Below are 72089 nucleotides of genomic sequence, written 5' to 3' on the forward strand. Positions count from 1 at the left end.
AAAAGAGCTTATTGGAGCTAAGCTCACAAGATGCATTGTTGGCACAGAACAAGTTGCTATCTAAGCAACTTGAGGCATTGACTAAAACACTTAGTAAGTTGCCAAGTCAAATTCATTTTGCGCATACTTCACATTCTTCTATTTTGCAGGTTGCAGGATGTACAATTTGTGGTGGAGCTCATGAATCTGGATGTTGTATCCCTAATGGAGAACAAGTCACACATGAAGTCAATTACATAGGGAACTAGCCCAGAAATAATTTTAATGTAGGTGGATTTTCTGGATTCTAGCATGGACAACAATACAACCAACAACAGGGACAATGAAGGAACCATCCTGGGAATCAATTCAATAGAGACCAGGGGGATCATCCATAAGGCCGCAAAAACAAGGGCCTAGTCTCTATGATCGCACCACGAAGCTGGAAGAGACTCTAGCTCAATTTATGCAGGTTTCTATGTCTAACCAAAAGAGCATAGAGTCTGCCATAAATAATTTGGAGGTCCAAGTGGGACAACTCGCAAAATAATTGGCAGATAGGTCATCAAGTAGCTTTAGTGCTAACATTGAGAAAAATCTAAAGGAAGAATATAAAGTTGTCATGACAAGGAGTAGAATGGCAACCCATGTGGATCAAAGAAAAGCTGAGAAGAAGATGGAGGAACATAAACAACAGTTGCTAGCTGAGCCAACACTTAACCCGATTGACGATTTAGTTGAACTTGAAGAAATTGTTGAGGAAACAGAAGATGATGAAGAAGGAGAGACACCAATAAGATACTGTCAAGAGAAAATAAAGAAGAAGGAAGAAAAAGAAGAAAAAGTAAAAAATTTGAAAAATGAAAAACAAAAAGAGAAGGTTGTTGAGATTGAAAAGAAGAAGGGCAAGAGTGAGGCTAACTCATAAAAGAAGAAAGAGGCTACTCCTATTGAATGCAAGGAGGTACCTTATCCATTGGTACCCTCCCAGAAAGATAAAGAGCGACATTTGGCTAGATTTCTTGATATCTTCAAGAAACTGGAAATTACTTTGCCATTTGGAGAAGCACTTCAGCAAATGCCCCTCTATGCCAAATTTTTGAAGGATATGTTAACCAAGAAGAACCGGTACATCCATAGTGACAAAATTGTTGTGGAAGGTAATTGTAGTGTTGTGATTCAAAGCATTCTACCACCCAAGCACAAAGATCCTTGAAGTAGGAACTCTTTTGGATCCCGAATAACAGGACGATGCGTCAAGCTAGTGACGTTAAAAGAGCGCTTACTGGGAGGCCACCTAGCTTTTCTTTCCCTTTTCTATTTTCATTTTTACCTCTTGCATGTAGTTAGGATATCTTGCTTGTGATTGTGATTAATTTTAGCTTGTTTAGTAATGAACAAGGGGCTGTGAGCTTGTGTGAAGAGATAGACAGGAAAAGACTTAGAAATTTTTTTTGCAATTGTCTATCTGCTAAGCGCAGACCTTACGCTAAGCGCTCAGTCTGCACGCACTAAGCCGAGCTTGCTCGCGCTAATAGCAAATAGTTCAACTTTGGTTGGCTGAATAGTTCAGCTAAGCGCACATCACTGCGCTATGCCCCATATCTTTTCAGTAATTAAACTTTAACCTGTGGGCTTAGCGTGGATGATGCGTTAAGCGCCACTTCTTCTCTGTAAACATTTCATTGTAGCAGTGCTAAGTGCACTATCCTGCACTAAGCCCCACATCCATTCTGTAACTTGAGCTTTTAAGCTAGGCTTAGCGGGCCAGGAGGCGTTAAGCGCCAATCTCTTACGGTTTTTGAACTCTTGGAAGTGTGCTAAGTGCGCCTATTGTGCTAAGCCTGAACTACTCTCTGTAAGTTGAAGCTTGATGTTATGCTAAGCCTCACATCTCAAGCTAAACGCATATTGCAGAAGAAATTTGGTGTTGCAGAAAGCGCTAACCGCAGCTTGCCGCACTAAGCCCTAGATGCTTACGGAATTTTACAACTTCAAGTTAGGCTTAGCGCGAGGCATGGCTAAGTGCTAGTGTTTTAAACTCAAACATCATGTTGGCACGCTAAGTGCAGCTATGCACTAAGCGCGCCATACGAATTTTAGTTTTTAAAAATTAAGGCAGAGGCACTTGGGTTGCTACCTTTGCACCTAAACCTTTGCAACCTCTTAACCTTGAGCAAATTCTTTTACTTTCTGCTACGAGTGTACTGCTTCTCTACATCATCTTTACTTCATCTCAAGAAAAATCCAAGTAAGTTAGCACATTTTTATTTTTATTTTTCATTCTGCAAACCTTAGGATAGATGACTTCTTATTTTTCTTAGTTATTTGCTGTTAGGTTAAGGTTATTAGTTTAGGGTTAGTCAATGTAGGAATTTAGGTAACCTAGAAGCTCATTAGGGGCAATGTTGCTGAAAAGGGGTGAAGACCCCTGAAGTTCTACTTGGCGTGCCTATGCGCATAGTGATCGAGGCTGTACCCGAATCAAATAAACATTAGAATGCAATAACTAGGAAGTGATCTTAGGTCGTTTCCCAACGAGCAATGACTAACCAAATATTCATAATATGCTTCCTTATAACTGTAACAATTGGGGGGTGTTTGTTTTGTGAATTTAAGAACAAGCTGATTGGAATATGAAATTAATAATTAAAAACGTGTTGTTTCCTCTTATTCAGAAGTCCTTCTCTTATCCTACGTTATGAGGATTTGACCCCTAGCAGTTAACCACTTAATCCAACCCTAATTTAATTTACTCAGCGAAAATCAATTTAGGGTTGTCAATATGTGATTAAGCAACACATACACCAATTAACCCCTTGTTCATTAAGCACGAACGTAATTTAAGCACAGAGGCAATTAATCAAACATGAAGCGTGCACAGATTAACAGAACGCATGTGGGTTAATTGGTGAAGGGAAAACCGATAGGAGAGCAACATTAAAAACAAAACCTCAAAGAGAGTTATGCTTCATCCTCAGAGGGAAACAACACTAGAAATTTAGCCTTCCATAAGTTCAACAAAAGCAGAAAGCATAAATGAAACTAGAAGCAGAAACGTAAATGATGCTAAAGGCAGAAAACATAAATGAAGCTAGAAGCATAAGAAGGAACAAAAATGAAATTGCAATTGAAGGCAGAAAATGGAAAAATGCATTCATGTGAATAGTAATACAAAGCTAAAAATGTAAAACCCTAAAACTCCATTCACTCAGCTTGGGTATTTTCTCCTGAATCATAGAATACAATTTACACGAATCCCAAGGTTGCTATTTATAAGGGTCTCTCAAAGTCACTGGGCCCTATTACATTATTTTGGCCTAAAACAAAATAAAAATAAATTAACGCAATAAAAAATGAAATTAGATGAAATCTAATAAAATTGTCTACTCTCTTCAAGTCCAATTTGGCTCAGCCCAATAGCTTATAATTATCCTGAAATTGAATTAAAAACACCAAATTAGTCAAGTGGGCCCAATTGATAAAACTGAATAATAATATTTAACAATTAGAGTAAATCAGTAATTAAATTGGTGACAAAAAGGGTTAAGAAATAGGAGAAAATAATGGCACATCAAAATCTCCCATACTTAGCCATTTGCACTCCTGGGCAAAATGAAACAAAGAACAAAATCCAAGGATATCAAAGAGAGACAAACAAAAAACATTTACATATTTCTCAATGAACATCAAGGAATGGGTAACATCTAACATGAAGAGATCCAAAGAGTCAAGACATTCATGAAAATCATCTAAGCAACCCAACCATGGCAAAATAGTTAATAAGCTCAAGTGATAAAGCCTCACAAAATATACACTCTATCTCTCAAGTGTCTAGGCTACTATTTACCCTCAAAGCACCCATGAAAACCAACACCCCATAAACTTGGCAAGATTCTAAAATTGACAATCAACCCATAAACACAAGCACATGAGGATCAAAAGGTCTTTTAAGGTTGTAATGGGGCCAAGGACAAGGTAGGGAAAACTATGGAATAAGTAGCTAAATCCCAAAGGAATAGAGGAGCAATGGTGATGGAAGCTTGCTTGTGGAGCTTCTATGGAGGCTGGATCTTTGAGCTTCAATGGTGATTTTACACCATGGAGATGCAATGGAAGGCAAGGAGAAGAGGAGAGGGGAAGCACCATCCACTAGGGAATCAGCCAAGGAAGAAGGAGCTTCACCACCAAGAATTGCCTTGGATAAGAAGCTTGAAGAGGATGCTTTAATGGAGGAAAAGAAAGAGGGAAGGGGAGAGCACGAAATTGAAGGAATAAAAGAGGGAGAGAAGTGGAACTTTGAAGTGTATCTCATAAGACTTTCATTCATCAAAGTTACAACAAGTGTTACACATGCTTCTATTTATAGACTAGGTAGCTTCCTTGAGAAGCTTTCTTAATAAAACTTCCTTGAGAAGCTTCTTTGAGAAAACTTCTTTGAGAAGCTAGAGCTTAGCTACACACACCCATCTAAAAACTAAGCTCACCTCCTTGAGAAGCTAGAGCTTTGCTACATACACCCCTCTAATAACTAAGCTCACCTCCTTAAGAAGAGAAGCTAGAGCTTAGCTACACACCCCTATAATAGCTAAGCTCACCCCCATGACAAAATACATGAAAATACAAAAAAAAAATCCTACTACAAAGACTACTCAAAATGCCTTGAAATACAAGGCTAAAAACCTATAATGCTAGAATGGCCAAAATACAAGGCCCAAAAGAAAAAAAAAACCTATTCTAATATTTACAAAGAAGAGTGGACCCAACCTTGACCCATGGGCTCAAAAATCTACCCTAAGGTTCATTAGAACCTGTCATACCCTAATTTCGTCCGAGGATTATTACTTGATGATATGCAACCTTTGATCGGCCGCTTTGGGATACTTGGCATCCTTTGTTTCACAATATGTGAAGTCCCGAGACATGCCGGAAATCAAAAGGAAGCAGGCTTACGCGATCCGTGAAATTCCGTAATGTGGCGGAAACCAAAAGGAGGTGTTTTTGCGCAATCCGTGAGTTTCCGTAACTTCTTCGAAAGCTAAAAAAGAGTAAATAAGTGATCCGTGAGGATTCGTAACCTTACGGAAAGAAAATAGGTGTCGTTACAAAATTCGTAAAGTTTTGTAACGTTATGGAAAAAGAATTACCAAAAAAGGTAGAAGGGGGTGCATTTAGTAAAAAGAGGGTACAAATAGCAATCAGGCCCACTTGGGCCTTCCAGTTTCTTCCTCTAGAAGGCGGTTGCTTCTGAAGGAAGCAACCTTGCTCGCCTGGGCGAGCTGGGTGGCAAGCTCCTCCCCTATTTTGCTATAAATAGGGGAAGGAGTGAAGAGGAAAGGGGTTCAGCCTTCTTGGCACTTCTTATACTCTCAACATTGCTGAGGAAAATTGTTTCCGTGAAGAAAATCCAAGTCGAGGCGCTTCCGTAACGTTTCCGTGAGTAATTACACGAAGATTTTCAACCGTTCTTCGACATTCATTATTCGTTCTTCGTTTTCTTCAGTCTTCAACTGGTAAGTACCTCAAACTGAGCTTTTCAATTCATTCTATGTACCCGTGGTGGTCCACATTTTGTTTCATGTATTTTTATTCTCGTTTTCATTTACTTTCTGTACCCCCTTTTGACGTGCTTCAGTCATTTATTTAAGTCATTTATCGCCTAATCAAAAAATAAAATAAATTTCCACCGATCATTTGATTTGTAATATCCGTTAATTTCTGTTAAAATGAATTTCGATCGTTCGGTCGTGCCGTAACCACGTTGGAAATCAAAAAAGAGGTAAAATAATATTATAATAATAAAAAAAATACCTTTTAGTAAAATAAAGCGAAAAATCAATCGGACGTTTTCTCTTTGGGATTTCTCATTCTTAATCGAAGTGACTAATAACTAAAGTGAAACTAAGGCTAAAATTAACTCGCCTAGTCAAGCTCGTCCACAAAAAAAGGTCACTAAATGGGGTTTGAAAGTTTATCATTTCAGTTTTCCTTATCCAGTAAATGGATCATTTTTAAGGTCCAACGCCTTAAAATGACCACTTTTCAAGTAAAAAGAATCACTGGATTCACTCTTAAGAAAGAACTACGTAGGTCTGATTTCCTCTCCAAAGGAGGGTACGTAGGAGCAAAAGCCCCGCTTTTGTCGACCTCAAAAAATAAAAAGAAATAAAAGTTAAGGTAATACAATTTCCACAATTCTAAAAAATAGGTTGTTGTCCTTTGAGACAAATGTGAGAGGTGCTAATACCTTCCTCAAACGTAAATACAACTCCCGAACTTAGAATTTTCATTTTGACCGGTTTCCTTCGATTTTTCCGACGTTTTCCACAAAACAACGTTGGTGGCGACTCCGCGCATCTTTCCTCCTTTGGAAAGCGCACCCATGAGCCTCGCCTCGCTCGCCCGCAAAAGCGCATGTTGCGACAGTTGGCGACTCCACTGGGGACCTTTTTGTGAGTTAGGCCTATTCTAAAGGAATTGTGGAATTATGAAACCTTGTGTGTGCATTTATTGAACTGTGTAAAATGTAAATAACTGTTGTCTATTTCGCATTCTTTACACTGCATTCTAAGCACCCACGGGTTTGAGTAAAAAAAGGGGCCCTATACCCGGGTTCATGGGAATTTAAGGAGTGGAGGTGAATCTATCATCCTGCTAGGTCTCCGACTTGCTTGATAATAGTGAAACCTCGTATAGAGCTTTCTCTCTTTATAATGTGTTGTCGCTGGTATTCCATACCGCCACAATATTATTATCTTGAGTGATGATACCTCTAGAAAACAGCCGTGTGAGTTATGAATTGTTGGGGAGTAGTTATTAGAGACCCCTAGATATTGTCCTATAGGTTCCCAAATAGGGGCAAAGAGCAAACACGCTCCGTGCAATTCGTTCTCATGCATTTTTTTGGTAAATAGCACTAGTTTATAGTTTTGCTAGTGATGTTTGGTTTCTTTAGAGTAATACGTAACCTTTTTAATACTATGTTGAGGCGGCATCATGCCCAAAACGTAGCATTAAAATTGGATCTCTGCGGTCTCGTATGTGTGAATTACCCCTTTGTGTTGTTTTCTTTCCGTTTCATGCATGCGCATTGCATCATTCATGTCGGAGTCTTGATCCACCCCTTTTTTAGGTAAATGATGGGGACAAATCAAAACGGCAAAAGGTTTTATCAAGTCAAGGTTAAAAGTCTAGATGTCACCAGCCTCAAGGAATTGGGACGATTGATGGGACCTCTCCAAAGGAAAGCCTTCCGCAAAGTGTACGGAAAGATTCTAGATTTGACCGCAGCGGAGGTATTTACGGAAGCTGTCGTATCCCTCGCCCAATACTATGACCAGCCGTTGAGGTGCTTCACGTTTGGGGACTTCCAAATGGTACCGACTATTGAAGAGTTTGAGGAAATGCTAGGATGCCCTCTTGGGGGAAGAAAAACGTATCTTTTCTCCGGGTTTCTTCCCTCCTTGAGCAAGATTGCAGCTGTGGTCGGGGATTCGGAAAAAGAGTTGGATCGCATGAAGCAAACTCGCAACGGCGTAGTAGGCCTGCCACGGAAATACTTGGAAGGCAAGGCAAGGGATATGGCGAGCCAAGAGAAGTGGGGCCCGTTTGTGGATATACTAGCTTTGTTGATTTTTGGGGTTGTCCTCTTTCCGAACATGGACGGTTTGGTGGACTCAGCCGCGATTGATGCTTTCCTCGCATATCACCATAGCAAGGAAAGTCCAGTGGTGGCTATCTTGGCAGATTTGTTTGACACCTTTGATCGTAGGTGTGAGAAAAACAGTGCATGGATTGTCTGTTGTTTACCCGCTCTCTGTGTGTGGTTGGTTTCACACCTATTCCAACAAGACACAAGACACCCGTGTCCGCTTCAAAGTTATTGCTCATGCACCGAAAAAGGAAGAGTCGATTGGGACCAACATTTGGCTGGGATAGGGGGCAGCACAATCAATTGGTTTCCTCGATGGAAGGAAGGCAAGGAGGGAGTCCTTTTCTCATGTGGGGACTACCCTAATGTTGTGTTGTTTGGGACAAGGGGTTGCATTAACTATAATCCCACACTTGCCATAAGAAAATTAGGGTACCCCATGAGGGGAGCGCCAACAGAGGAGAGTCTCTCGCCTCTCCTTGTGAGGGATCTAGGCGCGCAAAGTCTCAAGGTTATACAAAGAGTCCACAAGGCGTGGAGAAGTCTGTTGAGGAAAGACAAGGAGCTTAGGGGCATCCATAATGGCATCATCGGTGGTTATCATGGATGGCTAAGAGTTCACACGCGAGGGTTAGATTGGCTCTCCAAGTTGAAAGTTATCAATGAGGAGAACTTCGAAGCTCCGGAGGAAGATGAAGAAGTCCGAGCTCTAAAATTAGAGCTAGGGAAGGCAAGACTCGCCAAGGAGAAGTTCAAATCAGCCGCTACACACATCCGGAAAGAGTGCACCGAGTTACAAGAGGAAAACACGGCCACTGCATGAGCCCTTGAACAAGAAACCAAAAGGGCCCGCATGGAGGAACATGGCCGAGAGAAATTCCGAGGAGCATTGTGGGGTAGCAACAATGAGCTCAAGCTCTGAAGAGAGGAAAGAGACCGGTCACGGGTGCATGGCATGATCTTAAAAGAAGAGTTAGCTGCTTACGCAAGGTCCAAGAGGAGTTTGGCTCAACACTTGGAAGCCACGAAGCAAAGCATGCTAGCTATCATAGGGCAGTACAAGGAAGAGTTGAACCAGTATGTGACCCATGAACAAAAGCTAGTGGAGGATTTTGCACAAGTGTACGCCGAAAAAGAAGCAAGAGGGAGGGTGATTGATGCATTGCATCAAGAAGCGACTATGTGGATGGATAGGTTCGCCTTGACCTTGAATGGAAGTCAAGACCTCCCGCGTCTATTAGCCAAAGCAAAAGCCATGGCCGAAGTGTGTACGGCCCCCGAGGAAATTCATGGGCTAATCAATTACTGTCAACACATGATAGATTTGATGGCCCATATAATTAGAAACCGTTAGGTTCTCTTGTAACACCTTTGTATAATCTTGGCTAGATGAAAGCTTTGTTCTTTTTATAAAATGAGAAGTTCTGAACTCATCACGTTATCTAAAAAACCTTGGGGTGGATCCAAATGCTCCGATCATTCATTTGCATATTCATGCTTTGGTGGCATACTCACCGTTGTTTATTTCTTTAGGAATTTCATCATAACTAAGAAAGCACAAAGGCACCCCTATAACACTCGATCTAGAAAAATGGATAATGAAGAGGGCGTGCAGAAACAGATGAAGGCCGATCTATCGGCCTTAAAAGATCAAATGGCTTCCATCTCGAAGGTCCTGCTAAAACTCCAAAAAACTATAGAGGATAAAGCCACGGCAACCGCCTCCAGTACAGCTAGGGAAGCGGAGCCGGTGCTACAACCCGCCTTAAATCTGGGCCGAGACAGAAACACGGCAGTGTTTGGTCAGAGGTATAGTCCGCAAGCTTACCCCTATGGCTTGCCTCCGGACTTCACTCCCCGTGCCGCTCCAGAAGATGTGAGCCAAGCCCCTACCTTCGAGGGGCAACTTCCTTCTTATGCCGATTATCCCGTGCAAGACGATGAGGAAGGAGATACCCATCTCGGCCCCCTACTCCACCTCAAAGATCCATCCCCCCATGAACTACCCCAACCAAACATAGTCTGCCACGTCCCATCTTCACCCGCACCCGTAATCGAATCTGTTCCCTTCGCAGAGGATAAGGGAAAGATTGATGCGCTTGAGGAGAGGCTGAGAGCAGTAGAGGGCCTCGGCAATTACCCATTCTCGGATCTAGCGGACCTATGTCACGTGCCCAACATCGTCATCCCTCCCAAGTTCAAAGTACCGGACTTTGATAAGTACAAAGGGACGACATGTTCGAAAGGGCATCTTCGGATGTATTGCCAAAAGATGGGGGTGTATTCTGCGGACAAAAAGCTGTTGGTCCATTTCTTTCAAGACAGCTTGGCCGGAGCGGCTGTAGCATGGTATACCAATCTGGAAGCTTCCCAGATCCGATCATGGAAAGACTTGGCAACTGCCTTCATTAGGCAGTACCGGTACAATATGGATATGGCTCCCGATCGGAACTAGCTTCAGAGTATGACTAAGTGAGAGCATGAATCCATTAAGGAATATGCCCAAAGATGGATAGATCTTGCAGCCCAAGTCGTACCGCCCATGACGGAGAGGGAGATGATCACAATTATGGTGGATACGTTGCCTACATTCTACTATGAAAAGCTGATAGGCTACATGCCAACTAACTTTGCGGACCTCGTCTTCGCCGGAGAAAGAATTGAATCAGGACTGAGAAAGGGAAAGTTCGAATATGCCTCCAACACGGCCCCAATAACAACAGAAGAGCCCCAGTGGTGGGCACGAGGAGAAAAGAAGGAGATACCCACGCGGTCACCACCGCCCCAACATGGATGAAAGCACCCCAAAATATCCAAAGCTCATACCAGCCTAACCCCCCGAACTTTTCAATCCGAGCCGGGAATTCCCTCCCGACTCAAGTAAAAGGACCACCTGCAGCAAAAAGAGCGCCGGCCCAACACACAGCTCTAGCCGCTCCCCGACCAGTCAATAATACAGCCCCCGACGCGAGCTATAAATATGCACAGCACCCGCCCCTGAAAGATAACTTCTCTTATATTCCCATGGCATACTCCGAGTTATGGCCTTCATTATTGGAGAATCATTTGGTGGTGGCCATACCCGGAAGGGTCTTCCAGCCACCCTACCCCAAGTGGTACGACCCGGGTGCCAAGTGTGTGTACCATAGTGGAGCTCCTGGACACAACATTGACTCCTGCATCCCATTCAAGTATAAGGTGCAGCACCTGATTAGTGTCGGCTGACTATCGTTTCAAGAGGAAGGCCCAAATGTTAAAACTAATCTGCTAGCTAGTCATGGAGGGGCTAGTGTGAACGCCATCGAAGAGGATGGGCCATCGCGGGCAAAAAGTTTAGGAGAGGTAGCTACTTCCAGATGCTTCATCTACCAATCGCTGCAAGCGACGTGTATGGACTCCCGTGGCGGAGGCGAAAGGGACGAGTGTTTGTTTCACCTCGGGGAGTCACACGACATGGAAACCTGTCCCGCGGTAGAAGAATTGCTTCAGCGGCTCATGGACTGGGGGCAGCTTGAAGTGTCCAAAGGAGGGAAGGAGGAACCACATATTTGCATGCAGTCGGAAGAAAGGAAGGTTCCCCTAACCCCCAAGGCCCTAGTAATATGTTTTACTAGGAAAGAGACCGGCTCCACACCCATATACCCCCGAACAGCGCCCAAGCCAACGCCTTTTGCATATCAAAGCAATAAGGTTGTTCCGTGGAAGTATACCCCTCCCGCGTTCGGTGAAAGAGTTGCAACCGAAGTTGACTCCCTGTCATCCAAGGTGACCAACATCACCGGCCTTAGTGGTGTAACCCGCAGTGGTCGGGTGTTCGCTTCCCCTCACTCAGCGGAGTTGCCCTCCAAGGGGAAAGCGCCCATGGTCCAAGAGCCCACAGACGTAGCCACCCCTTGAAAGAAGTGGATTCTCCGGTGGTAAAAGGGGCTGAAAAGAAAGAGGGTCTTCAAGGAAAGACCGTGACTTTGGAAGAGGCCCATGAGTTCCTCCGCCTCATCCAACAAAGCGAGTTTAAGGTAGTTGAGCAACTGAATAAAACTCCAGCAAGAATCTCGTTGCTTGAACTGCTCATAAACTCCAAGCCTCATCGTGCGTTGTTGATAAAAGTCCTTAACGATGCCCATGTAGCACATGATATCTCAGTGGAGGGTTTCAAAGGCATCGTTAATCATATAACCACCAACAATTATATCGCGTTTGCGGAAGAAGAGATTCCCGTAGAGGGGAGAGGACACAACAAGGCTCTTCATGTGTCGGTGAGATGTATGGACCATGTTGTCGCAAAGGTACTTATCGACAATGGATCAAGTTTGAATGTGATGCCGAAGACCACTTTGGAAAAGCTTCCTTTTAGTGCGTCACGTTTAAAATCGAGCTCGATGGTGGTACGAGCCTTTGATGGTACTCGGCGGGAAGTGATGGGGGAAATCGACATTCCCATTCAGATAGGCCCCCACACTTGCAATGTGGTGTTTCAAGTGATGGACATAAATCCCGCCTATAGATGTCTCTTGGGGAGACCTTGGATTCATGCGCTAGGAGTGGTCCCTTCGACACTTCACCAAAAATTGAAGTTCGCAGTGGGCGGACTTTTAGTGATAGTATCAGGTGAAGAGGATATGTTGGTGAGCTGCCCCTCCTCCGCACCATACGTAGAAGCGGCGGAAGAATCATTGGAAACGGATTTCCAATCCTTTGAGGTGGTGAGCTATGCCTCTGTGGAACCAAGTCCGTTGCTACCTTCTCTCTCCAACGCGGCCATAATGGTGGCACGAGTTATGCTCAGGAATGGATTTGAGCCCGGAATGGGTCTAGGCCAGGAAGGCCTCGGGAATGCCGACATAGTTGATATTAAGGGAAATCCGTACAAGTATGGATTGGGGTATGAACCCGGGATGCCGGGGAGGAGGAATGTGTCGTCAAGATTTCAGGCGGATAGAGTATGGCACGACCGTATTAGCCAGTGTTTTAACAGTGCCGGAATGGTGTCCGAGGAAGAAGTGGCCGCAGTTGGAGAGGAGTTCCCTCAAGACCCACCAAATTTCTCGCAACCATGCCATCCTGATTCCCAAGTGGGGAACTGGCGCGTGATAAGCCAGTCAGAGGTCTATACCGTTGATTCAATGTAATTAGAGCCTATAAACTTCCGTTCTCTTTTGTTTTGTGAAACCTACCTTATTAAATAAACAAAGAGATCTTGTTTCATCTGTTCTTGCAGTTCCACCATTTCTCATATCATTTTGCATGTTTTTTTTTTATTTTGTCTTGTTTGGTATAGATATGAGGGTCGATTCTTTGAGGATCCTAACAATGAGGGTTTGACGATCGATTTCGACCGAGATGTAAGCCAAATGATGAATGAAGAAGAGGAAGAGGACTTCCTTTCACCAGAGTTGGAGAGGTTGATCGCTCAGGAAGAACGTGAAATGAAGCCTCACCAAGAAGAAACCGAACTGGTGAACTTAGGGACCAGAGAGGAAAGGAAAGAGGTAAAAGTGGGAACCAGTATGACCGCACCTATCCGCCAAGGCTTGATAACCCTTCTTAAAGAATATCAAGGCGTCTTTGCGTGGTCATACCAAGACATGCCCGGTCTGGACTCCGACATTGTGCAGCATAAGTTGCCGTTGAATCCTGGGTCCTTCCCAGTTAAACAAAAGCTACGAAGGATGAGACCTGATATGTCTTTGAAGATCAAAGAAGAAGTAAGAAAGCAATTCGATGCGGGTTTCTTAGCTGTGGCGCGGTACCCGGAGTGGGTGGCCAACATTGTCCCGGTCCCGAAAAAGGATGGCAAGGTTCGAATGTGTGTAGACTATCGGGACTTAAACCGAGCCAGTCCTAAAGACAATTTTCCTCTGCCACACATTGATGTATTGGTAGATAATACAGCTAAGTTCGCCCTTTTCTCATTTATGGATGGTTTCTCGGGGTATAATCAAATAAAATGGCACCCGAAGATGTGGAGAATACCACTTTCGTCACCCTATGGGGGACATTCTGCTATAAAGTGATGGCCTTCGGGCTCAAAAATGTTGGGGCAACCTATCAGCGTGCCATGGTGGCATTGTTCCATGACATGATGCATAAGGAAATAGAGGTCTACGTAGATGACATGATTGCCAAATCTCGGACTGAGGACGAATACCTCGTCAATCTACAGTAAGCTGTTCGGAAGGTTGTGGAAATACCAACTGAAGCTAAACCCAACCAAGTGTACCTTTGGGGTAAAGTTGGGAAAGTTGCTGGGATTTATCATAAGTCAGAAAGGGATAGAGATAGATCTCGAGAAAGTGAAGGCCATCCTTGAAATGCCGGAACCACGCACGGAGAAGCAGGTTCGGGGATTCTTGGGCAAGTTGAATTATATCGCGAGATTTATCTCGCAACTCACCCCTACCTGTGAGCCCATTTTCAAGCTATTACGTAAGAACCAGGCGGTCCTGTGGAACAGTGACTGCCAAGAGGCCTTCGAGAAGATCAAACAGAGTCTCGCAAACCCCCCGGTGCTCATGCCACCTGTAACAGGAAGACCTCTTTTTCTGTACATGACCGTGTTGGACGAGTCTATGGGGTGTGTGTTGGGTCAGCACGATGATTCTAGGAAAAAGGAGCAAGCCATCTACTATCTAAGCAAGAAGTTTACCGCATGTGAGATGAATTACTCAATGCTGGAAAGGACGTGGTGTGCTCTGGTATGGGCATCACATCGGCTCAGGAAGTACATGCTCAGCCATACCACGTGGCTTATTTCCAAAATGGATCCCGTGAAATACATCTTTGAGAAACCGGCCCTCACGGGACGAATCGCTAGGTGGCAGGTATTATTATCTGAATTCGATATCGTTTACGTCACCCAAAAGGCGGTAAAGGGAAGCGCCTTGGCAGATTATTTGGCCCAGCAACCCCTCTAGGATTATCGGCCGATGCACCCTGAGTTCCCAGATGAAGATATCATGGCCCTATTCGAAGAGAAGCGGACGCACGAGGACATAGAAAAATGGATTGTTTGCTTCGATGGGGCATCTAATGCTTTGGGCCATGGAGTAGGGGCAGTCCTTGTATCCCCGGATGATCAGTGTATTCCTTTCACGACTAGGCTAGGTTTTGATTGTACCAACAATATGGCCGAGTACGAAGCATGCGCCCTCGGGGTTCAGGCAGCCATTGATTTTGATGTAAAGCTACTCAAATCTTGAGGTTAGCCAAGTACTTTGACGACATTTCTTTCCACCACATACCTCGGGAAGAGAATCAAATGGCTGATGCATTAGCCACCCTGGCATCCATGTTTCAACTTGCCCCACACGAGGATCTGCCGTACATCGAATTCAGATCTCAGGGCAGGCCGACATATTGTTATGCAATAGAGGAAGAGCGGGATGGGATACCGTGGTATTTTGACATCAAACAATATGTCGAGAACAAAGAATACCCACCAGGGATTTCTGACAATGACAAAAGGACGTTGAGGAGATTGGCTACTGGTTTCTTTGTAAGTGGTACCATCCTGTATAAACGGAACTACGACATGACCCTCCTACGACACATAGATGCCAAAGAGGCGAACTTCATGATTGAGGAGATCCACGAGGGTTCATTTGGGACACATCCCAATGGGCATGCCATGGCCAAGAAGATCCTTAGGGCCGGTTATTATTGGCTCACCATGGAGAGCGATTGCTATGCCCATGTAAAGAAGTGTCATAAATGTCAGGCATACACGGACAATGTCAATGTTCCGCCACATCCTCTGAATGTTATGTCTGCCCCCTGGCCTTTTTCAATGTGGGGGATAGACGTTATTGGGGCCTGTCGCAACCTACCCTTCGGTGGGAGGGCGACGCGTGACTCGCGGGATGCGTGTTCCACGAAAGGAATACGCGCGGAGTCGCCACCAACGTTTATTTGAGGAAAACGTCGGAAAAACCGGAAAAGACGCGATCTACGAACTTTTAAGTGAAAGGTTCGGGAGTTGTATTTACGCACGGGGAAGGTATTAGCACCCCACACGTTCGTCCCAAGGGACGGCAGCCTTTAATCGAATGTGAAAACATGACTTTGATTTTTTATGTTCCCTTTTTATGTCTTTATATCCTTTATACCCTTTTTATATTTTTCTCTTTTTGTGGTCGACAAGGGTGTTTCCCTTTGCTCCTACGTATTCCTCAATTGCGATGAGGAAATCAGACCTACGTAGTTCTTTTTTATCAAGTGATTCTTTTTACTTAAAAGGTGATCATTTTAAGGCGTTGGACCTTGAAAACGATCCATTTACTTAGTAAGAAATTGAAATGACAAACTTCAAAAACCTATTTTTATGGACGAGCTTGACTAGGTGAGTTGATTTTAGCCTTAGTTTCACTTTAGTTATTAGTCAATTCAATTAAGAATGAGAAATCCCAAAGAGAAAACGTCCGATTGATTTTCCGCTTTATTTTACTGAAAGGCGTTGTTTTTTATTATTATATTATTACTTTACCTCTTTTTGATTTCCAATGTGGTTACGGCACGACCAAACGGTCAGAATTCATTTTAACCGAAGTTAACGGATAATACAATTCAAACGATCGGTGGAAATTTATTTTATTTTTAGTTTAAGCGAGAAATGACTTAAATAAAATGGCTTAAGCACGTCAAAAGGGGGTATAAAAAGTAAATGAAATGAGAATAAAAATACACGAAACACAATGTGGACCACCACGGGTACATAGAATGAATCGAAAAGCTTAGTTCGAGGTACTTACCCGTTGAAGATCGAAGAACGATGAAGAACGAATGAAGAACGTCGAAGAACGGTCGAAACCTTTGCGAAATTCCTCACGGAAAACGTTACGGAAACGTTTCGGAAGCGGCTCGGCTTAGATTTTCTTCACGGAAACAATTTTTCCAAGCAAACTCGAAAGAGAGAGAAGTGCCTAAGGGGCTGAACCCTTTTCCTTCTCACTTCCTCCCCTATTTATAGCAAAATAGGGGAGATGCTTGCCGCCCAGCTCGCCCAGGCGAGCAGGGTTGCTTCCTCCAGAAGCAACAGCCTTCTGGAGGAATATTCTGGAGGGCTCAAGTGGGCCTGGGTGCTATTTGCACCCCCATTTTTACTAAGTACACCCCTCTGCTTTTTTTTTTGTGATTCTTTTTTCGTAAAGTTACGGAAACTTACGAATTTCGTAACGATACTTGTTTTCTTTCCGTAATGTTACGGAACCTTGCGGATTACATAATCATCCCTTTTTAGACTTACGGAATGTTACGGAACCTCACTAATTATGCAACGATGCTTCCATTTGATTTCCGAGGTGTCACGGAACCTTACGGATTGTGCATCAATATTTTCTTTTGTTTTCCAGCATGTCCTAGAATTTCACAAATTGCCTAATGATGGGTGCCAAGCACCTTACAAGGACCAAACAAAAGTCGCATGTCATCAAGCAAAGGTCCCCGGACGAAATTAGGGTATGACAGTTGCCCCTCTTTACTTGTCTTTCATTGGAGATAAAAGGAAAGTAAAGATAAGACACTAATTTCGTTCCTCTCGATTGACGAGAGTCGCGGGTGACCATAAAATTTCCGCATGCAAATGACTTGTTGTTCCCGGGGGAACAAAAGGTGCAGAAGGCGATGTCAGCCTCTGCATGCTATCAAGCATTCTGTCTTACAGATAGCAAAAGAATGTTTATACGGATAACCACTCGGGTATTTCCGCCCGTCAGCGTGACTCAAAAGTCAGTATGAAAAATCTTGTGAGTGCGGAAGATGATGTAAATCTCCGCGTGTCAACGGGCTTGTCGGCCGCGATTGACGAAGAGTGCAGAATGCAATAATTTGTCTCTGCGTGCCATCAGACACGACTGTGTCTGAATGGCAAAGGGGTGCGGAATGACCATAATTTTTCTCCGCATGTCATCGGGCCCGCCGCCTCTGGATGACAAAGGGTGCAGAATGACCATAATTTGTCTCTGCGTGCCATCGGACACGACTGTGTCTGAATGGCAAAGGGGTGCAGAATGACCAAATTTTGTCTCCGCATGTCATCGGGCCCGCCGCCTCTGGATGACAAAGGGTGCAGAATGACCATAATTTGTCTCTGCGTGTCATCGGACACGACTGTGTCTGAATGGCAAAGGGGTGCGGAATGACCAAATTTTGTCTCCGCATGTCATCGGGCCCGCCGCCTCTGGATGACAAAAGGGTGTAGAATGACCATAATTTGTCTCTGCGTGCCATCAGACACGACTGTGTCTGAATGGCAAAAGGGGTGCAGAATGACCAAATTTTGTCTCCGCATGTCATCGGGCCCGCCGCCTCTAGATGACAAAAGGGTGCAGAATGACCAAATTTTGTCTCTGCGTGCCATTGGACACGACTGTGTCTGAATGGCAAAAGGGGTGCAGAATGACCAAATTTTGTCTCCGCATGTCATCGGGCCCGCCGCCTCTGGATGACAAAAGGGTGCAGAATGACCAAATTTTGTCTCTGCATGCCATCGGACACGACTGTGTCTGAATGGCAAAGGGGTGCGGAATGACCAAATTTTGTCTCCGCATGTCACATGACCTCAGGGTCAATATGACAGAGCTTGTGGGGCGGCCGACAAAAGCAAGGCTTTTGCTCCTACGTATCCTCCAATAAGGAACTCAGACCTACGTAGTTCTGGATAACTTGTGAGACTTGAAAAAGTCTCCACCGGAAGATGCTGACATCTCCGGAAAGGGCGCAGATGACCACATTGGCCTCTGCTCATCAATCACACTTGGGGTCACTGAATGACAAGGTGCGGATAACTGTAAGGTGTCTCCGCGGGTTACCAGCTCTTGGGGCATGGCAACAAAAGGTGGTGTGGTCGACAAAAGCGAGGCTCTTGCTCCTACGTATCCTCCAATGAGGAACTCAGACCTACGTAGTTCTGGATAACTTGTGAGACTTGAAAAAGTCTCGGTGTTTTCTCCACTAAAATGCAAACATGCTTTAGTAAAGAGACAAATATTCCAACTGATTAGAGCAGCATATGCCTTTTTGAGTGAAAAACAATGCGTCTACCGGGGAAGGAGAGTATGCTGATGAAATTTTCTCATAACCATAAATGAGATTTTGGATGTTTAGCATTTCGTTTCTAAATGACCATTTAGAGGAAACACTGGGTTCGACAAAAATAGAAGAAATCCACTCAAAGTGTATCAATCTCACACAGGTAAGTGTTTTATCCTAATTCCGAACCATAGATATGTCATGACTTGACTTTGCAAATTATTTCCTATCAAATCAAAAATTACATGCGTGATCATGGATCAATAGGACTTCCCTTGGGAATGGGTTCTTTTGGTGGGCTTTTCGGCTTTTGCGTGTTTTTGGCCTTTTCCTTTTTTGTTTTTGTTTAGTGTGAGGTGAACAAGCCACCGACGCACCGGATTTTGGTTGGCAATCAAAGGGAGAGGACCACTTTAGGTCGTGGTTTCCTTTTCTTCCTCTTGTTCATTTGGTGACAATTCTGTATTGTTCAGATATTGTCTGGTCAAAAAGACCTTTCTGCACATTTCTTCTAGTTTCTTTGATCAGGAACTTTCTTTCCTTCCTTTTTTACTTTCTCCCATTCTTTGGTTGGGAATTTTCTTTCTTTTCTTTTTTCTTTCTCCCACTCTTTGATTGGGAATTTCCTTTCCTCTTTTTTTTTCTTTGATTGGAAATTTTCCTTCTCTTTTTCTTTGATTGGAAATTTTCCTTCTCTTCTTTTTTGCTTTCGAGGGTAAGGATTGGCATTCTCACCCTGGGTCAAGGTTTATGGTGAGTCAGGATTTTGGCTCAAGACTTGTAGAATGGCTAGGCATGATACATGTCAGGGTTTGGTTTGGTTCAAGGATAAAAAAGGATGCCCCACATTATTTCCATGACACAAATGCAAAAATGATGATTTGGAAATTTTATGCAAAACTGGTCATGCATGCACCTGTGCGGACGCTCAAGTGTCAAATTTTTATGGTCATGTGATGCTAGGGCTCAGGATTCATTTCCTCTATTTTAGTCAACCCAATGTTTCCAAAATATGTTCTTTTATCAATTTGTGCATTCATCCGAGTCCATTTCGGGCGTCTGGGGAAATTTCACAGCGTTTACCCTTCGGGTGTACACACACATTTCTTCCAAAAACTAGTTATTTTTTCAAAGAAAAGTTGGAAGTCATCTCTTTTCAAAAGCATGTTGGTTTTTCAGCTAGACAACTTATTTTTCTTTTTTTCTCTCTTCTTTTTCTTTTGTTCATTTCTTTTTCTTGTTTGTTTTTTTTGTTGTTTTTTTTGTGCTTTTTTTTTCATGAGGTATTTTGCTACCTAAACATGTGTATATTTTTGTGAGGTATTTTTGCTATACACACGCATATCCAAGGTATCTTGCTACCTAAACATACATATATATGTTTTGTTAAGGTATTTTTGCTATATACATGCATATCCAAGGTATCTTTCTACCTAAACATACATATATATATATTTTGTGAAGTATTTTTTGTTTACATACATGCATATCTAAGGTATCTTTCTACCTAAACATACATATATATATTTTGTGAAGTGTTTTTTTGTTTACATACATGCATATCTAAGGTATTTTCACTACCTAAACATACATATATATATTTTGTGAGGTATGACTACCTTCCGAGCTTGCGCTTGTTTTATTTAAATTCCCATGATCATGAGCAACTAGGTGTGTCCTACTATAAAATGTGATCAAATAGCAAGCAGAAATTTAAAAGTTACTAGTTGGCCTCCTAGTAGCGCTTCTTTAACGTCTTGAGCTGGACGCCTTATGACTTGTCAGTCACTGACCTAGTACTTTGCTTACCTTTGGCTTTGGACTTGGTAGCCTACTGGTCAGCCATGTGTCGTAGGCAACGCTCTAACCTTTTTGCGGATGAGCTGAGGTGAACTCTAGAGGTGGTGGCGGTGTGTCTATTGCCCGCTACCGGCCATCCCAATGCTGCTGTGGTGTTTCGCCCTGCGCCTGCCTGGGGGCGCAGTACTTCGTGATGAAAGCTCGATTGGTAGGGGGGTCTGATGACTTTGCTGGGGGCGACAGACACTCCCTAGAACTGACAGAGACCCATATTTAGAGCTGGCAACTCCAAGACCCTGTTGGCCTTCTTCGGGTCCACTAGGTGTCTTGCGGGCACAATCCCTGCAAACAATAGATGACATCAGAAATCAGTTGGGGGAGGTGCATACTTACCTATGCCACGATGACATGAACTTGCTGGGGGGAACGGGCGCCTTGTAGGGCCGACAGAGGCCCGTAACCAGAGCTGGAAACCCCAGGGCCCTGTTGGACTTCTTCAGGTCCACTGGGTGTCTTTGTGGGTGCGATCCCTGCAAACAATAGATGGTATCAGAAATCAGTTGAACCATATGCATACTTACCCATGTCGGGACGACACAGACCAACTGATACTTTTGTAGGGGGAGATTGGCATTGCGGTCGCTGGGCAGAATGTTGCTAAGTAGCAATGTCATCTATATCTGTGTAAGAGTGGTCATGTTGGTGCGCATGATCCGTACTTGTCTCTTTGCAGCGGCACGGGTGAAATCTTGCCCCGGTATGCATAGTAGTTGTGTGATAGCCTCCCTCTCTGGTTGTGCTTGCACAGTTGGTCGCCCTCCAATATTAGGGGGTGGCCCAAGAACAGTTAAAAGGAAACTACTGGTCCCTTAACCGGGAGTGCAACTCTCGGTTAAGCATTTAAGGATAGAGGACCTTAAATTCTCTTAAGGTGCGGATGTGGAGCACACTGAAAATGAGGACACGTAGCCCTCTAAAGGTGAGGGCGTGCAGCCCTCTCAAGGCGAGGATGTGTAGTCCTCTGGAGGTGAGGGCGTGCAGCCCTCTGTTGGCGAGGACGTGTAGTCCACTTCAAGGTGAGGGCGTGCAGCCCTCTGTTGGCGAGGACGTGTAATCCACTCAAGGTGAGGGCGTGCAGCCCTCTGTTGGCGAGGACGTGTAGTCCACTCAAGGTGAGGGCGTGCATCCCTCTGTTGGCGAGGACGTGTAGCCCTCTCCAAGGTGAGGGCGTGCAGCCCTCTGTTGGCGAGGACGTGTAGTCCTCTCAAGGTGAGGGCGTGCAGCCCTCTGTTGGCGAGGACGTGTAGTCCTCTCAAGGTGAGGGCGTGCAGCCCTCTATTGGCGAGGACGTGTAGTCCTCTAAAGGTGAGGGCGTGTAGCCCTACGAAGGTGAGGACATGCAGTCCTCTGATGGCGAGGGCGTGTAGCCCTCTAAAGGTGAGGACATGCAGTCCTCTGATGGCGAGGGCGTGTAGCCCTCTGAAGGTGAGGATGTGTGGGGTGAGGGCGTGTAGCCCTACGAAGGTGAGGACATGCAGTCCTCTGATGGCGAGGGCGTGTAGCCCTCTGAAGGTGAGGATGTGTGGTCCTCTAAAGGTGAGGGCTTGTAGCCCTACGAAGGTGAGGACATGCAGTCCTCTGATGGCGAGGGCGTGTAGCCCTCTAAAGGTGAGGGCGTGCAGCCCTTTGTTGGCGAGGACGTGTAGTCCTCTTCAGGCGAGGACGTGTAGTCCTCTGAGGGTGAGGGCGTGTAGCCCTATGAAGGTGAGGACATGCAGTCCTATGATGGCGAGGGCGTGTAGCCCTCTGAAGGTGAGGGTGTGCAGCCCTCTGTTGGCGAGGACGTGTAGTCCTCTTCAGGCGAGGACGTGTAGTCCTCTAAAGGTGATGGGTACAAGTACCCAAGGGTCCACCCTTATGAGAAAGCAAGAGATCGACTCATCGAGAGGGCCGGTCATCCCAAATCCACAAGATTTGGACATTAGATGTAGGAAATCTATGCAGTTAACATGATTTTTAGGGATGCAGATGCATGCAACCTTTGTCGTGAAATTTGGTAAATGCGGACTTCATATGAAACAATGCAATGTAATGGAAAGTTGTACAATGTTCATGACATTCTTTCCCTATTTTGTGATTTTGATTTTCATTTGATTTTTTTTTTTTGGAAAACACAAATTGACTGTCCTTTTGAAAGAGGTGATAGTCCATGCAACCTTATCCTATCTTTTGCAAATCTCTCCAAGAACTCCCTCTGAGTGTTGTTCTGTTTGATTTACTCATTTGACCATTTTGGAGTGACGGCAATGGAGTCGTTTGATGTTTAATCAATCCATTGAAATCCTAGGGTTTGTCCCCCTTTTTTTGTTAAAAACATCGATGGGTGAGAACTTTTGATCGACCCCTATGTTCACTTAAGGCTCGTGCACCGTGCCCCTCATTGCCCCAGTGTAAGGCTTTGAGGTACCAATCGTTGTCTTTCGTCATGACCTTGTAGGAGGGAACCTATTGGGTGAGAACTTCTAATCTGCCCCTAGGTTCACTTGAGGCTCATGCACGATGCCCCTCATTGCCCCAGTGTAAGGCTTTGAGGTACCAATCGTTGTCTTTCGTCATGACCTTGTAGGAGGGAACCTATTGGGTGAGAACTTCTAATCTGCCCCTAGGTTCACTTGAGGCTCATGCACGATGCCCCTCATTGCCCCAGTGTAAGGCTTTGAGGTACCAATCGTTGTCTTGTTTTCATAGCCTCGTAGTGAGGAAGAATGAAAGAAGGAGTTGATTCTTGCTAAAAGAATTTTTTCAAGGATGAGAAATAGTTGAAGGATTTTTCGATGGATTAAGTCAAATGACTCCTATGTAGAAGCAAGATGTTTTGATGTTTTGATGATGCCAAAGGATCAAGTGCTTCCAAGTTTTATTCAAGACAAGAATCCAAGAATCCAAGAAAATATATGATCAAGTTGATCTCTAGAATCTTAGGAAGAAGTTTCCAAATTGAAAAAGAAAAAGGTTTGGCCAAAGACTTCTATCTAAATCAATTTAAATTGAGATTTACTCTCTGGTAATCAATTACCAGCAGCTGAAAATGTTTATAACAGTCACTAGAAATTTGAATTCAAAATTTATAATGTGTAATCGATTACACATGGATGATAATTGATTACCAGCAGTTTATTCAAATTTTAAAGCCTGTGATCAATTACACAAGTCTTGTAATCGATTACCAGAGGAGATTTTCAGAAAATAATTTCCAAGAGTCACATCTATTCAAATGGTTTATGAATGGCCATCAAAGGTGACTTGGAAACACGAATTTAAAGAGAGTTTTCATTGCTCACAAAGTTTATCCTCTCAAAAGATTAAGAGTTTTTCTGAACTGAACTGTCTTATCCTCTCAAAAAGATTCCTTGGTCAACCACTTGCATATTCAATAAGGAATTTTGATTGGTCTTCATTGTACAATCTATCCCTTTTAAGAGAGATTTCTTCTTCTCTTCTTCTTACTTCTGAAAAGGGATTAAGAGACTGAGAGTCTCTTATTGTAGAGGATTCTTGAACACAAGGGAAGGGTTGTCCCTGTGTGGTTCAGACTTTGTAAAAGGAGTTTTACAAAGAGAGTGGAAAATCTCAAGTGGGTTTCTTGAGGACTGGACATAGGCGCGGGAAGTGGCCGAACCAGTATAAATCAAGTTTGCATTCCTCTCTTCCTTTAAACTTTTTTTATTGCTATTTATCTTTTGCTTTAAAGAAGTTTATTTTGATTTGTCTTTTGAGTAATTCATGTTAAGGGTGCATTGTTAATCCAAAAAGAAAGAGTGATAGTTCAATTGGGGAATAGTCTTTGCATCTTAATTCAACCCCCCCCCCCCTTTCTTAAGATAACTGAGGCCATTTGTCCAACATCCTATTCTTGACAACTCGCTTCTCTAAGAAGACAAACTTTCCTGCATGATAAAATGAGGTCACATGAACGTCTATATTTTTACTTGAAAACACAGTCAATCAAATGCCCTCTCTTCTTTTTTTTTTTTTTGAAACTTATTTTTTTTGAACTTTACTCGTTGTTTTACGGCACCCCCACCAACGTGCAAGATGAGTAATCTCTGATTGAACGGTCTTGGAAGTCAACACTCAGGAGCGCAGGTTGCTTGAGCAAACAGACCAATGGCTTACACTCACATTCCGGTGGAAGTTGAATAAGCAAAGATGTGTTCGTGAGAGGATGAGAGAGACAAGGATGTCCATTTTATCCATATCATTTAGCATTGTAACTGTGGTTTATGGCATAAATTTGAAAATCCTGATGAGTCATAACAACAGCTTCCAGAATTGCCCCATGTATGGTGTTGCTTGTCAATGTTATGATTCAACAAGCGATTCTCCTCAAATTTCAGCCAGCCTGTATCAATTAGACTTCACACTTTATGCTTCGGGGTCATACAATGCTCAATGGAATGCCCCAGGGCTCCTCCACGATAAGCACACGTTGCGTTCGAGTCGTATCCTCAGAAAAATGGAGGTTGAGGAACCTTGGATGGGGTTATGGCTACCATTGAATTATTGAGTGGATATGGGATCAAGTTTAGCATATGACAACAGAATTTGGGGTGAACCCTACAAGCTTTTTGCTGCAAAATTCCTTTTTGTTGGTGTTTTTTTTTTTGGTTTGTGCTAAAGGTGGTCTTCGTCATTGGAAGTGCGGTAGACAGGCTTTGTGGTAGATTTAGGGATGGCCTTTGTGGATAACTGGGCAGTGGGTAAGGAGGAGGTTTGTTATTGGCTGAGTAATGACATTGTTGGGTTGGTGGGAAACTTTGCCGTATAGGAATGGCAGTCACAGCATGGGTTTCTCCCTCTTTCTCACCCTCTTCATTTGCCCCAGTTTTCTTAGTCGTCCTAGTAGGATGATCAAATTTGCCTCTTTTCGGACCCACATCGATCCTTTCACTAGCGAAGACCAAATCCGCAAAGCTTTTGAGGGTGCGTAGCCCACCATCTTTTCATAGTAGAGTACCGATAATGTGTCTACCATCACGATTATCGTCTCCCTTTTTGCACATGTTCTGTAGTTGCATCCTATCCGGAACCATATCAAAATTGTACTGATACTGCCTAACAAAGGCAACCATTAGGTCCTTCCAAGAATGGACTCGGGAAGGTTCCAAGTTAGTGTACCAGGTAACAGCTACACCAGTAAGACTTTGTTGGAAGGAATGTATCAGCAATTCCTCATCTTTTGCGTATTCCCCCATCTTCTAACAATACATCTTTAGATGGTTCTTGGGACAAGTAGTCCCCTTGTACTTGTCAAAGTCCAGCACTTTGAACTTGGGAGGGGTGATGATATTGGGTACTAGGAACAACTCTTCTAGGTTAGCAAAGGAATAATCTTCACCTCCTTCAATGGCCCTGAGCCTTTCCTCTAGATGATCCGCCTTTCCCTTTTCGGCCATAGCAGGAGGGGCTCTTCCCACCGCAAAATGCAATGGTTGTGGTTGTGGGCGAAACTGAGGGCCCTCCAAAGTGTTTTCAAAGGGTATACCACCAACTGCTTGCCCTTCAGTGGCATATCCGAGCCAAGGCTCGAAGTCAGCTAGATTGTGGTGGGGAATTTCATGTGTCTCCCCCATGGTTTGAGAGATATGTGGCTGATCAGATTGAGGTTATTGGTTCTCAATGAGTATCGGAGTGGAGTTATTGAGATTTTCATTGAGAGTGTATGCCACATTGGGTGGTGTATAGTTGGGAGGCAAGCCATATGATGGGAAGGCGTGCTCGTTTTGAATTTGCACATCATGGGGTCGTCCGTACTTCCCAAATCTTTGCCTACCATATTTGAGGTTGGATGATTCATTTGGTTGAGGCCAGATGGGGGCATCGGGTTCACCTTAGCAATAGCGTTGGTAGCGGCAACTGCAACCATATCGACTTCCCTTATCTTTTTCATGCTTATTATGGCCTCCATCATTGTGGCCATTTTCTCTTTCATGGCCTCCATGTCGGCTTTCATCTGCTCTTGCACCTTCTCTACTTCACCCATTACTCTAGCTCTAGCACGGGTTTGGTAGGGGCGCCGTAAAGCGTGTTTTTTCTTTTTTGATAATAACGATTAAGTTCATTTTTATTTTATTTTATTTATTTATTTATTTTTATTTTCTTTTTCAAGGAAAGAATGCAATGAGCAATGCAACCAATGAAAAGCATGGATGTATGCGAATGATGTACAGTTGAAGTATTGTGAATTTTTACGCAGGATATGGGGTTGAATCAATTTAGATTTTTCAACATGGTCCATGACATCTTTGTCAAGGTGAAGCTGGAAGTAACAAGGACATCAACAATCCTAAATATGTTTGGCAGTAGACGAAGCAGTGATGTGACTCAATTCATCTTTTGTCCCAATTTTTGCAAGATAGTTACTTCCATACTTCAACTTGACTTGATGAACTTTTTTCGAAAAAGCATGAGCTTGGTTCAACCCCATAACCCAGGGAATGGCAATTTTGATCGCCAATACTTCAACAACATTTCATAGGGATGAAAGACTCGGGAATACGCATACTATGCATGGAGAATGTAATTATCAAATTGAGATGCCCGAAGAAACATCTTTTCTTAGTTAACTATGCATTAGGTACCATGTTCACTCATTTTGTTTTTAAGTGAAACGGGTTTATGATCCCAACATGGTTGGCTCATGGTACCGAATATATGCAACCAAGAATGCATCATGAATTTTCATGCTTCCTTTTTTGTTTTTGTTTTGTAGAGGAAAATGAAAGGCTTATGCATGAGCAAACATGAAAACAAAAGGTATGCAGTTTGTAGAACAAAAAGTATGTTGAACGCATATGCATGATGATGCAATGACTCATGCAAAATGTGAGGCTGGAATATGATAACGGACAAATGCAGGAACGATATGTTCATTATGATGTTATGAAGAGATGCTTATGCGATGCATGATATGAATGCATTTTACGGACACGAGAGCCCGGAAAATTATCTCTTCTTACTTGCGCATTTGGGGGCGCAGTGCCCCATGTGTACAATTAAGAAGGTGATATAGACCTTCCGGCTTCCCATGACAAAGGACGAGACCAACATACAATGCATGCTAGAGATAAAATGCGGGAGTGACTTGATTCGCACTGATTTTTGGAGTAAAAACGTGGGATAAACTCATCTTATTCAAAAAGTTATAACTAGTCAAGATCTGAGCGACAATACAAACTTCCTAGCGGTTTCTAATCATATGGTCCATTAAGTCTATCATATGCTGACAATAGCTAAGAAGTCCGTGGATCTCCTCGGGGGCGGAGTAGGTGTCCGCCATTGCTTTGGCCTTGGCTAGCAATCGGGGAAGTTCTTGACTCCTGTTCAAAGTAAGAGAAAATCGGTCCATCCTCATTGTTGCCTCTTGGTGCAATGAATCAATTACCCTTTCCCTTGATTCCCTTTCTGCTGATATCTTGGCGTACTCATCCTCTAGCCTTTGCTCGTGAGTCGCCGCTAGATTTAGCTTCTCTTTGCACTCATCGATGATGGCCCACATATTCCCTTCAGTCTCGCTTAACTGTTGGGACAAATTTCTTTTCGACCTAAAGCAAGCCTTTAGCTCGTCCTTCAAGATCATGCCTTTGACCCGTGATGATTCCTTTCACCTCTTCGGAGCTTGAGCTCAATATTGCTGCCCTATAAAGCCCCTCAAAACTTTTCTTTGGTCGTGTTCTTCCTTTTGGGCCTTCTTGGTTTCTCGTTCCAAGGCTTCATCCGTGGCCATATTGACGTCCCTTAGTTCATCATACTCTTTTCAGACTTTGATGGCTATGGACTTGAACTTCTCTTCGACTACCCAGGCTCTTTCAAGCTCTGCCTTTAGGGCTTGTACCTCATCACTTTCTTCCGAAGCTTTAACCTCATCGTCTCTCACAGTCTTTAGATTTGGGAGCCAATCCAATCCTTGTGTTCGGACTCTCAGCCACTTATGATAGCCGCCGATGATCCCATTACTGCTTCTCCTAAGCTCTCTGTCCTTTCTTCACGCCGCATCCCTTGCCTTGCGAACTCCTTGGAGTACCCTCGCGTTGTGGTCACTGAAACCCCATGCGATGAAAGGCGTGATGCTTTCGTTTGATGGCACTTCTCTCATGGGGTAGCCAAGCTGTCTTATGGCGAGGACGGGATTATAATTAATACAACCCCTTGTTCCCATCAAGAGAACATTTGGACATCCTTCGCATGAAGATAGAATCCTGATTCTTCCTTCCTTCTAGCGAGGGAACCAATTAACAGACGCCCCTCCATGCTAGCCAAGAGTTGGTCCCAATTCGCCTTTCCTTTTTCGACGCCCGAGCGGTGACCTTGTAGCGGATAGACGGGCCTACCTTCTTGGAGAAAAGGATGTGAAACCAGCCACACAAAGAGAGCCAGTGCACAACAAAAAATTCTTGCATCGCTCTTTTCACATCCCCGGTCGAACGTGTCATACATGGACAAAATGGCGACGATCGGGCTTTCCTTGCCATGATGAAAGGAGAGGAAAGCATCAATCACTGCTAGGTCCACTAACCCTTCCATATTCGGAAAGAGAACAACTCCAAAGATAAAAAGCGCCAAGATGTCAATAAAAGAAAGCCCATTTGCCTTGATTTTCCAAGGCCTTTGCCCTTTCCTCCAAACACTTCCTTGATACTCCGACTACCCCATTCCTATTTTGCTTTACCTGGTTCAACTCTTGTGCTGAGATTTTCACTACCTTGGCAACTCTTGTCGTGGAGGGATAGAACCCAAAGAAAAGATATGGCTTCCTTCCTCCCAGTGGGCATCCCAGGATTTCTTCAAACTCTTTCACAGTCGGCACTAGCTGGAAGTCCTCGAATGTGAAGCACCTTAGGGGCTGGTCATAATACTGGGAAAGGGATTCAATCGGTTCCATGGAGACTTCTACCCTAGCTAGGTCCCAAATCTTACCATAGGCTTTGCGGAAGGCTTGCTGTTGAAGTTGACCCATTAATTGCCCCAACTCTCGTAAACTAGTGACCTCTAAGCTCTTGATTTTGACTTGATTGAACCTCTTTTTAAGTGAAGGCTTTTGACTTGATCCCATATTTTACTAAAGTGAAATAAAATCTAGTGCGAATCAAAACTCCGACATCTATCATGGGTGGAATGGATGAATGCATGAAGAAATGCAACAGATGCAATTTACAAATACGGGAGCCCGAGAAATTGTTTCCTTCTTGGATACAACGTTTGGGCAGCGTGGCACCCAACGTATGTTTTTAAGAAGGCGACACGGACCCTCCGTCGGTTTGCTAAAGTGAGGGGATCAAAGATGAAACCCACGCATGATGCATATGCGAAAGGCACAACACGGGGATGTACATAGTATGACAATATTCACAAACAAATATAAGCAAAAGGGTATATGATACTTATGCATGGCAGTGTGAAAAATGGCACGCAGCGTGTTTGCTCCGTGCCCCTATTTAAGGGACCTATAAGGGAAAGAGCTAACTAGGCTTTTAGTGATAACCCCCAAGGTAGTCATATCTCTCTTGATGGTTTCTAGAGGTATCATCCCCTTCGAAGAACATACTGCAGCAGTAGGGACTACTAGCGACAATATGTTTTCAAAGAGAAAAACTCTAGATGAGGGTTCACTGTAATCAAGCAAGTCGAAGACCTAGCATGATCACAGATTCACCTCCACTCCTTATGTTCCCACGAACCCGGGTATAGGGCCCCTTTTTCAACTCACCGTGTGTGCAAATAGTGTTAGTGTTTGTGTGCATCAAATGAATAAATATTTACCTCATGCATAAAAAAAATGCACTAAAAGCATCAAAAAGTTGTATATACAAGAACATAATAAAGGGAAACCAACAAAGGAGTAAGTCAAGGCAAAACTTTGCACAAGATTAAATGGCCTAACTCTCTAAAAACAATCCCCAGTGGAGTCGCCAACTGTCGCAACCTACCCTTCGGCGGGAGGGCGACGCGTGACTCGCGGGATGCGTGTTCCACGAAAGGAATACGCGCGGAGTCGCCACCAACGTTTATTTGAGGAAAACGTCGGAAAAACCGGAAAAGACGCGATCTACGAACTTTTAAGTGAAAGGTTCGGGAGTTGTATTTACGCACGGGGAAGGTATTAGCACCCCACACGTCCGTCCCAAGGGACGGCAGCCTTTAATCGAATGTGCAAACATGACCTTGATTTTTATGTTCCCTTTTTATGTCTTTATATCCTTTATACCCTTTTTATATTTTTCTCTTTTTGTGGTAGACAAGGGTGTTTCCCTTTGCTCCTACGTATTCCTCAATTGCGATGAGGAAATCAGACCTACGTAGTTCTTTTTTATGCGTGAATCAAGTGATTCTTTTTTACTTAAAAGGTGATCATTTTAAGGCGTTTGGACCTTGAAAATGATCCATTTTACTTAGTAAGAAATTGAAATGATAAACTTCAAAAACCTATTTTTATGGACGAGCTTGACTAGGCGAGTTGATTTTAGCCTTAGTTTCACTTTAGTTATTAGTCAATTCAATTAAGAATGAGAAATCCCAAAGAGAAAACGCCCGATTGATTTTTCGCTTTATTTTACTAAAAGACGTTTTTTTGATTATTATATTATTATTTTACCTCTTTTTGATTTCCAACGTGGTTACGGCACGACCGAACGGTCGGAATTCATTTTAACCGAAGTTAACGGATAATACAATTCAAACGATCGGTGGAAATTTATTTTATTTTTTGTTTAAGCGAGAAATGACTTAAATAAAATGGCTTAAGCACGTCAAAAGGGGGTATAAAAAGTAAATGAAATGAGAATAAAAATACACGAAACACAATGTGGACCACCACGGGTACATAGAATGAATCGAAAAGCTTGGTTCGAGGTACTTACCCGTTGAAGATCGAAGAACGATGAAGAACGAATGAAGAACGGTCGAAACCTTTGCGAAATTCCTCACGGAAAACGTTACGGAAACGTTTCGGAAGCGCCTCGGCTTAGATTTTCTTCACGGAAACAATTTTTCCCCGCAAATTTGAAAGAGAGAGAAGTGCCTAAGGGGCTGAACCCTTTTCCTTCTCACTTCCTCCCCTATTTATAGCAAAATAGGGGAGATACTTGCTGCCCAGCTCGCCCAGGCGAGCAGGGTTGCTTCCTCCAGAAGCAACAGCCTTCTGGAGGGCCCAAGTGGGCCTGGTTGCTATTTGCACCCCCATTTTTACTAAGTACACCCCCTCTGCTTTTTTTTGGTGATTCTTTTTTCGTAAAGTTACGGAAACTTACGAATTTCGTAACGATACTTGTTTTCTTTCCGCAATGTTATGGAACTTTGTGGATTACATAATCATCCCCTTTTTGACTTACGGAATGTTACGGAAACCCACTAATTGTGCAACGATGCTTCCATTTGATTTCCGGTGTGTCACGGAACCTTACGGATTGTGCATCAATATTTTCTTTTGTTTTTTGGCATGTCCCAGAATTTCACAAATTGCCTAATGATGGGTGCCAAGCACCTTACAAGGACCAAACAAAAGTCGCATGTCATCAAGCAAAGGTCCCCGGACGAAATTAGGGTATGACAGGGCCATCGAACCCAAGGCTTCGAATGGTCACCGCTTCATCCTTGTGGTGATAGACTACTTCACCAAATGGGTCGAAGAAGCTTCTTATACCAATGTCACGAGGAGTGTGGTAGTCAGATTCATCAAGAAGGAGCTAATTTGTCGATGCGGACTCCCTAGGAAGATCATCACTGACAATGGCACCAATCTGAACAACAAGATGATGTAGGAAATGTGCGAGGATTTCAAGATCCAGCATCATAACTCCACCCCTTATCGTCCAAAGATGAATGGGGCTGTAGAGGCTGCAAATAAAAATATTAAGAAGATTGTCCAGAAGATGACCGTGTCATACAAAGATTGGCATGAGATGTTGCCTTTCGCCCTACATGGATATAGAACTTCAGTACGAACTTCTACTGGGGCAACGCCGTATTCCTTGGTTTATAGGATGGAAGCAATACTCCTATTTGAGGTAGAGGTTCCTTCTCAGAGGATAATAGCAGAGTCAGGCCTAGGAGAGTCAGAATGGGCTCAATCACGCTACGACCAACTCAACCTTATTGAAGGTAAGCGTTTGACAGCCATGAGCCATGGGCGTCTGTATCAACAAAGGATAAAAAACGCGTTTGACAAGAAGGTACGTCCGCGCAAGTTTAACGAGGGGGACCTTGTGCTGAAGAAGATGTCCCACACTGTTAAGGACAATCGGGGCAAGTGGGCCCCGAATTATGAAGGGCCTTTCGTGGTGAAAAGAGCTTTTTCTGGGGGTGCTTTGATACTCACCAACATGGATGGCAAGGAGCTACCCTCGCCCATGAACTCCGATATTATTAAGCGATACTATGCTTGAAGTCTGGGGCAATCGAGAGGACCGTTGCATGTTCTTTTACTTCTGAGTTTTTGTTCTCCTTGGTTTCCTCCAGGGATTCCCTTTCACTGTAATTATCTCGTTTCTTTAAAAGAAGAGGAGATGGGTTAGGCTTTGGTCCTCCCTTTGGTTTTAAACCTTGTGTTAGTTTATAATCACCTGAGCCCTCTTCGTTTTGGTTCATGGGGTGCCCCAAATGCTTAAAATTAAAATTGGACCTAACCAGCTTTCACTAAGAAAATCGTCGCATTAGGAACATTCATACATGCACATACACATGCATATCTTGTGGTAGCAGGGGCAGGATCATCTTAGGCCATGGTCAAAAGTCGAGACGAGTTGACGGTAGAAATCAACCAAGGTAAGATAATGACCCGGTCACGATTGGCCGCACATTGTTTGCTCCCTACTTGCAGGTACTTAGGCACGGATGCAAATGGAGGATAGGGTCACGACCGACCAATCGTCGTCCCTTCCCGGCGCTGGGCCAGCGGAGAACGTCGCTGCAAGGCAGCCCAGTATCCTTTGAATTCACAGTATTTTATTACTATTGTTTGTTTTAAATAAGTAATCGACGCCTAATTCTAACTTAAGTAGGTTCAAGTAGGCAAAACGCTAACCCATAAGAGGGGGGGGGGGAAGGCGTGGTTAATGTATCCCAAAAAAAAATGGTAGGTTAGCTCGCTTGGGCGAGCAACCCCTGCACCCAAAATATAAAAACGAGGGAGGGAAACGTTTTTGTACCCAAAAACTCCCCCCCCCCCTCATTCAAAAGAGAGAACTCTCGAAGGCTTGCGGTTTTTGCTCCCCTAAGCCGCTTTTGGTTGCGTTTTGCTTTTGTTTTCGTTGTTTCTACTCACTCCAACAAGTAAGTATTCAATCCTTGAGTTTTTTGCTTTTCGTTGGTGCATTTTGTTCATTTTGGTGCTCTAAATTGTGAGAACATGCTCATGCTTGTGGGGCAGTTTTGGGTTGCTTTTTATGCTTGATTTGTTGAGTTAAGGATTTGTGTGAGAAGGCCTTAGGCCTATGATGCATTCTGAAGCAATGGGGCATGCCACATTGCCCCCATTCTCTTGCAATTTATGTCTAAACATGCGCCCACCAAGTGCTCGGTGAAATGCCCCAATGACGTATGAATCTGATTTTGTAAAATTAGGATGGTGGGACTGTTTTATATATGTAGGGACAGCATAGGAGATTCAAAATAGGTGCCCAAATGCAATTCCAAGCATAGGAACCCAAACTTGTAGCTTCAATGCAAGGAAACATACTCATGGCTAAGAACCCAAATTTTGGTTTTAGAATTAGAAAAGCATGAAAATTAGGACTTGCTTGTGAGAGTTTTTGCTCGAATTTGGGCTGCCCCATGTTTGATACTTTGCATAGAGGTAGCATGGAAAACACCTTGCAATAGTGTGTATATATAGGTAAATATAAGGGGCATGAAATTCTTTGCAAAGGGTGAATGAATATTGAGGTCGCTTCCTAAATGAATGTATGATAGCACGGAATTCCCTTTTGAATGCAAGTGTGTGCATAATGTAAATAGCTTGCCAATATGCATAAGTGTGAGTGAAACAATAAAAGTTTGTATGATATATATTTCAAATATGTGAAGGTAGTTTGTAATAGCAAATGTTTAGGATGTAATTAAGTGTAAATTTTGACGCAATGCCATGAGCGTAAAAGTGTATGTTCTTTTCAAAATGCATATGTATGTGTGACAATTAGAATGTGTCAGATGTCCTTGTATGTTGGCATAAATAGTAGGATATTCTACACATACGCGTGTGCATAAATACATTACATGAGTTCATTCTAAAATCAGAGGGATTAACATGTCATTTTTGGGTTAAGATAAGCATTATCTTGTAAAACTAACTTCCAAATGTTTGTTCTCGCAGGAAATGGCCCCAAGGAAGCTTGCTTCAAAGAGATCCAGGAAGGATAAAGCGGCTTAAGGAACCAGTTCTACTCCCGAATATGATAGTCATCGTTTTAGGAGTGTTGAGCACCAGCAGCGCTTCGAGGCCATCAAGGGATGGTCATTTCTCTGGGAGCGACGCATCCAGCTCAGGGACGATGAGTATACCGACTTCCAAGAGGAGATAGTTCGCCGGCGGTGGGCATCGCTGGTTACCCCCATAGCCAAGTTCGACCCAGACATAGTCCTCGAGTTTTATGCCAATGCTTGGCCTACAGAGGAGGGTGTACGAGATATGCGATCCTGGGTAAGGGGTCAGTGGATCCCATTCGATGCGGATGCTCTCAGCCAGTTCCTGGGATATTCTTTAGTGCTGGAGGAGGGCCAGGAGTGCGAGTATGACCAGAGGAGGACCCGGGCCGATGGGTTTGATGAGGAGGCCATCGCCCAACTGCTGTGTATACCGAGGCAGGATTTTTCCTGGACTGCTGCTGGAAGACGGATGCGGATCATGCGCACCAACATGACCACTTTGCTGCTCAGCAACATCTAGCCCAGCGATCATAATTCCGACCTCCCCCTGCCGAAGTGTCAGCTGGTGTACGCCATCCTGACACGGATGAGCATTCACGTGGCTCAGTTAATCGCTGATGCCATCTATCTATTTGCAGGTATGGCGCCTGTCATACCCTAATTTCGTCCGGGGACCTTTGCTTGGTGACATGCGACCTTTCTTTCGTCCTTGGGAGGTGCTTGGCACCCATCATTAGGCAATTTGTGTGGATGCCAAGGAGGCAAATCACATGATCGAGGAAGTCCATGAGGGCTCGTTTGGAACGCATGCCAACGGGCATGCTATGGCCAGGAAGATCCTAAGAGCAGGTTATTACTGGCTTACCATGGAAAGTGATTGTTGTGTCCATGTGAGGAAATGTCACAAATGTCAAGCATTCGCAGATAATGTCAATGCCCCGCCACATCCTCTGAATGTCATGTCCGCCCCTTGGCCTTTCTCCATGTGGCGAATAGATGTCATCGGGGCCATCGAGCCCAAGGCCTCTAATGGTCATCGCTTCATCCTCGTAGCGATAGATTATTTCACCAAGTGGGTCGAGGCGGCTTCATATACCAATGTCACGAGGAATGTGGTGATCAGGTTCATTAAGAAAGAGATCATCTGCCGATATGGTTTGCCAAGGAAGATTATCACGGACAATGGCACCAACCTGAATAACAAGATGATGGGGGAAATGTGCGAGGAGTTTAAAATCCAGCATCACAATTCCACACCCTACCGGCCAAAGATGAATGGAGCCGTGGAAGCGGCCAATAAGAATATCAAAAAGATTATCCAAAAGATGACCGTGTCATACAAGGATTGGCACGAAATGCTCCCATTCGCGTTACACGGTTACCGGACTTCAGTGCGAACGTCAACTGGGGCAACGCCGTTCTCATTGGTATATGGGATGGAGGCTGTGTTACCGTTTGAGGTAGAAGTCCCGTCATTAAGGATCTTGGCAGAATCCGGATTAAAGGAATCAGAGTGGGCTCAAACGCGCTATGACCAGCTCAACCTCATTGAGGGTAAGCGCTTAACGGCCATGAGTCATGGGCGCTTATACCAGCAAAGAATGAAGAGTGCATTCGACAAGAAAGTACGCTTACGCAAGTTCCATGAGGGAGACCTTGTGCTAAAGAAAATGTCCCATGCTGTCAAGGACCATCGAGGGAAATGGGCCCCGAACTACGAAGGGCCTTTTGTTGTGAAGAGGGCTTTTTCCGGAGGAGCCCTGGTGCTTACCAACATGGATGGCGAAGAGCTACCTTCACCCGTGAACTTTGATGTTGTCAAACAATATTATGCTTAGAAGCTGGGGCAATTAAGGATGTCGCTGCATGTTCTTTATCTTTATGCATTTTCTGGATTTCCCCCAGGGATTTCCTGTCTGTTGTATCTCTCGTTACAATCTTTCAAAGAAATGAACGTGGATTCGAGGCTTTAGTCCTCACGTTAGTTTCAAACCTTGCGTTAATCTGTGATCACCTGAGCCCTTCCGCTCAGTTCATGGGATGCCCCAAGCGCTTAATTAGAATTGAACCTGAACCAACTTTCCTTAAATTTGCTGCGTTTGGAAACATTCATGCATACGCATACGCATACGCATGCATATTGTTGTGGTAAAAACAGGGGCAGGATCATCTTGGGCTACCTTCTGGGGTAGAGACAAAACATGAACGGCAGAAACCAATCAAGGTAAGGTAATGACGCGGTCAAGATTGGCCATACCTGGTTGTTTATTACTTGCAGGTACTTAAGGACGGATGCAAGTGGGGATGGGGTCACGACCGACCGATCGTTGCCTCTTCTCTGCGCGAAACAAGCAGAGAATGTCGCTGCAAGGCAGCCCCGTATCCTTTGTATTTTGCAGCTTTCTTTTACTATTTGTTTGTTTTAAAAAGTAAAAATAAGTAATCAACACCTAATTCTAACCTAAGTAAGTTCAAGTTAGGCAAGATGCTAATCCATGAAAAGGGAGGGGACATGGTTAATGTTCCCCTCAAAAAAAAAAAAAAAAAAATATGCAGGTTAGCTCGCCTGGGCGAGCTGGGCGAGCCTGGGCGAGCCACCCCTGCACCAAATTATAAGAATGACGAAAGGGGGGACGTTTTTGCATTCAAAATCTTCTTTTCCCCCCTTTCAAAAGCCATACCCACGGGATTGACGAGTTTGCAGCCCTAGGGTCATCCTTTTTCGCATTTTTTGATTCCGTTTTGCGCTTTTGTTCATCACCAACAAGTAAGTGTTCCATCCCTAAGCTTTCTAGCTTTTCATTGGTGTGTTTTGATCTCCTTTTGGTGCTCTAAATTGTGGGAATGTGCTCAAATATATGGGGCAATTTTGGTTTGTTTTCTTGCTTGATTAGGTTGAATTAGGGGTTTGTATGGGATGGCCCTAGGCCTATAATGCATTTTGGAACAATGGGACATGCCACATTGTCCCCGTTCTCTTGCTATTGACGCCTAAACGCGCGCCCACCAAGTGTTCGTTGAAATGCCTCAAGGGCATTAGCGCGTGACTTTTGTAAGGAAACAACCCATGGGGCATTTTGGTTTGTACATATTTTCTATTTTTGGAATATGTATTCATTCCCGAAAAAGGCTAGAGTAATTGCCCCACATATATCCTAGGCCTAGGAACTAAAAATTTTATGCAAAAAGAACACAAGTGGAGGTGCATATTGGGTAAAGTTACTCTTTTTGGCCAACAATCAGCTATGGGCCACACTACAATAATTTCCCTACGCCTAGATGCTTAGGAATTTTGCTCGTCATGAATGTGTAGGTTTAGAATAGGTAGCAAAATACCTTTGGCAATTTACACTTTGGGTATGGTAGCAGAATACTTGGATGTATGTACATATAATTTTTGGTAGTCAAAATGTCTCACAAAAAATATATATAAATATGTTGCATGTTATGTAAAGAAAATACATTACAAAAAATATATACCTTTTAATTTGGATACAATTTTAGTCAGCAAAGGAAAATATACTTGAATTTGCATGCGGCTTTAGGTAGCAAAAACTTGAAAAGGGCATGAAATGTAGCACCTTATTGTGTAGATAATCAAGATTCATCATGAAGTTTGTGTATGTATAGGTATTAGAAATACCAAGATGTGCACATGTGCAATTTTTGGTACCCCAAAATGCTTTGAGTATGCATGTATGTAAATTCAGCCAAGGAGATGTGTGTGATGTAAGTAACAAATACACGTTGGAAGTACATGTAAATAATCTAGGTAACGAAGCTGCCTTGATTGTATATGGGTGCATTTTTCTTAGTTAATAGAATGTCTTGTGCAAGTGAACGTTCGTAAGGAAATATGCGCATAAGCTTGCTCTAAATTTACATTGATGTTTTGTATTTATGGGAGGAGGTTGTATGCCATTTTTGTTTTAAGAGTAGTGTCCCACTGGTAAAACTAACTTTCCAAATGTTTGCCTTCGCAGGAAATGGCCCCGAGGAAGCTTGCCTCAAAGAGGTCCAGGAAGGACAAGGCAGCCGAAGAAACTAGTTCCGCTCCGGAGTATGACAGTCACCGCTTTAGGAGCGCTGTACACCAGCAGCGCTTCGAGGCCATCAAGGGATGGTCGTTTCTCCGGGAGCGACGCGTCCAGCTCAGGGACGACAAGTATACTGATTTCCAGGAGGAAATAGGGCGCCGGCGGTGGGCACCACTGGTTACTCCCATGGCCAAGTTCGATCCAAAAATAGTCCTTGAGTTTTATGCCAATGCTTGGCCAACAGAGGAGGGCGTGCGTGACATGAGATCCTGGGTAAGGGGTCAGTGGATCCCGTTTGATGCCGACGCTATCGGCCAGCTCCTGGGATATCCGTTGGTGTTGGAAGAGGGCCAGGAATGTGAGTATGGCCAGAGGAGGAACCGGTCTGATGGGTTCGATGAGGAGGCCATCGCCCAGCTGCTATGTATTTATCTCCCTAGATCTCACTCAGTGATTTCGAGTGCCCGCTCTGATACCAATTGAAATTCTGATACTGGGGACAGATGTCGTACAGGATGTCACGACATCGCGCTTCAGAACATGCAGATTGTATATGACAGTATGAACAGATTAAACAAGTAAATAACACAAGAGAATTGTTAACCCAGTTCGGTGCAACGTCACCTACATCTGGGGGCTACCAAGCCAGGGAGGAAATCCACTAAAATAGTATTAGTTCGAAGATCTAACAGCCACTGTATACAACCTTCTCACCTAACCACTACCCATGCAACTTCTACCTAAGAGCCACTCGTAGATATGAGAACCCCTCTCACTCCCTCTCAATCACTCACCCGTGTTTACAAACAAATCAAAGACACACCAGAGATTGCTCTCTGAACAATAGAGATCAACTCTACACACTCAGGTCCAACACTTGATGTTAGGGTAGCATCAAGGTGGCTCACAAAACACTCAAGTCACAAAACTCACAAAATAACTCTTCAATCTCTGACTTGATTAAAAAACCCGTGCAGCCTTCATGTTTATATAGCAGTGTACGTATCTGGGCTGCAACAACTTGCGCTGGATAAGCTCTATCATTCTCCTGAAAAATCTGCACTTAAAGATCTAAAAGATAAAGTTTTATCTTTTAGTTTTTATCTTCAATCTCTAATCCCTGAACGAAACTATTCAAGTTTGTAATTCAATCTTTAATTATCTTTTAATTCGTTCCTAAAGATAGAGCTCCTAATCTGTTGCTGACTGCACATTAATCTGTTAAAGATATAACAGATTTATGTGTCCAGTATTTTCGGGCAGGATGTCCTGGACATTGTATCCGACATCGTGGATCCTGCAGCTTCAATTCTTCATTTGACATTTTATCTTGCCTTGTGCATTGTGCAGCCCAATCTGATTCCTTGACATAATGTTAGACATCATGTGCAGCAACTCCAGCTTTCCTTCATTGTCTAAGTGCTTATGTTTTAACAAAATTTTAGCCAATCTTTTAAAACTAAGTAAAGCTAAGCACTAACAATCTCCCCCTTTGGCAAATTTTGTCTAAAACATACTTAGACACTTCCTCAGCAATATCCTGCCCACCGATCATAATTCCGACCTTCCCATGCCGAAGTGTCAGCTGGTGTACGCCATCCTGACACGGATGAGCATCCATGTGGCTCAGTTGATCGCTGATGCCATCTATATTTTTGCAGGTATGGCGCCTACTAGGCACCCTTTGGACCCAGACAAGTCCAACAGGGCCCTGGGATTCCCCGCACTGATCACAGGACTCTGCCAGTCGTTCGGAGTCCCCGTTGCACCTACCAAGGTGATTCGGCCGCCCATCACCCGGGCTTTTATTGAGAAGTACTGTATCCAGAGACAGGCTCAGGGTGATGCTCCACAGGCCGCAGGCGCGCCACCACCGCCTCATCAGGCTGGCCAGGCTGGGGCATTTGACATGGAGCAGTATTTACGGCATTTGGTTCGCCAGCAGGCGGCCAACCACCGAGCACATGTACAGACCCATGATTGTCTGTACCAGATGAGCCTTAGCATGCAGAGCCAGGGCTTCGCTTCTTTTTCATGCCCTACCCCAGACCAGTTCAGGGCAGAGGTTGCATGGCCCGGAGATTGGCCCGAGGCCCAAGCAGGAGAGGCACCCCCAGAAGCTCCCGGCGATGGAGAAGAGGCCCACGAGGACGAGGAGATGGCCGATTTGCTTGACTTCTTGGGAGGGAGTGGAGATACGTGACTGGGAGATCCCCAGATTCATGTTTTCTTTCATATTTCTTTTGTCATTTTTATTCTATGTTATTGTTTTGACTTGAGAGACTAATGTTTGTTTTTGTTGTTTCGATTGTCATTTGTACAGCGCATACATTTTTTTTAGATTGTTGCGTTAGTGTTTATATATCATTACTATCGATGATGTTTGAAATTCTGGAACCGTGTAGAGTTTTTCGTTTAGGAACATCGTCCAAAAAATATATATGTAAAATAAACAAAAATCATGATAAAAATAAAAATAGAAAAGAAAAGAAAAAAAATGAGATGGAAAAGAGAACAAAATGGAAAAGAAGAGAGCAAGTAAAGAAAAAGAGAGCAAATAAGAAAAAAAAAAGGGGAAAAGCAAGTAAGGAAAAAGGTGGAAAAAGAGAAAATAAGTTGTCTAGCTAAAAAACGACATGCTTTTGAAAAGAGATGATTTCCAACTTTTCTTTGAAAAAAATTCATTGATCATAACCGATTTTTGAAGAAAAAAAAACGTGTCTACACCTGAAGGGTGAATGCTGTGAAATTTCCCCGGATGCCCGAAATGGACTTGGAGGAATGCACAAATTGATAAAAGAACATATTTTGGAAACATTGGGTTGATTTAAAATGGAGGAGATGAATCCTGAGCCCTAGCATCACATGACCATAAAAATTTGACACTTGAGCGTCCACATAGGTGCATGAATGACCAGTTTTGCATAAAGTTTCCAAATCATCATTTTTTCATTTGTGTCATGGAAATAATGTGGGGCATCCCTTTTTATCCTTGAACCAAACCAAACCCTGACATGTATCATGTCTAGCCATTCTACAAGCCTTGAGCCAAAATCCTGACTCACCATAAACCTTACCCTCGGAAGCAAAAAAGAAGAGAAGGGAAATTTCCAATCAAAGAAAAAGAGAAGGAAAGTTTCCAATCAAAGGAAAAAAGGAAGCAAGGAAATTCCCAATCAAAGAGAGGGAGAAAGAAAAAGAAAAGAAAGAAAATTCCCAACCAAAGAATGGGAGAAAGTAAAGAAAGAAAAGAAGAAAACTCCTGGTCAAAAAAAACAAAAGGAATATGCAGAAAGGTCTTTGGACCAGACAATATCTGAACAATACAGAATTGTCACCAAGTAAACAAGAAAAAGAAAGGAAACCATGACCTAAAATGGTCTTCTCCCTTTAATTGCCAACCAGAATCAGTGCGCTAGCGACTTTTTCGCCCCGCACTAAACAAAAACAGAAAAGGAAAAAAGCCAACAAAAAAAATCAGAAGCCAAAAACACACAAAAGCCGAAAAACCCATCAAGAAAACCCATTCCCAAGGGAAGTCCTATTGATCCATGATCACGCATGTAATTTTTGATTTGATAGGAAATAATTTGCAAAGTCAAGTCATGACATATCTATGGTTCGGAATTAGGATGAAACACTTACCTGTGCGAGATTGATACACTTTGAGTGATTTTCTTCTATTTTTGTCGGACCCAGTGTTTCCTCTAAATGTTCATTTAGAAATGAAATGCTAACATCCAAAATCTCAGTTAAAGGTTATAGGGGATTTCATCAGCAGACTCTCCTTCCCCGGTAAACGCATTGTTTTTCACTCAAAAAAAAAAGCGTATGCTGCTCTAATCAGTTGGAATATTTATCTCTTTACTTAGCATGTTTGCATTTTAGCGAAGAAAACACCGAGACTTTTTCAAGTCTCACAAGTTATCCAGAACTACGTAGGTCTGAGTTCCTCATTGGAGGATACGTAGGAGCAAGAGCCTCGCTTTTGTCGACCACACCGCCTTTTGTTGCCATGACCCAAGAGCTGGTAGCCCGCGGAGACACCTTACGGTTATCTGCACCTCGTCATTCAGTAACCCCAAGTGTGATTGACGAGCAGAGGCCAATGTGGTAATCTGCGCCCTTTCCGGAGATGTCAGCATTTTCCGATGGAGACATTTCAAGTCTCACAAGTTATCTAGAACTACGTAGGTCTGAGTTCCTCATTGGAGGATACGTAGGAGCAAGAGCCTTGCTTTTGTCGGCCGCCCCATAATCTTTGTCATACTGACCCTGAGGTCATGTGACATGCACCCTTGTATCATCCAGAGGCGGCGGGCCCGATGATACGCGGAGATACCTTACGGTTATCCGCACCCTTTTGTCATCCAGAGGCGGCGGGCCCGATGACAAGCAGAGACAAAATTTGGTCATTCCGCACCCTTGTATCATCCAGAGGCGGCGGGCCCGATGATACGCGGAGATACCTTACGGTTATCCGCACCCTTTTGTCATCCAGAGGCGGCGGGCCCGATGACAAGCAGAGACAAAATTTGGTCATTCTGCACCCTTGTATCATCCAGAGGCGGCGGTCCCGATGATACGCGGAGATACCTTACGGTTATCCGCATCCTTTTGTCATCCAGAGGCGGCGGGCCCGATGACAAGCAGAGACAAAATTTGGTCATTCTGCACCCTTGTATTATCCAGAGGCGGCGGGCCCGATGATACACGGAGATACCTTACGGTTATCCGCACCCTTTTGTCATCCAGAGGCGGCGGGCCCGATGACAAGCAGAGACAAAATTTGGTCATTCTGCACCCTTGTATCATCCAGAGGCGGCGGGCCCGATGATACGCGGAGATACCTTACTGTTATCTGCACCCTTGTATCATCCAGAGGCGGCGGGCCCGATGATACGCGGAGATACCTTACGGTTATCTGCACCCTTGTGTCATCCAGAGGCGGCGGGCCCGATGATACGCGGAAATACCCGAGTGGTTATCCGTATAAACATTCTTTTGCTATCTGTAAGACAGAACTTTTGATAGCATGCAGAGGCTGACATAGTCTTCTGCACCTTTTGTTCCTCCGGGAACAACAAGTCATTTACATGCGGAAATTTCATGGTAGCCCACGACTCTCGTCAACCGAGAGGAACGAAATTAGTGTCATACACTAATTTTCGTCCGGGGACCTTTGCTTGATGACATGCGACCTTTCTTTGATCCTTGTGAGGTGCTTGGCACCCATCATTAGGCGATTTGTGAAATTCCGGGAACCACAAGTCATGGTCACCCGCGACTCTCGTCAACCGAGAGGAGCGAAATTAGTGTCATACACTAATTTTCGTCCGGGGACCTTTGCTTGATGACATGCGTCCTTTCTTTGGTCCTTGTGAGGTGCTTGGCACCCATCACTAAGTAATTTGTGAAATTCCGGGAACGACAAGTCATGGTCGCCCGCGACTCTCGTCAACCGAGAGGAGCGAAATTAGTGTCATACCCTAATTTTCGTCCGGGGACCTTTGCTTGATGACATGCGACCTTTCTTTGGTCCTTGTGAGGTGCTTGGCACCCATCATTAAGCAATTTGTGAAATTCCGGGAACGACAAGTCATGGTCGCCCGCGACTCTCGTCAACCGAGAGGAGCGAAATTAGTGTCATACCCTAATTTTCGTCCGGGGACCCTTGCTTGATGACATGCGACCTTTCTTTGGTCCTTGTAAGGTGCTTAGCACCCATCATTAGGCAATTTGTGATATTCTGGGAACAACGAGTCATTTGCATGTGGAGATTTTATAGTCACCCGCGACTCTCGTCAAATCGAGAGGAACGAAATTAGTGTCTTATCTTTACTTTCCTTTTATCTCCAATAAAAGACAAGTAAAGAGGGGCAACTGTCATACCCTAATTTCGTCCGGGGACCTTTTCTTGGTGACATGCGACCTTTCTTTGGTCCTTGGGAGGTGCTTGGCACCCATCATTAGGCAATTTGTGAAATTCCAAGACATGCCGAAAAACCAAAAAAATATTGATGCGCAATCCGTAAGTTTCCGTGACACACCGGAAATCAAATGGAAGCATCGTTGCATAATTAAGTGAGGTTCCGTAACATTCCGTAAGTCAAAAAGGGGATGATTATGTAATCCGCAAGGTTCCGTAACATTACGGAAAGAAAACAAGTATCGTTACGAAATTCGTAAGTTTCCGTAACTTTACGAAAAAGAATCACCAAAAAAAAAGCAGAGGGGGGTGTACTTAGTAAAAATGGGGGTGCAAATAGCACCCAGGCCCACTTGGGCCCTCCAGAATATTCCTCCAGAAGGCTGTTGCTTCTGGAGGAAGCAACCTGGCTCGCCTGGGCGAGCTGAGCTTGCCTGGGCGAGCTGGGCGGCAACCACCTCCCCTATTTTGCTATAAATAGGGGAGGAAGTGAAGAAGAAATGGGTTCAGCCCCTTTGGCACTTCTCTCTCTTTCGAATTTGCTTGGAAAAATTGTTTCCGTGAAGAAAATCTAAGCCGAGGCGCTTCCGAAACGTTTCCGTAACGTTTTCCGTGAGGAATTTCGCAAAGGTTTCAACCGTTCTTCGACGTTCTTCATTCGTTCTTCATCGTTCTTCGATCTTCAACGGGTAAGTACCTTGAACCATGCTTCTCGATTCATTCTATGCACCCATGGTGGTCCACATTGTGTTTCGTGCATTTTTATTCTCGTTTTGTTTACTTTTTATACCCCCTCTTGACGTGCTTAAGCCATTTTACTTAAGTCATTCCTCGCTTAACTTAAAAATAAAATAAATTTCCACCGAACGTTTGAATTGTATTATCCGTTATCTTCGGTTAAAATGAATTCCGACCGTTCGGTCATGCCGTAACCACGTTGGAAATCAAAAAGAGGTAAAAAATAATATAATAATAAAAAAAAACATCTTTTAGTAAAATAAAGCGAAAAATCAATCGGACGTTTTCTCTTTGGGATTTCTCATTCTTAATCGAATTGATTAATAACTAAAGTGGAACTAAGGCTAAAATCAACTCGCCTAGTCAAGCTCGTCCATAAAAAATAAGTTTTTGAAGTTTGTCATTTCAATTTCTTACTAAGTAAAATGGATCATTTTCAAGGTCCAACGCCTTAAAATGGTCACCCCTTAAAATAAAAAAAGAATCACTTGATAAGAAAGAACTACGTAGGTCTGATTTTCTCATCCCAAATTGAGGAATACGTAGGAGCAAAGGGAAACACCCTTGTCGACCACAAAAAAAGGAAAAAATATAAAAAGGATATAAGGACATAAAAGGGAACGTAAAAATCAAAGTCATGTTTGCACATTCGATTAAAGGCTGCCGTCCCTTGGGACGGACGTGTGGGGTGCTAATACCTTCCCCGTGCGTAAATACAACTCCCGAACCTTTCACTTAAAAGTTCGTAGATCGTGTCTTTTCCGGTTTTTCCGACGTTTTCCTCAAATAAACGTTGGTGGCGACTCCGCGCGTATTCCTTTCGTGGAACACGCATCCCGCGAGTCTCGCGTCGCCCTCCCGCCGAAGGGTAGGTTGCGACAGCGCCTACCAGGCACCCTCTGGACCCGGATAAGTCCAACAGGGCCTTGGGATTTCCCGCTTTGATCACAGGACTCTGCCAGTCGTTCGGAGTCCCCGTCGCACCTAGCAAGGTGATTCGGCCGCCCATCACCCAAGCTTTTGTTGAGAAGTATTGCACGCAGAGACAGGCCCAGGGGGATGCTCCGCAGGCCACAGACGTGCCGCCACCTCATCAGGCTGGCCCAGCTGGATCAATTGATACGGAGCAGTATTTACGGCATTTGGTTCGCCAGCAGGCGGCCAACCACCGAGCGAATGTACAGACCCATGATGGTCTTTACCAGTTGAGCCTCAGCCTGCAGAGCCAGGGTTTTACTTCTTTTCCATGCCCTACTCCGGATCACTTTAGGGCAGAGGTCGCATGGCCCGGAGATTGGCCTGAGGCCCGGGCAGGAGAGGCACCAGCAGAGGCTCCCGACGAGGCAGATGAGGCCCGCGAGGACGAGGAGATGACCGATTTGTTTGATTTCTTGGGAGGGAGCGAGGCCACATGATTGGGAGATCCCTAGATCCATATTTCTTTTTATGTTATGTTTTTGTTTCCATTTTTTCCTGTTACATATCATCTTATTTTTTAACTAAGGGACTCACGTTTGTTTCCTGTTGGTTGACTTTTTTTTTGTACATACATATCGTTTGAGTCGTTACGTTAGTACTTGTTTTGTTGTTGTCAATAGTGTTTGTAGAAATTCCGGAATCGCGTAGAATTTTTTCATTTAGGAAAGTCGTCCTAAAAATAAAATGAACCAAAATCATGATAAAAAAGAAAGAAGTGTTGTGAATAAAATGTCTGCGTATATAAAGTGTCATACCCTAATTTCGTCCGGGGACCTTTGCTTGATGACATGCGACCTTTCTTTGGTCCTTGTGAGGTGCTTGACACCCATCATTAGGCAATTTGTGAAATTCCAGGACATGCCGGAAAACCAAAAAAAATATAGGTGCACAATCCGTGAGTTTCCGTGTCACACCGGAAATCAAATGGAAGCATCGTTGCATAATTAAGTGAGGTTTCGTAACATTCCGTAAGTCAAAAAGGGGATGATTATGTAATCCGCAAGGTTCCGTAACATTACGGAAAGAAAACAAGTATCGTTACGGAATTCGTAAGTTTCTGTGACTTTACGGAAAAAGAATCACCAAAAAAAGCAGAGGGGGGTGTACTTAGTAAAAATGGGGGTGCAAATAGCACCCAGGCCCACTTGGGCCCTCCAGAATATTCCTCCAGAAGGCTGTTGCTTCTGGAGGAAGCAACTTGGCTCGCGTGGGCGAGCTGAGCTCGCTTGGGCGAGCTGGGCGGCAACCACCTCCCCTATTTTGCTATAAATAGGGGAGGAAGTGAAGAAGAAAGGGGTTCAGCCCCTTTGGCACTTCTCTCTCTTTCGAATTTTCTTGGAAAAATTGTTTCCGTGAAGAAAATCTAAGCCGAGGCGCTTCCGAAACGTTTCCGTAACGTTTTCCGTGAGGAATTTCGCAAAGGTTTCAACCGTTCTTCGACATTCTTCATTCGTTCTTCATCGTTCTTCGATCTTCAACGGGTAAGTACCTCGAACAAAGCTTTTCGATTCATTCTATGCACCCATGGTGGTCCACATTGTGTTTCGTTCATTTTTATTCTCGTTTTGTTTACTTTTTATACCCCCTGTTGACGTGCTTAAGCCATTTTACTTAAGTCATTTCTCGCTTAACTTAAAAATAAAATCAATTTCCACCGAACGTTTGAATTGTATTATCCGTTAACTTCGGTTAAAATGAATTCCGACCGTTCGGTCGTGCCGTAACCACGTTGGAAATCAAAAAGAGGTAAAAAATAATATAATAATAAAAAAAAAACATCTTTTAGTAAAATAAAGCGGAAAATCAATCGGACATTTTCTCTTTGGGATTTCTCATTCTTAATCGAATTGATTAATAACTAAAGTGAAACTAAGGCTAAAATCAACTCGCCTAGTCAAGCTCGTCCATAAAAAATAGGTTTTTGAAGTTTGTCATTTCAATTTCTCACTAAGTAAAATGGATCATTTTTAAGGTCCAACGCCTTAAAATGATCACCACTTAAGTAAAAAAGAATCACTTGATAAGAAAGAACTACGTAGGTCTGATTTCCTCATCACAAATTGAGGAATACGTAGGAGCAAAGGGAAACACCCTTGTCGACCACAAAAAAGAGAAAAATATAAAAAGGGTATAAAGGATATAAGGACATAAAAGGGAACGTAAAAATCAAAGTCATGTTTGCACATTCGATTAAAGGCTGCCGTCCCTTGGGACGGACGTGTGGGGTGCTAATACCTTCCCCGTGCGTAAATACAACTCCCGAACCTTTCACTTAAAAGTTCGTAGATCGCGTCTTTTCCGGTTTTTCCGACGTTTTCCTCGAATAAACGTTGGTGGCGACTCCGCGCGTATTCCTTTCGTGGAACACGCATCCCGCGAGTCTCGCGTCGCCCTCCCGCCGAAGGGTAGGTTGCGACATAAAGAAAAAGGGAAATGTGCATAGAAGGGTTTTTATAAAAAAATACGTGTAGAGAAATTCTTGTGTGTGTGAACAACGAGTGTGTATAAAGAAACTTTTGTATGAACCATATGTGTGCGTTGGAGAAAAACGAAAAAGATCTTTGAAATGTAAATAGGGTTTGACCGTGTGACGTAAAGAGAGAGTTCCAATGCGTATACAGAAAAAGTTTGTCATGTATAAAAGTGTATATATACAAAGAAAAATTTCTTCATAGAGGACCATAGGTGTATAATTTTGTGAATATATAAAAATGAAACAAAAAGGAAAAAGAAAGAAAGACCGCGAAGGTCGACATGTTATAGTTAAGAAGTATAAATCATTCGTAAAGAGCAAACATATCTTCTGAAAACAAGGGTCTGACGCTAAGAGTTTATTTTCCGGAATAACCGAGATAAGAATGGATGAATTCATTGAACTGATGAAAGAACATAACTTGGAAACGTTGGGTCTGTTTGTGTAAATTCCCAATCATAGTATCACAATGCCATAAACGGGATGCTTAAGTGCCCACTTGGCTGTAGCCATGACTAATTTTGCACGTTGTTTTCAAATCATCATTGTCACGCGTGCCTTGTGGAGTAATATGGGAGTTCGGCCCGAGACCGACGTCTTGACACCCAAATTTGTTTTGCCCCAGATATCAAGATTGGGTTCCTACGATAAAAGACCCCATTGAAACACAACCTTAGACTTTTTTGAACCTTGGCCTATCAAAAGAATCCTCATCCTTTCCCCCGAAGCAAAGGACAGCGGAATCTCCTCAAAGGAGAGCAAATAGAATGCTAAAACCCGATTTCCCACAGAAAGGAAAGGAGGAAGTGAAAAGAAAAGGAAGAAATGAGAAGAAAAGAAAGAAAAAGAACAATAAAAAAGAAAGAAAAAGAAGGATTCCCGATTGAAGATCGAAAGGAAGTGAAAATGGAAAAGATCGGAGGAAAACAGAGTAATTCTTGATCAATGAAAGAAAGGGAATGGAAAATCTTCAGACCAGATAAATTTTCGGCAAGATAAGTGACTGTCGGCAAAGGAAAACCCATTTTTGGTGTCTCTTCCTTTCGAATTGCCATTCAAAGTAATTCTCGACTGGTGATATCCCACCCCACATGAACAAAGAGGAAAAGACCGAAACACCCAGCTTCCTCTCCAAAAAACACTACCCTCGAGAAAATCCTATTGGTCCGTGATCGTACGTTTGATCTTTGATTCGATAGGAAATCGTGTGCAAAATAAAGTCATGGTGCAGTTATGGTTTGGGAATAGGACGAAACACTTGCCTGTGTGAGTTTTATACACTATGAGTGATTTATTAGCCCGATGTTTCCCCTGAATGTTCATTTAAAAGCTAAATGTTGACATCCTGCCCATCATTTTCGGTCACAAGGAAGATTACCATTGGCATGAATATATTGCTTCTCTAAGATATGGGGCTCTCGCGAATGATTTATTTTTCTTTGCAAAAAGCATGTTCGCCCTTTTTTTCCGAGCTCCATGAATTGTGTTTTCGTTCTTGCATCCTCCACCCAAAGAGTTTGGAGCTATGCTTCATGATTGACTAGTGAGGACCCTCTAGTGCAATCCTCCATCCTCGCCTTTTTTTTCCGAGCCCCATGAATTGTGTTTTCGTTCATGCATCCTCCACCCAAAGAGTTTGGAGCTATGCTTCATGATTGACTAGTGAGGACCCTCTAGTGCAATCCTCCATCCTCGCCTTTTTTTCAGAGCACCATGAATTGTGTTTTCATTCATGCATCCTCCACCCAAAGAGTTTGGAGCTATGCTTCATGATTGACTAGTGAGGACCGTCTAGTGCAACCCTCCATTCTCGCCTTTTTTTCGGAGCCCCATGAATTGCGTTTTCATTCATGCATCCTCCACCCAAAGAGTTTGGAGCTATGCTACATGATTGACTAGTGAGGACCCTCTAGTGCAATCCTCCATCCTCGCCTTTTTTTCGGAGCCCCAGGAATTGCGTTTTTGTTCATGCATCCTCCACCCAAAGAGTTTGGAGCTATGCTTCATGATTGACTAGTGAGGACCCTCTAGTGCATTCCTCCATCCTCGACTTCTTTTCGGAGCCCCATGAATTGTGTTTTTGTTCATGCATCCTCCACCCAAAGAGTTTGGAGCTATGCTTAATGATTGACTAGTGAGGACCCTCTAGTGCAATCCTCCATCCTCGCCTTTTTTTTTGGAGCCCCATGAATTGCATTTTCGTTCATGCATCCTCCACCCAAAGAGTTTGGAGCTATGCTTCATGATTGACTAGTGAGGACCCTCTAGTGCAATCCTCCATCCTCGCCTTTTTTTTCCGAGCCCCATGAATTGCATTTTCGTTCATGCATCCTCCACCCAAAGAGTTTGGAGCTATGCTTCATGATTGACTAGTGAGGACCGTCTAGTGCAATCCTCCATTCTCGCCTTTTTTTCGGAGCCCCATGAATTGCGTTTTCATTCATGCATCCTCCACCCAAAGAGTTTGGAGCTATGCTACATGATTGACTAGTGAGGACCCTCTAGTGCAATCCTCCATCCTCGCCTTTTTTTCGGAGCCCCAGGAATTGCGTTTTTGTTCATGCATCCCCCACCCAAAGAGTTTGGAGCTATGCTTCATGATTGACTAGTGAGGACCCTCTAGTGCATTCCTCCATCCTCGACTTCTTTTCGGAGCCCCATGAATTGTGTTTTTGTTCATGCATCCTCCACCCAAAGAGTTTGGAGCTATGCTTAATGATTGACTAGTGAGGACCCTCTAGTGCAATCCTCCATCCTCGCCTTTTTTTTCGGAGCCCCATGAATTGCGTTTTCCTTCATGGATCCTCCACCCAAAGAGTTTGGAGCTATGCTTCATGATTGACTAGTGAGGACCCTCTAGTGCAATCCTCCATCCTCGCCTTTTTTTTCCGAGCCCCATGAATTGCGTATTCGTTCATGAATCCTCCACCCAAAGAGTTTGGAGCTATGCTTCATGATTGACTAGTGAGGACCCTCTAGTGCAATCCTCCATCCTCACCTTTTTTTTCGGAACCCCATGAATTGTGTTTTCGTTCATGCATCCTCCACCCAAAGAGTTTGGAGCTATGCTTCATGATTGACTAGTGAGGACCCTCTAGTGCAATCCTCCATCCTCGCCTTTTTTTCGGAGCCCCATGAATTGCGTTTTCGTTCATGCATCCTCCACCCAAAGAGTTTGGAGCTATGCTTCATGATTGACTAGTGAGGACCGTCTAGTGCAACCCTCCATTCTCGCCTTTTTTTCGGAGCCCCATGAATTGCGTTTTCATTCATGCATCCTCCACCCAAAGAGTTTGGAGCTATGCTACATGATTGACTAGTGAGGACCCTCTAGTGCAATCCTCCATCCTCGCCTTTTTTTCGGAGCCCCAGGAATTGCGTTTTTGTTCATGCATCCTCCACCCAAAGAGTTTGGAGCTATGCTTCATGATTGACTAGTGAGGACCCTCTAGTGCATTCCTCCATCCTCGACTTCTTTTCGGAGCCCCATGAATTGTGTTTTTGTCCATGCATCCTCCACCCAAAGAGTTTGGAGCTATGCTTAATGATTGACTAGTGAGGACCCTCTAGTGCAATCCTCCATGCTCGCCTTTTTTTTCGGAGCCCCATGAATTGCATTTTCGTTCATGCATCCTCCACCCAAAGAGTTTGGAGCTATGCTTCATGATTGACTAGTGAGGACCCTCTAGTGCAATCCTCCATCCTCGCCTTTTTTTTCCGAGCCCCATGAATTGCATTTTCGTTCATGCATCCTCCACCCAAAGAGTTTGGAGCTATGCTTCATGATTGACTAGTGAGGACCGTCTAGTGCAATCCTCCATTCTCGCCTTTTTTTCGGAGCCCCATGAATTGCGTTTTCATTCATGCATCCTCCACCCAAAGAGTTTGGAGCTATGCTACATGATTGACTAGTGAGGACCCTCTAGTGCAATCCTCCATCCTCGCCTTTTTTTCGGAGCCCCAGGAATTGCGTTTTTGTTCATGCATCCCCCACCCAAAGAGTTTGGAGCTATGCTTCATGATTGACTAGTGAGGACCCTCTAGTGCAATCCTCCATCCTCGCCTTTTTTTTCGGAGCCCCATGAATTGCGTTTTCCTTCATGGATCCTCCACCCAAAGAGTTTGGAGCTATGCTTCATGATTGACTAGTGAGGACCCTCTAGTGCAATCCTCCATCCTCGCCTTTTTTTTCCGAGCCCCATGAATTGCGTATTCGTTCATGCATCCTCCACCCAAAGAGTTTGGAGCTATGCTTCATGATTGACTAGTGAGGACCCTCTAGTGCAATCCTCCATCCTCACCTTTTTTTTCGGAACCCCATGAATTGTGTTTTCGTTCATGCATCCTCCACCCAAAGAGTTTGGAGCTATGCTTCATGATTGACTAGTGAGGACCCTCTAGTGCAATCCTCCATCCTCGCCTTTTTTTCGGAGCCCCATGAATTGCGTTTTCGTTCATGCATCCTCCACCCAAAGAGTTTGGAGCAATGCTTCATGATTGACTAGTGAGGACCGTCTAGTCCAATCCTCCATTCTCGCCTTTTTTTCGGAGCCCCATGAATTGCATTTTCCTTCATGCATCCTCCAGCCAAAGAGTTTGGAGCTATGCTACATGATTGACTAGTGAGGACCTTCTATTGCAATCCTCAATCCTCGCCTTTTTTTCGGAGCCCCATGAATTGCGTTTTTGTTCATGCATCCTCCACCCAAAGAGTTTGGAGCTATGCTTAATGATTGACTAGTGAGGATCCTCTAGTGCAATCCTCCATCCTCGCCTTCTTTTCGGAGCCCCATGAATTGCGTTTTTGTTCATGCATCCTCCACCCAAAGAGTTTGGAGCTATGCTTAATGATTGACTAGTGAGGACCCTCTAGTGCAATCCTCCATCCTCACCTTTTTTTTCGGAGCCCCATGAATTGCGTTTTCGTTCATGCATCCTCCACCCAAAGAGTTTGGAGCTATGCTTCATGATTGACTAGTGAGGACCCTCTAGTGCAATCCTCCATGCTCGCCTTTTTTTTCGGAGCCCCATGAATTGCGTTTTCGTTCATGCATCCTCCACCCAAAGAGTTTGGAGCTATGCTTCATGATTGACTAGTGAGGACCCTCTAGTGCAATCCTCCATCCTCTCTTCTTGTTCGGAGCCCCATGAATTGCGTTTTTGTTCACGCATCCTCCACCCAAAGAGTTTCGAGCTATGCTTCATGATTGAGTAGTGAGGACCCTCTAGTGCAATCCTCCATCCTCGCCCTTTTTTTCGGAGCCCCATGAATTGCGTTTTCGTTCATGCGTCCTCCACCCAAAGAGTTTGGAGCCATATTTCATGATTGACTAGTGAGGACCCTCTAGTGCAATCCTCCATTCTCTAGGGTTTTTCATCGTCAAGTGCGGATCCTCTTGACTGGGAAATGTGATCTTTGTTATTTTCCCGATTGATTCCTTTGCCAAATGTGTATATGTATATTATAATATTGTTGTTTTTGTTGTTGTTTGTATTTTGTTTTGTGTTTGCAGAAAAAGAAGGAGTAGAGACGAGAGTCGTCGTAGACTAATCACGGAAAGGGCAAGACGAACGAAATCAGTGTCTTTTCTTTGTTTTCGTCTTATCTCCGATAAAAGGTAAGTAAAGTGGGGCAACTGTCATACCCTACTTTCGTCTGGGGATTATTACTTGATGATATGCAACCTTTGATCGGCCGCTTTGGGATACTTGGCATCCTTTGTTTCACAATATGTGAAGTCCCGAGACATGCCGGAAATCAAAAGGAAGCAGGCTTATGCGATCCGTGAAATTTTGTAATGTGGCGGAAACCAAAAGGAGGTGTTTTTGCGCAATCCGTGAGTTTCTGTAACTTCTTCGAAAGCTAAAAATAAGTAAATAAGTGATCTGTGAGGATTCGTAACCTTACGGAAAGAAAATAGGTGTCGTTACGAAATTCGTAAAGTTTCGTAACGTTATGGAAAAAGAATTACCAAAAAAGGTAGAAGGGGGGTGCATTTAGTAAAAAGGGGGGTACAAATAGCAATCAGGCCCACTTGGGCCTTCCAGTTTCTTCCTCCAGAAGGCGGTTGCTTCTGGAGGAAGCAACCTTGCTCGCCTGGGCGAGCTGGGTGGCAAGCTCCTCCCCTATTTTGCTATAAATAGGGGAAGGAGTGAAGAGGAAAGGGGTTCAGCCTTCTTGGCACTTCTTATTCTCTCGACATTGCTGAGGAAAATTGTTTCCGTGAAGAAAATCCAAGCCGAGGCGCTTCCGTAACGTTTCTGTGAGTAATTACGCGAAGATTTTCAACCGTTCTTCGACATTCATCGTTCGTTCTTCGTTTTCTTCAGTCTTCAACTGGTAAGTACCTCAAACCGAGATTTTCAATTCATTCTATGTACCCGTGGTGGTCCACATTTTGTTTCATGTATTTTTATTCTCGTTTTCATTTACTTTCTGTACCCCCTTTTGACGTGCTTCAGTCATTTATTTAAGTCATTTATCGCCTAATCAAAAAATAAAATAAATTTCCACCGATCATTTGATTTGTAATATCCGTTAATTTCTATTAAAATGAATTCCGATCGTTCGGTTGTGCCGTAACCACGTTGGAAATCAAAAAAGAGGTAAAATAATAATATAATAATCAAAAAAATACCTTTTAGTAAAATAAAGTGAAAAATCAATCGGACGTTTTCTCTTTGGGATTTCTCATTCTTAATCGAATTGACTAATAACTAAAGTGAAACTAAGGCTAAAATTAACTCGCCTAGTCAAGCTCGTCCACAAAAAAGGTCACTAAATGGGGTTTGAAAGTTTATCATTTCAATTTTCCTTATCAAGTAAATGGATCATTTTTAAGGTCCAACGCCTTAAAATGATCACTTTTCAAGTAAAAAGAATCACTGGATTCACTCTTAAGAAAGAACTACATAGGTCTGATTTCCTCTCCAAAGGAGGGTACGTAGGAGCAAAAGCCCCGCTTTTGTCGACCTCAAAAAATAAAAAGAAATAAAAGTTAAGGTAATACGATTTCCACAATTCTAAAAAATAGGTTGTTGTCCTTTGAGACAAACGTGAGAGGTGCTAATACCTTCCTCAAATGTAAATACAACTCTCGAACTTAGAATTTTCATTTTGACCGGTTTCCTTCGGTTTTTCCGACGTTTTCCACAAAACAACGTTGGTGGCGACTCTGCGCATCTTTCCTCCTTTGGAAAGCGCATCAGCTCTAGCCGAATCCTCTTGGAGCCTCTTGCTCATGGCTTTGGTAACTAGTCCTTTCCTAGGGAGGATTGCATCATCCCCTCCCCCTTGAAGAGGATTTGACCTCAAATCTGTTGGTTCCTCCTCCTCTATATCAGCTCCACCTACAAAAGGAATTAAATTAGAAATATTAAAAGTGGTGCTGACTCCATACTCTCTTGGAAGGTTCAACCTATAGGCATTATTATTGATCCTCCCCAAGACCTGAAAAGGTCCATCCCCTCTGTGGCTAAGCTTGTATTTCCTTTTAGTAGAGAATCTTTCCTTCCTAAGATGGAGCCAAACCCAGTCCCCCTCATTAAGAACTAGCTCCTTTCTTCCTCTATTGCCCTTAGTTGAATACACCTTTGTTTGGTTCTCTATTTAGGTCTTAACCCTCTCATGCAACTTCTTTACAAACTTTGACCTAGATTCCCCTTCTTTATGTATAAAAGAAGTGTCAAGTGGGAGGGGAATGAGGTCTTAGGGTGTTAAGGGATTGAACGCATAGACAACCTCAAAAGGGGATTGCTTGGTGGTTCTATGAACCCCCCTATTGTAGGCAAATTCTACATGAGGAAGATACTCATCCCAAGACTTATGGTTGCCTTTTAGAAGAGCCCTTAAAAGGGTGGATAAAGACCTATTCACTACCTCTGTTTGCCCATCAGTTTGTGGATGACAAGTGGTAGAGAAAAGAAGCTTTGTTCCTAGCTTAGCCCATATTGTTTTCTAGAAGTGGCTAAGGAACTTAGCATCTCTATCTGACACAATGGTCCTAGGCAAACCATGGAGTCTCACAACTTCCCTAAAAAAGAGTTTTGAGATGTGGGAAGCATCATCCACCTTGTGGCATGGTATAAAGTGTGCCATCTTGCTAAACCTATCCACCACCACAAAGATAGAGTCTACTCCTTTTTGGGTTCTTGGGAGCCCAAGGACAAAGTCCATACTAATGTCTACCCAAGGTGCAGATGGAATGGGTAAGGGTGTGTATAGCCCATGAGGCATCACCCTAGACTTGGCTTGTAAACAAGCCACACACCTAGTGCAATGCTTATGGACATATTTCTTTATATGGGGCCAATATAACTTTTCTTTAAGTAAGAAAAGGGACTTGTCTATCCCAAAATGGCCCATGAGCCCACCCTCATGGCTCTCCTTCACAAGTAATTTCCTGATGGTTCCTTGGGGTATGCAAAGCTTCTCTCTTTGAACAAATACCCCTCAGCCAAATAGAATCCATCTTGGGCCTTTTTCCCACAACTCTTGTAAATGGGAGAGAAATTTTCATCTAAAGCATACAAGTCCCTAATGTTATCAAATCCTAAAATTTGAGCTCCTAGGGAGCAAAACAATGTGTGTCTCCTAGAGAGGACATCAGCTACCACATTTGTTTTTCCCTTTTTGTCTTTGATAACATATGGAAATTGCTCTAGGTGCTCTACCCATTTTGCATGCCTTTTTTTTAACTTTCTTTGCCCTCTAATGAACTTAAGTGATTGATGATCTCTATGAATGACAAATTCCTTGGAAACAAGGTAATGTTCCCAAGTTCGGAGTGGTCTTATTAAGGCATAAAGCTCTTTATCATATGTAGGGTAGTTTTATCTAAAATTTTGCATCTTGTATGAAATATGTTCTCTCTTTGGGATTGAGATAGATCACAAGATTGACCTCCAAAGAGCCTTCTAACCATTAAGAGGTCACCTTCTTCATGGGGGTAGACTTTCTCACTAGACTCTTCACCCCTTACTTCATCTTCACTTCCACTAGAGGAAAGGCAAGAAGTAGTTTCCTCTTGACTACTATAAATGTCTTGACCTCTCATAATCATGGTTTTCTTTGTGGGGCATTGAGAGGCAATGTGACCTCTCCCAAGACATTTGAAGCATTTAATGTTGCTAGTCCTTTCTTGGGAACTAGTCATAGGGGTGTATTTCTCTATGATCTTACCCTTTTCTTCCTTGGGTTTTGAAGGTGTAGCCCCCAAAATTTCTTGGGCTTGGTCCTTCCTTGGATAAGAGTGAAAGCCATAAGATTTTGAAGAAGACTTTCTTTTTAGTTGTTGTTCCACACTTATACAAAGTTGGACTAGTTCATCTAGGTCCCTATATGGAAGGAGTTCAACCTTGTCCCTTACTTCCATATTAAGCCCACTAAGGAACCTCACTATGCTTGTCCTTTCCTCCTCCCTAAGTCCAGCTCTTAAAAAGAGTAGTTCCATTTGTTGTCTATATTCTTCAACACTCATACTTCCTTGTTTAAGTCTTTGGAGCTTGTCCATAAGCTCCCTTTCATAGTAGAGGGGAATGTGCCTCTTCCTAAGGGCATACCCTTGAAAACTAAGGGTAGCCAATGGAACTTTTCTCTCTTCGCTAATATGATGGCAAGCAAAGAGTTGTTCAACCTTCATTTCCCAATCTAAGTTGGCCTCAACATTATCTTTTCCATGGAAATATGGAAGACTAATGTTAACCTCTTGAGGCCTTCTATCCCTTTCCCTTCTTTGGGAGTGATGTTTAGTATGTGAACTATGGCGCCCTCTATAATAGTCGCTAAGTTCTTCACTTAAACTCTTGCAAGAGTCATGACTACTATAGGAGGCATGTTTTTCTCTTTTCATTTCTTTAATTATTTTTCTTCTTTCTTCCTCTCTTATTTTCTCTCTTTCATCTTGACTTATTTCTTCCACTCTTTTTTTTCCTTTTTCTTTTCTCTCTTGTTTTTCTTTCCATAACTTGAGAGAACTCAACTCATCTAAGATTCTAGATAGAGGGTCCTTATGACTAGTACCCTCATCATTAACACTAGTTGAATGATGACTCATGTTGGTTTCTAAGTTGAGGTTCTTTCTTGTTGGAGGTTTGAAAACAAAAGGTAAAAGGAAATATGGTTGAAACTAGCCAAAATAAACAATAAAAGAGGTGTGAAAGATAAGGTAAAAAAAAACTAATTGGTAAAATGCAAGCTATCTAGGCGGTTTGACAATGGAAGGTTAAAGAAATAAGTTATGAAAGTAAGCAAGAAATGTAAACTAGGTGAATCCTAAGAGTGTTTAGATGACCACATTCAAGGTTCCCAACAAAACACTCACTGTCCAAAGGAAAAATTGCCTAAAATTATTACACACAAATGGAAGTTTGGTAACCTATTGGAGGCTCCCAACACACTTCCAATGAAAGGCCTTTTTGTTACAAAACTTGAAAGCAATGAAGGTAAGTAAATTGCAAATTACAAAATTACAAAACGGTCCTCAATTTTAATGGTTGTTCTCTCTTTGGTGATTCACTCAATTTGGAGTGCTTCTTAGTCCAATAGCTCTTAAGGTGGTTGGCTCCTTTCTTCTTGACTCAAATTCTTCAAGGGATGGCACCAATCCTCCTTCCAATTCCCTATATGGCAACCCACAAACAAGGAAACAAAGAGACAAGCAATAACCAAAGACCAAAAAAAAAATGAAATGAAAGCTAAACAAATGGAGTTTTAACAAGACAATTTTTCAAGGATTACTCAACAATTAAAGCAATGAAAAGGACATAGAAGCAAGCTAGGACTCAAAGAGAAACTTAGAATGGCTTTAGAGTAGAGTAAAAAAACTATAAAAAAAAACACTCAACAAACCTCTAGATTTGGCACTTGTTTTCATAGTAATTTTCAATTGAAATTTCGGAACTAAGATTGGTATAACATAGGCACCAATTATAGAATAAATTTTGAGCCAAAATAACAAGCACACTTCCTTTCACCTTTTTTTCTGGATACTGATTTTTCGGTCAACTTGTGTGATTTTTCGTATTTTTTCCTTTTATCCAAATCACTTGGTTCTTTTTTATAACTTTTTTCCAGATGTCTAGAAAATTCAGTAAAAATTTCAGCTCAAAATTAGAAGTAACCAATTCTCAGTAATTTTTACAAGTTTGTATGTCCAAGTTGCTAGCACCAGCGATTTTTTTTAAGCATGGTATATTGATTGCCTTGGGCTTACTTTCAACCTTCCTATGTATGTTGAACTCACTAGGATTGTTTACCACAGTTTTAGGAGTTCAATATTCACTTAGGATCAACATTTAAGCCAGCAATTCAATCACCAAAACTCAAATTCACAATAGACACAATCATAAGGAAACCTAAAAGTTCAAGAAAAGGTTCACAATTAAAGACTCTCTAAGAATTTTGCATGAACATGTTAAGGACTAATTAACATGAAAGATTTGACTCAAATCAAATAATAGGCCAAAAGACTTTCATACACTCATGAACAAATGAGTTAGACAAAGAAACAAGAAAATAAAATTCAGCACAACATAAGAAATCTTATGTGACAAGTTTCATGACTAGACATAACTTCTATGACAAAACTACAATAGGTGAACAAGTCTCTCTAGATTTTTGATATTTTCTTCTACTTTGATATTTTTGTAAGAATTTTATGGTTTAGGTTTCAGCCACAAAAAATAACAAGACAAATCTCAAAGGAACCTAAACTCAACACAATTCATGGTTCAAGAACAAGAACAAGAAATTTGAACCATAGAAAATCAAATCTAGCTTTTATAGCAAGTTTAATCGATGGAAACTCTAAAGAATCATGTTAACAACATTTAACACAAGACATGTGAGGAGATACATCGAGAAAAAAATGAAGAAACAACAATGGAAGAGAAGGTAAAGCAAAAAATTAATGGAGGTTTAAGGAGCACCTACTTGAAGCTCTTGTGCTCTAATTACCACTTGATGGAAGCTTGCTTGTGGAGCTTCTATGGAGGCTGGATCTTTGAGATTCAATGAGGTCCTTCAATGGTGATTTTACACCATGGAGATGCAGCGGAAGGCAAAGGAGAAGAGGAGAGGGGAGGCACCATTCACTAGGGAATAAGCCAAGGAAGAAGGAGCTTCACCACCAAGAATTGCCTTGGATAAGAAGCTTGAAGAGGATGCTTTAATGGAGGAAAAGAAAGAGAGAAGGGGGGAGCACGAAATTGAAGGAATAAAAGAGGGAGAGAAGTGGAACTTTGAAGTGTATCTTATAAGACTTTCATTCATCAAAGTTACAACAAGTGTTACACATGCTTCTATTTATAGACTAGGTAGCTTTCTTGAAAAGCTTTCTTAAGAAAACTTCCTTAAGAAGCTTCTTTGAGAAAACTTCCTTGAGAAGCTAGAGCTTAGCTACACACACCCATCTAAAAACTAAGCTCACCTCCTTGAGAAGCTTCCTTGAGAAGCTAGAGCTTAACTACATACACCCCTCTAATAACTAAGCTCACCTCCTTAAGAAGAGAAGCTAGAGCTTAGCTACACACCCCTATAATAGCTAAGCTCACCCCCATGACAAAATACATGAAAATACAAAAAAAATTCTACTACAAAGACTACTCAAAATGCCCTGAAATACAAGGCTAAAACCCTATAATGCTAGAATGGCCAAAATACAAGGCCCAAAAGAAGAAGAAAAACCTATTCTAATATTTCCAAAGAAGAGTGGACCCAACCTTGACCCATGGGCTCAAAAATCTACCCTAAGGTTCATTAGAACCCTAAGGCCTTCTTTATCAGCTCTAACCCAATCCTCTTGGAGCCTCTTGCTCATGGCTCTGGTAACTGGTCCTTTCCTAGGGAGGATTGCATCAAATGGGGAATAAGTGCATATTAAGAAAAAATAAGAAAACCTAAAGATAAAATTTAAACATAAAGAGTAGAACCAAGAGTCTCATCATTCTTTTTCTAATTAAGATCTTATTCACTCAACTTTATTGCTTTTCTTTTTCTTTTTCTAATTGATTCAACTTGATTTTTTTTTGAAGCGTAGCATTTGAGAAATAGCATATCATTCATCATGTCCAATATTTAACCAATATACAATGTGCATCAAGTATGGCCCAAAATACATAATGAAGCATAGCCAACAAAACATGCTATCCAATGAAACAAAACCCCCCACACTTATTCCCAAAACAATTCCAAAGCTCCAAAATTCCTTAAGGTTAAGGTGAGATCATGGTTTTTCACTTAAGGCTTGCAATGAGCTTCAAAATAAAGAAAGGGAAACATAGGCTCAAAGGGCTATCAAAGGAATTAATTCAAGGTAAGTCCATTTTGCTAGAGGCTTATAAGAACAAAATTGCCTAAATCATTTCCAAATATGCATGTGAATTAAGAAGCATCAACAAGAATCAAGCCAAGGCTATTGTGCAAACAATCAATGGGGCAAAACACACCAAATGATTATGATGATGGCTCAAATTCTCACAAAGGTAAACTTATCACTTTCAAATTGAGCTTTCAAAACTATCATGACATGTAGAGGAAAACAAGGATTTCAAATCACAAAATGTCTATAGACTTTTGTTTTCAAAACAATTACCCATTACTTGAACATAACCTATAATTCAAAGAAAAACATGCAAAGTTGTACATCCAAATAGAATTGACCTAGAATATTAAACTAGAAACCCAACAAAACTAACAAATTTAACACAACTAACAAAACCAACAAAACTAGCAATACCAAAGAACACTCCCCCTATACTTAAACAACACATTGTCCTCAATGTAGCACAATTAAAAGATTAAAAGCAATTAAACCATCAAATAAAATCGGACAAGCGTAATAAAAGCGAAGAAGGAGATAGGAAAAGAAGAACTCCCTAAGTCATGGTGGAGGAAAAGTAGGGTGGAGTAAGGAAGTCTTTTCCACCATTGCATCCACTAAAGAAGGGTTTGTGAGGAATGGCTTAAGTCGGTGTCCATTGACCTTGAAGCTCTTGTTTGTGGAGTCGCTTTTGATCTCAATTGTACCATAAGGAAAAACATTAGTAACAACAAAAGGACCAATCCACTTAGATCTCAACATACCACTCATGAGTCCAAGCCTAGAATTATACAATAACACTTTTTGCCCAACCATGAAGTCATTCTTAGTTATCATGCTATCATGGAACTTCTTGGTCTTTTCTTTGTAGAACTTGTCATTCTCATAGGCTTCTAGGCGGATCTCATCTAACTCACTCAGTTGCAACTTTCTTTCCTCACCAGCTTGATCCATAGAGAAGTTGCAGGTCTTCACTGCCCAGTATGCTTTGTGCTCAATATCCACTAGAAGATGACATGCCTTTCCAATGACAACCCGATAAGGAGACATTCCTATGGGTGCTTTGTAGGCAGTCCTATGTGCCCAAAGAGCATCATCAAGCCTGGTACTCCAATCTTTCCTGCTTGGCTGCACAATCTTCTCTAAAATTCTCTTGATCTCCCTGTTAGAAATTTCTGCCTGTCCATTGGTTTGGGGGTGGTATGGTGTGGATACCCTGGGTACAACCCCGTACTTTTTAAGCAAGGCATGCATTGATTTGTTGCAAAAATGGATTCCTTGATCACTAACGATTGCTTTAGGTACTCCAAACCCCGTACTTTTTTGCTCCTACGTATTGTTCACTTCCACCAAGTGCACCGGATCGCGTAAGTTGTATGAAACGGTAAGAACCGCGTATCGAACTCTCGGGGAACTTGTGTTACTTGGTAAAGCTATTTCAGTAAACAAGTGTCTAGTGTGAAAAGATATGTATTTATATAAACAGATGTATAAACTAACTATTAAAAAGGAAAAATCACGTGAGAAATGATGCGTGAAGACAAGAAGGTGACATGTTGGTCTTCCTAGTAGGTGCTTGATGCTCAAATGATATTCTCTATTTAACAATGCTTATATGTTCTATGGTGTCTCCTGAAATGATAAACCTTGATTCCTTATGATAGTCTAGCCTAATCCTGATCAAGCATCGTCTGCAGATTCCTCTTGTTGGACTAAACTCAACCATGACCGCATTAAGACAAACATACAACAACTAGGTTACCGTACCCCGATTCCTCGTACAAATACGACAAACAAGCTTTGTCCTATCGAGTTCTAAGAATTAGACCAGTTTCCACTGTTGAATGATCCTAAAAACACATACATCTACTTGATCAAGGCAAAAGCATGGTAGAATGAAGTTTTGATAGCACAGCGAACACACAAAACATCATTAAATAGATAAAAGGATATTTACATCAAGTACCTACAAGGAAGATCCAACAGAGGATTTAGCTTTCCATAACTGGGAAGCTTCCTTTATAACGAAGAGAAGAGAGAGATGAAAGATTGCAGAAATACAAGTAGTGGGGATGTCTCCTCCAACTCTAGGACCTCGCAATCACTCACAAACTCATCTCAAGCTCTCAGGATGGCTTCCTCTTCAAGCTCCGGTCTCTGTAGATCTTCACACAACAAAATCTCTCAAACTCTTTGGAAGTTGGACCTTTCTCTCTCTAGAACTAAAGACATGCAAGAGATCCTCAAGAAAAATGGCCAAACTCCATCTATAAATCTGATTTCAGGCTTAAATAGGTGGCTTTGTTTGTGCTCGTGCACTTTGTGCAACTCTGATCCGCTCAACGCACATTAGTGAATATCGGCTTAGCACGTGCTTTTCTTGCTCAGCGGATGGACTGAAGTGGTGTGCTTAGAGGGATGACCCTTCGCTCAGCGAACATGCATAGCTCATCCATCTTCCAGATTCTTCCTCGCGCTTAGCCGAAGAATGTTGCGCTCAGCGGATGACTCGCTAAGCCAGCAAATTGGCTTAGCGAGCGTGTGAAAATGAGCACTTCACAAACTTGCCTAATTAACCTGTAATTGAGAGAAAATGATTATTAAACACACAAAACATAATTACTGAGTATTTATTACCTATCTTTAACTAAAAGAACTTATAACACTACAAAATAACCATAAATTGGATGAGTTTGATACAATTTACACAAGTTTTATACACAAAAGTTAGTTGTATTTACCGACTAACAACTCCCCCAAATTTACATTTTTGCTTGTCCTCAAGCAAGTAAAGAACAGTTCACTGGTCTCCAAGTGACAATAACATGCAGTGACTATGTACAAAGGTGTATGCAACAAAAGTTATTGATTGCATGATAAGAGAATGAAGCAAAATGCCCTCATCACTTGTCTTTTACAAAGCATGCAATTATCCAAGGAAAAGAATAAAATGTAACCTGTACAATTAGATGAAGTTAGGTAGAAGACAAATATAAAGGAAAGTAGCTTAAACCACAGTCTCACAGCCACTGTTTCACTCATGCACAAGTGTTTAAGTTATTCATTAATAACAACTAGCAAGAGGTCCAATCTTTGCACTTCATCTCATGCCATAAAGTCAAAAATGTATAAACAGAATTAGAAGGACTTTCCCAGGCTTGTAGTGAGGCTTGGCTACAAAAATTCATAGGTTTTTCTAGGATTCAAAGGCTTAGATTCTAAGAGAGCACAAATCCTAGACTTATCCAAGTGATCTTTTTCATGCACTTAGCTTGCTCACTAGCTTTTCACTTTCATTTTCTTTTGACCTTATTACATTAGCACACCTTTCCTTTAATTGCTTTCTTTTTCTTTCCTCTTATTTTTTTTAACACACAACTTATGTGTTGTGTGTGCTGATGCTTGATCTCTTTCTTTGCATCCCAATTAGTTCTACTCCCCCAAATTTGGGGTAAATTTTCCTTGAACCATATGCTCTCCTAGAATCTAAACAAGGTATCTGGAGATAATCATTCAGGTTCAGGGTTCAATTATTGACAAAATCATTCAGCTCATAAAGGGTGCAAATGATACAATTATAATTCAAGGTAAGCTTTTTGGTCAACAGGCTTGTGTATGCACAATAATGGCCTTCATCATGTCCTCATTTATACATTTCATTCTAAAATTTAGAGATTGATGCAAAGATTATTACTCACAGCTAGTCGTTCACTCACAGTTTAAGTTCACACTCTCACCGGTTTTGGTTCAAGCTTTTCTTTCACAATCAATCTGTCTACTGACTAACAATTCTAATTGCAAGTTCTCATTCTTGTTCTTTCTTTGTCTAACATACACACTTGCTCAACACATGAAAAGAAACACAGATTCCATCACAATCATGCATTCAATTCAAAACCAAGTCATACACCAATTTTCTCAAAAAGATAAAAGTGTTTTACTACCATGTCATCAAAATCAAGTCAAACTGTTCCATATGCTTCAGAATAAGCAAACAAACTACCCAAAAATAAAACTAGCAGTGTATATAAACATAAAAGAAATACTGTACTGAAACCATAATTATAATAATAATAAACCACAAAGCAAAAAAAACAAATATCATTAGGAATTCAAAATTCCTGTGACTGGTCCTGAGTGTCCTATGTCTGTACAACCTCCTCGTCTGTCAGATGAAGCATTGGAGTAGCTGGAGGAGAAATGTGCAGAGCCAGGACTGGTGTGGTCTGGCCCTCAGGTATCTCTAAGACAGGAGTGGAAGGGTCTGCTGCGTGCTGAGGTGAAGATGGATCCATTGTTGGTGCTGGGGGCTCTGAAATGGCCTTAAGAGATCTCTCAGGAGTGGCAGCAACTACCTGTGTCGTCTGTGTGTCGCCTGCCTCCTCCTCTATAGTAAATGGCTTTGGGATAGTGGCCTCAAAGGACACATTCTCCATATGCTTTGGTACCTGAGCTGTGGGACCTTTATCTTCCCTGTGAAGAGAAGACTGAATCTCAGGCCAATCTACCAACTCTCTGAACTGCTCGATTGAGGGAATAGATCCTGGAGGCGCCACAACCTGTAAACTTTGCAAAAGAATAATATGTCCCTGATGGATACTCTAAAGTTTGGCTTCAAAACACTGGGAATCTATCTGGGCTGGAACAGAAGGAGCTGCTGACGTGGATGCTGGAGTAGGAGCCGCAGAAGTTGAAGGGAGCTCAGCTGGCCTAGCCCTCGCCCTCCTAACCCCTCGGATAGAAATTGTTAGATCTTCGGGGTTCCAACAATTAAGTTAATGATTGGGCTCAGGCGCTCAAAAGTGAGGCAATCAGAGACAACCCCTTTGGCTCTACATAATGTAGTGATCAGAGTAGGGAACCCAAGTCTAGAAGTGTTAGATTGGGCTATAGAGGTCATCTGGCCAGAGATCAGCACTCCTATGTCCATATCCATGCGAGAGACTAAGCCAAAGATCAACCTAGCTCTATCCACTGTCAAGTTAGAAGTGTGTGATGTGGGGGTCAAGTTAGAGTATGAGAGGACACTCCACACCTGAGCTAGTGTAGTCAGATCCTTCCTGAGAATCTTCCCAGGATGGCCCTCAAAGTTCAAGATGAACCCTCAGCCAGGTATGCATAAGGCAACCTCTATCTCTGTGTAGTCTATAGGCAACCTGCAGTATCTGGAGTATGCGCGTAAGGTCTCCCTCTCTGCTAATACTACAGGTGTCTCTAGGAATGTGTTGAGACTGTCAGCATCAATTTTCACCAAATGATCTCAGACTTTGGACTGCTTTGGTGTATGGTCCTCAGAACTGTATAAATTTGCATAGAACTCTTTCACCAAAGCCAGGTCTATGCTCCCATCGACTAAATTGGTGAGGCGTTTATGGAAATTATGCCTCTTTAATTCAGCCTTAAACTCATCCAGCTCAGTGTGATATATCTCTACTTTCCTCTCTGGTAAAATGTTTCTCCCCAAGACATTATCTATGTATCGGGCCCAAGCATCTAAGGAAGAGAATCTCCTTGTGTCATACTGCACTGTGGGTCTTGAACCAATACTTTTATGTTTCCTAGAAGCCATCTGCAAATAAAGAAACTAAACAATTAATCAAGACACAAGTTATTCAAATTTCAAAAATTGAAAAAATAAAACTAAAAAAGGCACTGGCGGCTTAGCGAGACATGGTCCACTAAGCTCATTGTCACAAAATAGACACTTCTGCTTAGCGACAGGTGAAGCCGCTTAGCGGAAGTTGCAGAACGGCAGCCTCTGCATAATTGGCTTAGCTGGTAAGTGCTCGCTAAGCTGAACATTTGCCACAAGGATATGCGCTAAGCTCCTCAAAGGCTACGCTTAGCGGCACCAATAATTCAAAAATTTCACTAAGTATTGGGAGCTTAGCGAGCAAGGCTCGCTTAGCTCAGCGGATGCCGCAACGAATCACACTTGGCTCGGGAAAACTCGGCTTAGCGCGCTCCTATCAACAAAAAATTTGTCTAAGTTACCCGGGCTTAGCGATTCAGCCTCACTTAGCCACAGGTAGTTCAGCAAGAGGATGAGTGTTCATCCTCAAAAGATGAACTCGCTTAGCGTGGTAGGCTCACTTAGCGAGTTCTTCCAAAAAAGCATGTATTCAACGAATACTGATGAACTCGCTTAGTGCAGCGTTCTCGCTTAGCGAGTCATTGCATTTTCCTGAAAATGCAGAAAACGCAATTCGTTTTCCTTGCACTTTTTAAACCTCTAAAAGTCATATCAGACATGCAATGTGTGCAACATACTCAATACGCTATACACGTATATATAGTCCTAATCTTAAAGTAATTCTAACAAAACATTAAAACCCTAAAAATCTAAAACTACAAGTAAGGTCTTCTACCCTAAAGTTTGGACAAGTAATGTTGGACAAGTGGCCTCAGATATCTTAAGAAGGGGGGGGGGGGTTGAATTAAGATATCACAAACTATTCCCCAATTAAAAATTCTTCTTTGATTTTAACCCAAGTCCCAAGATTCCTTTTAAAATGAATTCCTAATCAATAATTGAAATTAAACTTACTGAATATTAACAATAAGCAACAATAAATAAAAAAGTTTGAGGGCAGAGAACGTGCAAACATAGTTTTTATACTGGTTCGGCAAAGTCCGTTGCCTACGTCCAGTCCCCAAGAAATCCGCTTGGGAGTTCCACTATCTCACAAATCCTTTACACCTTCTGAAACACACAAGGACAACCCTTCCTTTGTGCTCAGATGCTTTACAACAAGAGACTCACAGTCTCTTAGCCCTTTTTTTCAGAAGTAAGAAGAAGAAGAAGAAGAAATGATCTCTCTTGAAAGAGACAGATGTTACAATAAAGCCCTCAATTCCTTATTGAATAACACAAGTGTTTGGCCAAGGAATTTTTTAAGATAAGAGATTTTTGTTTGAGAGGATTATGTCTTTTGTGAACAATGAAAACTCTAAAGAAAATTCGTGCCCAAGTCACCTATTTAAATGCCTTTGATGGCCATTAAAAAATCCAATGAAAAGTTGTGACTGTTGGCAGATTTTCTTGAAAATCCTCTCTGGTAATCGATTACAGCATTGGCGTAATCAATTACACAGTTAATTTTATTCAAATGTACAACGTTCCAAAGCTCTGGTAATCAATTACATATGATGTGTAATCGATTACACACTTACAAAATCATTTTTAACCATTTTAAAGCATTGGTAATCGATTACATAGTTTTGGTAATCGATTACAGCTTTGAAAACTTTGAAAATAACTTTGAAAACATTTCCAGAAAGCATTGTGGCCACTGGTAATCGATTACAACCTCTAGTAATCGATTACCATAGAGTAAAATGCTTGGAAAAGTTTTTGTTAAGATAGAAACTCACTTGGCCAATCATTTGCGCTTTTCAAAAACTTTTCTAAGAGTCTATCTTAATTCTTTTGTTGAGATCTTTGCTTTGCTTGACATCTTGCTTTCTTCATCCTTGAAATTCATCTTGAATGATATTTGAAATTCCTTGGCATCATCAAAATAATTCTTGAAGCTTTTCTTCTACAATCTCCCCCTTTTTGATGATGACAAGTCCTGAAATCAAGATAGTACATACAAATATATACAAATACTCCCCCTTTCTTTTGGAGATTATAATCCCCCTTTCTTTAAGCTCTCTTGATTTCTAAGTTCTTGAATTTTTATCCCCCTTTGGCAACATCAAAAAGCCAAAGTGCGGGGCAACATCAAACTCAAGCAATTAGTAAACACGAATGTTTCAATCAACCAATCAATCCTTATTTATCCAAATCACTAACATCTAAAAGGCCTAATTCTCTCCTAATGGCAAAGAATGTTTCCTTAGGGAGAGGTTTTGTAAAGATATCAGTAAGCTGATTCTTTGTATCAACAAATTCTAGAACACAATCTTCTTTCAGAACATGATCACTTAAGAAATGGTGTCTAATTTCTATATGCTTGGTTCTAGAGTGTTGAATTGGATTTTTGGATAGATTGATTGCACTTGTATTGTAACACCTAATGGATATATGATCAAGAAGGATTCCATAGTCAGATAGTTGTTGCTTCATCCATAAAATTTGGGCACAGCAACTGCCAGCAGAAATATTCCACTTCAGCAGTAGATAAAGCAACACTATTTTGTTTCTTACTATGCCATGATACAAGAGCAGATCCAATAAATTGACATGTCCCACTTGTGCTCTTTCTATCAGTTTTGGATCTAGCAAAGTCAGAATCAGAGTATCCTATTAAGTTACATGTTGAGTTCTTAGGATACCATAATCCTAAATTGATTGTTCCTAATAGGTATCTTATGATCCTTTTTACTGCACTCAAATGTGATTGTTTGGGGTTGGATTGTTCCTAATAGGTATCTTATGATCCTTTCAAACGTGAACAATGGATCTTTTTGGGACCCAAATCATTTTAATATTGTTGCGAATTTTCCTAAAATAGCATTTAGATATGCCATGCCCTTTTCTTCCATAGTAAAAACATGTAATGAAAGGAGAATTATATTTTTGTGTGGAAGAAAAGAAATTTTTATAAAACTTTTTTCATTTTTCTGGTTTATATCCAATCCCTACTTTATCAAAAATACATCTTTGTTTTCCTAATATAATATCTAGGTTGTTTTTGCCACTTGAGAATTTGGCAAGTGAGTTTTTCAAATTTTTAATTTCTTCTACATATTTACTACAACATTCACATGAATTTTCATTTTCAATAGTCATAGTAGAAGCATGAACTTTATCATTTTGATTTAGAGATTGACACTTCAAACTTAAGATGATCTAACTCTTTATTTAACTTTGAAATCCCTTTCTCTAAATCTGAAATAATTTTCTTAGATGAAGAAACAAGTTTTGCAAGTTTAATAGATTCACTATGTAATTCAGCAAATGCATCTTGTAACTTATCAAAAGAAATAGATTTGTTAGAAGATGTTACCTCTTTCTCGCTTTCATAATTTTTGCCCATTAGACATAGATTAATCACTTCTTTTTCAGAATCATCAGACGATTCTAAGTCATTATCATCCCATGTGATGTAGGCCTTCTTTGCCTTCTTTTCTCCAATGTTTTTATTCTCAAATTTCTCCATTCTTTTCTTAAAAGTTTGGGCAATCAACCCTCAAATGTCCGAGTTGATTGCACTCATAGCATCTTGGAGTTTGAGATGATTCTTCAATCCTTCTTTTAGGTTTGAAGTTTTGTCTTCTTTGAGTTTCTCTCATCTAAGAAATTTGTTGAATCTTTTGACAAAGAGACTAAGTTCTTCATCATTATCCAAGTCAATTGAATCTTCCATATCACTTTCTTCTTGGATTGAAGATGAGGCTTTAAGAGCAATTCCTTTCTTCTTCTTATCATTTTCTTCGTGTTGATTTAGTCTTTGCAACTTCATTTCATGTTCCTGTAATTTTCCAAATAATGTAGCAGGAGACATTGATTAAGGCCGTACCTGAATCAAATAAACATTAAAATGCAGTAACTAGGAAGTGATCCTAGGTCGTTTCCTAACGAGCAATGACTAACCAATTGTTCATAATATGCTTTGTTATAATAGTAACAGTAACAATTAGGGGGGGGGGGGAGGGTTGTTTGTTTTGTGAATTAAAGAACAAGCAGACTGAAATAGAAAATTAACAGTATTAAAAACGTGTTGTATCCTCTTGATTCAGAATCCATTCTCGTATCCCAGGTTATGAGGAATTCGTCCCTAACAGTTAACCACTC

This window comes from Glycine max, chromosome 6, assembly GCF_000004515.6.
Source record: "Glycine max cultivar Williams 82 chromosome 6, Glycine_max_v4.0, whole genome shotgun sequence".
Taxonomy (NCBI): domain Eukaryota; kingdom Viridiplantae; phylum Streptophyta; class Magnoliopsida; order Fabales; family Fabaceae; genus Glycine; species Glycine max.